Source organism: Medicago sativa, chromosome 1 (assembly GCF_051527215.1).
Source record: "Medicago sativa cultivar Bolivia chromosome 1, Bolivia_mono, whole genome shotgun sequence".
Lineage (NCBI taxonomy): Eukaryota > Viridiplantae > Streptophyta > Magnoliopsida > Fabales > Fabaceae > Medicago > Medicago sativa.
The window spans coordinates 23,709,265-23,781,353 of NC_140749.1; the positions used below are offsets into that span (position 1 = coordinate 23,709,265).

The 72,089-nt window shown below is 34.9% G+C and overlaps 1 protein-coding gene across 2 annotated transcripts; it reads right to left on the minus strand.

Annotated features, from left to right (window-relative positions):
• Window positions 1-11,401: 11,401 nt before the first annotated feature.
• LOC146953755 (uncharacterized) lies at window positions 11,402-20,449 on the minus strand. Of its 2 annotated transcripts, XM_085711624.1 has the most exons (5): window positions 20,169-20,449; window positions 19,468-19,527; window positions 16,889-18,005; window positions 12,479-12,538; window positions 11,402-11,698 (listed from the first exon to the last, which is right to left on the minus strand). In XM_085711624.1, exons 3-5 carry the CDS (start codon window positions 17,997-17,999, stop codon window positions 11,643-11,645), a joined length of 1,227 nt encoding a protein of 408 aa, XP_085567750.1. In that variant the 5' UTR covers window positions 18,000-18,005; window positions 19,468-19,527; window positions 20,169-20,449; the 3' UTR covers window positions 11,402-11,642. The 2 variants fall into 2 exon arrangements, 1 of the variants encoding a protein (XP_085567750.1); XR_015011157.1 differs by lacking the exons at window positions 11,402-11,698; window positions 12,479-12,538; window positions 16,889-18,005 and adding an exon at window positions 18,391-18,687.
• Between the last annotated feature and the right edge of the window lie 51,640 nt (window positions 20,450-72,089).

Below are 72,089 nucleotides of genomic sequence, written 5' to 3' on the forward strand. Positions count from 1 at the left end.
ACCCCCACACGTTTGCAAGAATTTAAACATTTATTCACATAAGAAAACAAAAAGAAGCAAATAAAAACGAAAGCGCAAGCGTGGAAATAAAGACTAGGCGTAACTCTCGAATCTCCCCAGTGAAGTCGCCAGCTGTTTTATCTTGGTTTTCGGGTGTCAAACATTGATTAAGTTTGAACCTTTTTAACCTTTGATATCTCATTTTTTCTTGGGAAGGGAAAAAATAAGCAAAACCCTTGAGAATCGAGGTCCGGGAGTTGTTTTCGCTACGGGAAGGTGTTAGGCACCCATAACGACTATAGTATCCTATAGGAACCGTCTTTACTTTCTACGCGTGCGCTTTATTTTTAAATGCTATTTGGAAAATGATATTTACACCTAAGAGTTTACTACGTCAAGAATTGGAGGGAGAAGAAAGCGTTTGAATTTTTATTTTATTTGAATTGAAGGAATATTGGTTCCTTGTCTACGTACCCTTTTAAGGGATCAAATCCACCGTAGTTCTCTTCCAAAAATATTTTTTGTTTTTGTTGGTTGATTTTAAGTTTGAAAATTGGAATTTTGAAGAATGAGGGAGAGAGGCCTCAAGGGCATAAGATTGTGAAATTGTGAGGTTGGAATTAGTTATTTGCAAAAACAAGTCAAAGTTGGAATTAGTTTCATTGATGCTTTTATTAAGAAAATAAAGAGAAAAATTCACTTGGAATGTGTTCCAAGAGTTTATTTGGAAAAAAAATTTGAGTGAGATGGTTCAAGTTTTTTTGTTTGGAAAATTGGAATTTTCTCTAAGTGTAAAACCTAGGCATACATCTAAACATGCAATTACCTAACCATACATCTAAACATGCATATCCTAGCCATACATCTAAAGTGAGGTGTGTGCATGTGTGAGTTTTTAGTGTCCATAGTCCATAGTCCATATTACATCATTTCCCTACATACACACTACTTCCTTGTGGGAACTTAATCCCACATAAATGAAATTTAAAGCAACATAAAAGTGTAAAGGGAAAGAAATGAAGAATTGAGATGAAGATGAAAGTGATGGAAGATGCTTATGAAACAATGAACAAATGGTTAGTAATAATAGGCATAGGATAGTAGAAAAATTGGCAAGGAAATAAAGCATAAAACATGGTAAAAATGCAAGAAAAAGTAGCAAAAATGCACTTAATAAAACACCAAAATTCCAAGGCAAATGCAAGAGACTCATAACTCTCCATTTTGGCATTTTGCAAAGGGTTTAGGTTCAGCCCCAATGTGAGAGTTATGAGAAGATTACAAGTCAAGAAACTATGGTATGATATTAAGCTTATTTTTGCATTAATTCACACATTTAAACATCAAGTAACCAATTATCACATATTCAAAACAGCCCCAAACACTACTTATCAAGCATCAAACAACAATCCAAGATCATTCAACAAAACACAATCATTATGTGCCAAAAGATTGGAATTAGAAAGTGCAAAAAACTTCATAAAATTTGGACAAAACAACACAAAATCACAACAAATCCTACAAGTATATTTTCCTAACAAATTTCAGCATACAAAAATTCACATGCAACAATCCTAAATCAATCAACACAAATGCAAAAAGAACTCACCAAATTTTATAAGCTTTTCATCAAGATTTTTCAACAAAAAGTAAAAGAAAAAGCATTAAACCAAGGCAAAATAATTTTCTAGTATTTCTTGATCAATCTTGACATGCAATATATCAAAATTGATCAAAATATACTAGAAAAATTATAGGAATTTTCTTAGAATTTTTCAAAGAGATTTTAGGCATGCAAAGGTGTATTCAGCAAGAAATAGCGTGCATATAGCAAGAAAATAAGGAGAAAGTAGTAACAAAAGTCCAGGCCCAAACACACAAGATCCACATCCAGACAGAAAGCATCATGGACCGTAGGATTGATCCAATTGGATCAACCCTTGATCCAACGATCAAGAAGGCAAAGGAACATGGAATGAATGTGGTCATGCGCATAGGATAAAAAATGGAACAAGAGCTTCTTGAAACAAGCTTCACGTGAAAGAAGAGTCACAACAAGAAAATTTTCTCTCTCTAAAGCCAAAACAACACATAAACTCTCTCTTCTCTCTCTAAAAAAAACGTGTTGCTCTCTCTCTCTCTCTCTTAAATGTTCATCTTCAACCTCATGAATGTCACCGGAAACTTCATAGAGTTCACCGGAATCTTCAAAGGTTCGCCGGAAAATTCATAACTCCGGCGACACTTCCGGATTCCGGCGAGCTCCGATTCGAATTTTTTTACACTTTTAAAACCGAATCGTTATCCTCTTTTCGAATATGAACTCGGAAACATTCAAAACACAATCAATCCACCTAAATCTAACACATACAGCCGCGCCAATTTGAGAAAAAAAAGTGGAATAAAAAGCTTGGATCAAGAACAATACCGTGATGCTTGACGAAGCTTTGAATGGCTCCGGATTCTTCTTATGTATTCGAATTTGGTGTTTTTTCTCTTCTCCCTTTGCTTCGATTGAATTCCTTTCTTTCGTCCGATTCCGGTTCGTCGTTAATGGAATTGATTGAAGGTTGTTGTTTATGGATGTGATTTTTGTGGAGTTGAAGGTTAATTGTGGTGGTTGAAGTTTGTTAGAGATGAAGATTGTGGTGGTTGAAGTTTGTTAGAGATGAAGATTGTGGTGGTTATGGAGGTTTTGTGGTGAATTTTAATGGTGGATGTTGTTGATGATGATGATGGAGGAAGAAGATTGTGGTGGTTAGAGAGAGGTTAAAGATAAAGTTGTGGTGGTAGAAGTTAGTTAGGGTGGTTAGAGGTGGTGGAAAGAGTATGTTATGGAGGTTGGAGGTGGTGAAAAAAGTTGGTTATGGTGGTGATGGAGGTTGTTGCGATTTGGAGAAGAGGGAAAAGAAAATTGATTTTTTGTGATTTTTGTGTATTTGTGAAAAATGATTAGTGTGTTGACTCTTTGACCATGGGACCCATTATATAGGTGATGTGTGAATTTTTGGACCAATAGGAGTAGGACATGTGGCGTAACTAACTTCTTGGACAAAAAATGAACTAAAATGCAATTTTGACAACTTGAGGACTAAAATGCAAAATTAACTAAAGTTGCATAAAAAAAAAGTAATTTGAAAATTAACGTAAAGTGAAACGATTAAAAATAACAAAACGGACTAAAATGAACCAATTACTGAAATGAAGTACTTCAAAGTAACCTTTCTCCGTCAAAATTTCGTGTGAAATGACCAAAATACCCTTAGGGACTAAAATGACTCAAATGCAATTTTTAAAACGGTTTTTTAACAGGGAAATAAAGCAAGAATTTATACAAGTAAATTAAAAGACTCAAAGTCAATTTTTTAGGGATTAAAAAGAATTTTAACACAGGAAATGACTAAAATGCCCTTAGGGGCTAAACTGACTCAAAGACTTCAAATGTGATTTTTGAAATGAATTTTAACATGGAATTAAACAAAAATTCATTCAAACCAATTGAAAGGACTCAGGGACAACTTTTCAAAGATTGAAAGAAATTTTAACATAGGAAATGACTAAAATGCCCCTAGGGGCTAAACTGACTCAAAATGACTTCAATTGTAACTTTTTGAAATGGATTTTAACATGAGAGTGAAACAAGGACTTATACAAATCAAATGAAAAGACACAAACAATTTTCAAGGACTAAAATAAATTTGAATGCAGGAAATGACTAAAATACCCTTTTTCATGAATTTTGCAAATAATATTGAAATAAGATGCAGAGAAAGGTGCAATTGATCAAGGACAAATTCAAATGATTTGAAATGCAAGAAAAATATTTTGGATAACTTGAAATGCAAGAAAAGAAGAATTGAGCTGGTATTTTTAGGTCCAAAATTAGGGTATAACAGTTCTAACATATCAGTCCAACCTAGTCTTCCTATCAGCCTATAAACATCATCTCTAAGCTCTAGCATGTTCAAAGTATGAGAATTAGGATATCAAGAAGGATGAAAGGGTTTAGAGATTAGAATTTTATACTTATCCCTTTGCTTGTTGTCTTTGAACTTGATCCCATAATTCTTGACTTATGCTTGCTTCTTTGGGGGAGGTCCTCCAGAAGATCTTGTTGGTTCCTTATCACTTCTTCTTGAAGCCATTAGTCCTTAGGTTTTACTTTGTGAGGATTGGTTGAAGGTTAGGGTTTTGGAAGATTTTTGGTGGAAAGGATTGGTTGGGGTTGATGTTTGATTAAGGTTTATGAGTTTGATGATGAAGATTGGTGAAGAAATTTGGTTAGGGTTTAATGGTGTATGAATTTAGTGTTTGGTTGGATGAAGGTTGGTTTTGATTGGTGGTTAAGTTTGGAATGATGAATTGGGATAATTTGGTTAAGAATTTATTGGATTTGGTGGAGTTATGGAGGTTTGGAGGTTGGGGGTTAATGGAGTTTTTATAGAGAAGTGAGTGAATGGGGGAGGAGAAGAAAATTTTTGAGGGTATGTGGTGCAGAAGCTTGGCACGAGCAGTGCCAACATTCTGCCATTTTTTTGGTTTTGGGTTGTTTTGGGTTGGCACGGCCGTGCCAAACTTAGCACGGGCCGTGCCAGCTTTCTGGCATTGGGGACTTCAAAAAATTTCACTTTTCTTGAATCATACTCGGACAATTACCTACAAAACACTTAAAACAACCAAAAACAAACAAAACAAAAGTAATTAAATGTGTGGGTTGCCTCCCACGAAGTGCTCGTTTAATGTCATTAGCTTGACAATCAAAAGGTTTCTCTATCCGATACCTAATCTCTCACTAAGGGACAACGGCATCAAACTAATATTCTCCCCCAAATCATACGTGGCTCTTTCTATTTTCTCTGATCCTATGACACATGGTATGGAATAACGCTCTGGATCCTTAAGTTTAGATGGCAATTTATCTTGAATTATTTCAATTAGTTTCCTAAACTGCTCATCTAACTTGGACTCATCAAACCCTTGTGGTAAAGGAGTGTTCGGATTATATGGTGGTGGTATGTCAAGCTTTTCACTCTCTACTACAACTTTCTAACTGTTTGGTTTCTCACTCTCTACCCCAACCTCAATTGTCTTGGTTCCTACAACAGGGTCCTCTAATTTCTTATCATCCCTAAGTGTAATAGCATTTATCGGGCCTTTGTGGTTGGTTTCAGTTTGACTCGGGAAGACTCCGGAGGGTTGTGGGGAAGAGGTTACTTGTTGGGTTACTTGAGGGATTTGAGCCTCAAGCATTTTGTTGTGAGTAAAAAGAGAATCCACTTTTGCGGAAAGCCTATTGAGAGAGTCATTCAAAATTTCAGCTTTGACTTTAAACTCTTGGTTTTGCCTGATGTTATCTAATTCAAAGTTTTCTATCAAAAGTTCCAAGTCGGATTTTTGAGGGACTCCTTGGTTGTTAAAAACAGGTGGTGTGGTTTGTTGTCCAAATTTTTTTTGAGGGTTTTGAAAAAAAAATTGACTATTCCTAAACCCTTGGTTAAATTGAGCAACTTGCTCAGGATTTCTAACAACACTACCTAGTTGACATTCGACACCAGTATGACCAAATATTCCATAAACTCTTGAAGGAGGTAAAACAGGGGTAGAAGTCCATTGATAGTAGTTTTGAGCCATGCCTGAAATCAAAACAGTTAAATATAAAACAGAATAAAATAGAGAGAGAGAGAGAGAGAGAGAGAGAGAGAGAGATAGAGATATTTTTTTACTTTTTATAAATATATATATAAAATTTTTTTAGAAACAAATATAAAATAAAATAAAATAAAGATTTTTTTTTTGGTCTAACCACTATTAAAAAGTTAATCAAATTTCAATAACTCCCCGGCAACGGTGCCAAAAACTTGATAGGCCAAACCGCAAGTGAACGGTCTATCGAAGTAATAGTAGTAAGAGAGAGTATCTTTCCGCTAGGGAGTTGTGAATTCAATTAACTTTTAGAGAATGATTAGATGAGGAGAAAAGTTATAAAAAGGGAGGTTTAGTTGCTGAAGGTAAATAACAATAATAATAAAAGAGCTTTGGGATCATTGGTTCGTCATAACAACGAATCCTTCACAATCAAGCCTTAAACTTATAATTCTACGTTATTCTTAATTTCTAAAGACAAGTTTCTCTTTAGCGTATCAAAGCTTCTCTCGAAGTCAATGAGTGTATCCCTCCAACAACCACACCTATTCTCATGGGTGATTGCCTTTGGGACCCTTGAAGATCGAAACTTTATATGTCTCAAGGTTTGCTAGACTATTCTCATGTTTCGCAAACCTTGTCTAAATTCACTTGTTCGAATATCAAAGCTCCGTGTTCGCTTTATGAATTGATATTTGAGATGATGAATTAACGATTATCAAACCCTCCGCGTTCGCTTTCACAGTTTGATAATAGTTAATTCATGTTAAAGCGATGAATTTAGATTAGGAATTAAGGTAACTTATAATTAGGGTTGAAGGCTTGGATTGATTCGGATTACGTCATTAGAATTACCCAACAATCCCAAGACAAGAGAAATCTACTCACTAACGTTCATTGTAGATATGGAGAAGAAGAGGAAGAAGAACATAAAATAAATAACAAGAAAATAAAGATGAACTTTTATTCAATGAAACAATTGTCACATATTATTTCCAAGAACAAAAGATGAATATTTGTAATGGAGAGATACTCTATTTATAGCTTTACAATTGACTTAAAATCTAAGCAACTATAAGGGCATTCCTGTAAAACTAAAACAGGGTAACGTGGTCTTCAAGCAAAAGCAGTCCTGGGAGGTGGCACGGCCGTGCCAACATTGGCACGGGCCGTGCCAAGCTTCTGACTTGGGGGCTTTATATTTTTGTTCCGAATCTTTCGTATTTTTGCTCCAAATCAGCTTCAGACTCCTTTCTTTTGCTCCAAGACACCTTCCATCATATATTCATTCCTGAAATATAAAATATGCAATTGAAGTAAAATAGTTCAAAAAGGAAATAATATTTAAATAAAATAAAACTAAATCTAATTAAAACGAAACTAAATAATGCATAAAAATAGACTAAATTATGACTCATCAAAAATCATCACAATCAACATCAACAACTCAACATAATTCATATCCAATTCATAATATGACATCAACAACAACAATCATCAATAACCACAAATCAACAACAACATAACATAAATCATCAATTATCACTCTTAACCCTAATTCTCCAATTCTCAAAAACTAAACCAACAACATGTTAAATGAAATTTTCAGAATCATAGACTCAAGATTATTGAATGATAGTCCCACTCTTACCTTAAGAAATCGAAATTGCAGCTTCTCTTGGTCATCTCCTCTTCTCTTGACTTTTCTCCAAAACTGATCGTACGTTAAAAAGTTTCTAACCTAGCTTCTCTCCTATTTATATCTCCTCTATCTATTCTATCTTATTCCTCTTTCTCCCCCAAAACTCTCTAAAATCTCAAAACAACCCCTCATCTCAATATTTATTTTATTTTCAAATCTTATTTTAATAAACAATAAAATAAGCCACAACACCTCATAAAATCTCTAAAATCACATAAATCACGTAAATTTTATAAATATATTCTATACTCCATAAAATAATCAAATAATCAAAAAGGGTGTTACACATAACAAGCTCATCATAAGACATTTCCTCCTAACAAGACTCAGTGTCTGACATAATTCTACCAGCTAGGGCAGAGACATGATTAGCAGATTCAGCTTTCACCTCATCATCTGAGTCATCTCCATCTGACCAAGACACAACCAAACTTTTCTTCTGTTTCTTTAGAAAAGTGGCACATTCTATTCTGATGTGACCATACCCTTCACATTCATGACATTGTACTCCTTTGTAGTGAGAGTCCACTTCATCAGGTCTTGTCATTTTCTCTTTACTAGGTTGATTGTCAATGTTGGGTCGGATGTTCTGCCTATTAGGTCTGGACCTTCTGTCAAATCTTTTGAAAATCTTCTTGAACTGTCTCCCAAGAAGTGCCAGAGACTCTACCATGTATTCATCATCTTCATAATTTCCTTGTACATCATCAGAATTCACACTAGAAGTAAAGGCAATACCCTTCCCCTTTTTATCAGTCTTGCTGTTGACATTTATTTCAAAGTTTTGCAATGATCCTATTAATTCATCAACCTTCAAGCTAGATATATCCTTAGCCTCCTCAATAGCAGTGACCTTCATGTCAAATCTCTTGGGTAGAGATCTTAGGATCTTTCTCACAAGCTTTTCATCAGAGATTTTCTCTCCTAGAGACTCGAAAGAATTTGCAATGTCTAGAATATTCAAGTGATAGGTCTGAATGCTCTCATCTTCTAACATTTTCAGGTTCTCAAATTTAGTAGTAAGAAGTTGGATTTTAGCACTTTTTACCTTGGTTGTGCCTTCATGTGCAGTTTTGAGAATCTCCCAAGCATCCTTAGCCACAGTGCATTGCTTTATCAGTCTGAACATATTCTTGTCTACCCCATTGAACAAGGCATTCAAGGCTTTGGAGTTTCCAAGAGCCAATTCATCCTCAGCAGCACTCCATTCTTCTTCTGGTTTCAACACATCAGTCCTGTTGCCATCAGCATCAAGTTGCACAGGATGTTCCCAACCTTTCAGAACTGCCTTCCAAGTTTTGTTGTCAATAGATTTGAGAAAGGCACTCATGCGTGATTTCCAGTAGTGATAGTTTGAGCCATCCAACAGAGGGGGCCTGTTTACAAATCCACCTTCCTTGTCCATGATGCTAGAATAGAACTCCCTAGAGCTCACCCTAAAACAGGCAGGGTGCCTGCTCTGATACCAATTGAAATTGTAGCATACTTGTTTTAAATGTTTTGTCAGATGTTTTAACGTTTGTAGTGTTCCGTTTAATGTTCCAACATCGAGATAAAAACAGACGTAAAAATAAGAAAAATAAACGATAAGAAAGTAAAGAACGCAGTGAGTTTGTTGACCAAGTTTAGCACAACACGCTTACATCTGGGGGCTACCAAGGCAGGAAGGAAATCCACTAGTGTAGTCCTTATTCAATAGCTCTCAGCAAACTCCTCATTTACACTATATGACCTAGGACCTACCCATCTAGACTTTAACCTAGGAACTCCTAGATCTGAGATCCTATCTCACTATCCTAATGGTCAGTCACTGCCCTAGTGACCTATCAGACCTCAACCAAAACAAAAGTAGAAGTTACCTTCCAACACAATCAACTAGAACCTTGTTTCACAACTTCGGTCTACTGCACAAGAGTATCAAACTCACATACTCAGTCCTAAACAAGTATCACAGACGACACAAGAAAGGTACACAGTAAGAGATTCTAGACTTGTATCACAAACAATACAAGAACAGAATACATGAAGACTCAAACCCTAAAAATCTAAACTTTTTAGAATGACAACTTGAATGAACAATTAAGTCTTGAAGTCTTCCTTTTATACTGAAGCAGCTTGGGCTAAATAAATCATTGGGCTTCAATAAGTAAAATGTCCTAAAATGGAAAGTCCTAAAATGTCGGAACATTTATAGGAGCGTTCCAAATAATAACAAATATTTCCTAAAATAAAATATCTACTTTAGAAATATTCCACAGCTGATTCTTAGATGATATGTGTGTTGTTTGATCAATAAGTAAAGGAAATATTATTTCCTTAAACAATAAAGGGTGCGCGTACATTTAGGCAAGAACCCAAGCACACTGAACTGTGCTACGATGTTGTTTCATTGTATCGAACATCTTACAGAGTTGCCTAACCACATGCTGGAACATTGGTTCCAACTTACAAAACAAGGATATTTGTTTTAGCAATAATGCAGCCAACACAAATACCCAACACCTTTGAGTCAGGTTAATAGCCTGCAAATAATTTTGTACCAAGAGAATAGCTTGCAAATTTTTATTTTTGTGTCATCCTCAGTGTGTCTGGTCCATACATGTCACCAATCAAACATATTTTCAAGTGGCAGGTGCCACAAACAATCGGTTTACAAATATATATTCAATGTCCCCAAGTAAGTCATCCCCAATGTGTCTTTTCTTTCATGTTTTACCATTATTAAGCTATCCCACATTGATAACATTGAACCTTTTTTTCCCTTGCGGAGTCGGATCCCTTTCTTCAACGAATTTGGGTACCCCGTTGTTGTTTCTATCCCCAGTCAAACCATCTTTGCCGTCCTGCATTCATAATTGCATCACGAGCATTTCACAGCATCTAAGGTCCAAAATTGGTGTACTTTGTATTTAAGTATCTTCGGTCCATCGAATCAAAGATTTCATCTTCAAGTCTCCAGACGAAGAAACTTAAATAGGGGCATCTGTCATACCCCAATTTTTGACCTAAGGTCCCACTGGCACATGTCCTTGGACCCGGAGTATTCTTTGTCTTTTCAGTGAAAATTTCGGCAGGGAGGTATTTTAAAATACTTCATATTTTTGTTCCGATTCGGACCCTCTTCTCACTTTTTTATTTTTATTATTATTAGTCATTTTATTTTTATTTTATTTTTACTTTTATTTTATTCTGTTTTTTTAGGTTATTTTCTTTTTATTTATTACTTAGAATAGGTCCAAAAATAAAATGCCCAGGGTCCAAATTTTTTATTTCTTCTCCACGCCACAATCAATGCATAGTCAAAACTTTCTTTCCAAAAGAAGCCAAACGCGTTCCATCACCATAATTTTCCATCAAAGTTCATTAAACCAATGTTCCATTTTTATCAACCATAGAACCTATAAATAGAGCCTTAATCCCTCACAATTTCACACACCAAAAGTTCTCTTGAGTTGTCAAATAACTTTTCTCTCTTCTCCCTCATTTAGCTTGTGTTGACGAGCTATTCTTTTCTTCTCCCTCTTTTTCTATCCATTCGGAAAAGTCCCTTCAGAATTTTGTCCCTTCGGTTGTCCCTTTCTTTTGTTTTCTTGCATTTTATTTCTTTTTAGCATTTTAGCATTTTGTTTTATTTCTATTTAGCATTTTAATTTTTGTCATTTATTTATTCGCAATTAGACTGTATTTAGGGCCAATGTAATGTAACTATAAATGAAAAAATCATGCATGTGTCCTTTTATTTATTCTGCTTTTATATATAAAAAAAATGCAAAAAAAAATTAGGTTAGATTAAAGGATGTCGTGGTGATTGTAACATCCCAAATTTTGAGAATAGTTACTACAACTAATTATGGAAAAAAAATATATTTACGTTCACATATTTCTTTGTTTATTATGGTTTTTTTTTTTTTTTGGAACAAAAGTTTCAACGAAGTAATAGCAACGAAATATTTGTGGAGAAGAATAACTCAAAAATTCAGTTCCTTCTAATTTGAATTAGTAGTGTTCATGTCAAAGCCTAAACACGCTGGAACCCAAAAGGCAGTGGAAGGACAATTGCAAAACAAACAACCATTCATAACTCAAATAGTTTTAAAATCACTACAACAACATAAGGAACGAAATCCACTTCAACAGAAAGAAATAAACCAAGCATCAACTCTAGCCAACATAACCTCCTAGTTCAGGCCATTAACAAAACAGAAATGAAATCCTAAAGCTGATCAACTAATCCCAACACTATTAACTAGCTCAAAGCTGCTCCTCTCCACTGACGTCATATCCGCATCAAAGTAAGTTATATTGTATCCCCGAAAGGGGAATCATCTCGACGAGGTAGATCAGGATTGTCATCTGCTTCAAAATTAAGGGTCATCTCCCACTAACAAATATAGCACAAAAATGCATGCAGGCATAGATTTAAACACAAATATTCAAAAAAAAAAATAATTAAATAGACTGTACAAGACACATTACTCAGTTTCTTAATCACCACACCTAGTACTTATTTTACAATTTGACTGAAATGCGTTAGTCCCTAATGGTCAATCTATATGCCAATGCTCATGATCCGGATTTCACCTCTATGCGGAGCCAAATGTCCCACCATTGGACAATATACCCCACCATTGGGCAATACCCCACCGTTGGGTAATAACTCCTAAAAATTCGGCGTTCAGTACCCCACCATTGGGCATTATTCTGAAACACCTAATGCATATGAATCGCCATTACCCCACCGTTGGGTAATAACTCCTAAAACTCGACGTTCAGTACCCCACCATTGGGCATTTGTCTGAGTCATCTAATGCATGAATGTCTCCGTACATACCCCACCGTTGGGTAATCTCCTAAAATCAAAAGTTTAATATCCCACCTTTGGATATAGTTTTGAAACACCATTTTAGTTACTTGAGGTTATTCACCGATAAACAAATAGTATCTATATTAAAACAACACCAAAGAAATAATACACATAATATTCATGACCAAAACAACACCACCAAGATAATTATCACATCACCAATATATAACACATAGCATTCATTTCAAAATAACAACCCTTGGATAATTATCACAACACAAATATATACACACATACACATACGAAAGCGTGTGGAGAGATGCCCTTACCTTGGTAACAACCGTCGTTATACTCCTCAAGCGGCGGTCTTTGCTCTCCTACCTCTATACCTTCACAATTAGATATTTACTAGCTTAGTTTCAATTTCAATTACTAATGTCAAGGCTTGGGTTGCATTAAAGTATGACTTACTACCTCTTCATCCTTTCTAATATCTATGTACGGCCTCTTTTTTTTTAGTTTATCCTACAGTAGAGGTTATGCTACAATCTGCATAGTTCATTTTACTTGGATCTAAAAAGAACCCCTTTTATTTTTATTTAATAACTAAGTATAGTTTAGACTTGGCCCTTCAATATTGGAATAAAGTTCATGGTTAAGATAACTAAAGCACAGAGTATTAAAATTACCCATCAGAGGACAATCAAGGTAAAACTATGCTACACTAATTATTATAGACTAGATAATTGAGAATTCAAGTTAAAGGTTGATTCAAGGTTACAATACTACCTCTGACATCACGTCTCCTCTTATTTACAACATCTCAATTTACATCTATTCTACATTTCTACTCCACCCATAGTCCTTTCATATCTACAAAACAATTCTTTCTCTTAATTACGGTTACTATCCTAAACAATTACTCAATTCTCTTAATGCTAAACCAGAACAGTAAAAGAGAGACATGCCAGACTTTAATTCTCTATAACCACAATAATAACAAAGGATAGTGAGAGGAGGATATTCTTACTTGTCTCGGCAAAGTGAATTTCTGTTCTCTTTTCTTTCTCCTTCAGACTCCCTCTACATACCCTTTTTCTCTCTTTCTCTATGTAACCCGTTTTTCTTATATTTCTAAGGAGTGGAATGAGTGTGTGAGTGAAAAGCCAGGTAAATAGGAAGGGAGGTTGAAATTTAATTCCCAATTGTGGGGACGTGTACTAACTGGGAGTGAAAACGTGTTGTAACTTATCCCACTACTTGCACCTATATAATCAAATAATTATCTATTTTTATTAATGACTTAATTAGATTTTAAAATATTATAAAATATTTTAATTTAACACCCTAAAATAAATAGTATAAAATACGGGATCTTACATTCTACCCACCTAAAATAGTTTCGTCCTCGAAACTGACACCGACGAAAAGCTCCGGATACTGGTTCCTCATCTTATCCTCCAGCTCCCATGTAGCATCACCGGTAGTTTGGTTCCATATGACTTTGACCAAAGATATTTCCTTGTTCCTTAGCCTCTTGATTTTCGTACCCTCAATCCTTGCAGGAGGTACTTCAAATGACAAATTATCTTGCAGGTGAATATTATCGGCTTCAATCACGTGAGATGGATCAAAGATGTACTTCCGTAACTGTGAAACATGAAATACATCATGGAGGTTGGATAATGACGGTGGAAGTGCAATCTGATAGGCCACAGGCCCTACTCGAGAGATAATCTGATACGGTCCGATAAATTTTGGGGTCAACTTCCGTGACTTGAGAGCTCTTCCTACACCTGTGGTAGGGGTCACCCGGAGAAACACATGATCACCCTCCTCAAATTCCAGAGGTCTACGGCGCTTATCAGCATAACTTTTCTGACGATCCTGAGAAATCTTCATCCTTTCTCTTATCTTCTTAACTTTATCTATAGTCTGCTGCACCATTTCAGGCCCAACAATCATATTCTCTCCATCCTGGTACCAACACAAGGGGGTTTGACATTTGCGCCCGTACAATGCTTCATAAGGGGCCATTCCAATACTTGCATGAAAGCTATTGTTGTAAGTAAACTCCACCAATGACAACACATTGTCCCAACTTCCTCTATCATCTAACACACAAGCTCTTAATAAATCTTCTAAGGACTGGTTTGTCCTTTCAGTTTGTCCATCTGTCTGTGGATGGTATGCAGAACTCAATCTCAACTCGGTCCCCAAGGCTTCATGCAATGCTCTCCAAAAGTGGGATGTAAACTTTGGGTCTCGGTCTGAAATAATGCTTGATGGCACGCCATGGAGTCTCACTATCTCTTCAATGTAGATTTCTGTTAACTTGGCGACATTGTAAGTGGTCTTTACAGGTAGGAAATGAGCCGACTTAGTTAATCGATCCACAATTACCTAAATGGAATCATTCTTCTTCTTTGTCTTAGGCAAACCCGTAATGAAATCCATTGAGATACTAGTCCACTTCCATTCTGGCACGTCTAAGGGTTGTAGCATTCCTGCCGGTCGTTGGTGTTCCACCTTGGCTTTTTGACAGGTCAGACACGATGTAACATACTCTGCTACTTGTTTCTTCATCCCAGGCCACCAGAAATTCTGTCTCAAATCTCGATACATCTTTGTCACACCCGGATGGATGCTCAATTTACTCTTATGTGCTCCATCTAAGATTAACTTTCTTATTTCTGATACATCGGGCACACACACACGTCCATTACATCTCAAAATATTATCTGGTCCAACCTTAAAATCCAATGCTTTCCCTTGTACCATTAATTCCCTTCTTTCTTGTATGAGCTTGTCATCTTGATGTTTTGCTATTTCTTCCATCAATCCATTGGAAATCTTAATCATACTCAATTTCAACCTTCCTGGTGAAGAATCTGCTTCTAAATGTAAATCATGAAACTCTTCCCACAGTTCTTGCTGTTTAACCATCACTACCGCTGAAGCGACAAGGGCATGTTGTCTGCTTAGAGCATCTGCTACAACATTAGCCTTTCTAGGGTGATATTCCAAACTAAAGTCATAATCTTTGAGAGTATCCATCCACCTTCGTTGCCTCATATTTAGTTCTTTCTGATCGAATAGATATTTCAAGCTCTTATGATCACTGAATACCGTAAAAGTGCTTCCATACAAATGGTGTCTCCAACTTTTCAATGCAAAAATTATTGCAGCCAGTTCCAAATCATGAGTGGGATAGTTCTTCTCATGAGTCTTTAACTGTCGTGATGCATAAGCCACCACCTTTTTACCTTGCATCAAAACACTTCCTAGTCCATGCTGAGAGGCATCACAATACACTTCGTACAACTCATCTGGTTGGGGTAGAATCAATATAGGTGCAGTGGTGAGACGCTCCTTCAATAACTTGAAACTCCCCTCACATTCCTCTGTCCAAGCAAAAGGATGATCCTTCCGAGTAAGTTGTGTCAATGGAGCAACAATTTTAGAAAAACCTTCAATAAATCTTCGATAATAACCGGCCAGACCAACAAAACTTCGGATATCTGTGACCGTTTCCGGTCGCTTCCAATCAACTACTGCTTTTACCTTTGTCGGATCCACGGCAATCCCCTCCTTCGAGATTACATGGCCTAAGAAATTCACCTCATTTAACCAAAACTCACACTTTGATGGATTGGCATACAATTGCTTCTCTCGTAGCACTGATAAAACTTGTTGTAAATGTCCTACATGTTCTTCTCGGTTTTGCGAGTATATGAGAATGTCATCAATAAATACTATGACAAATTTGTCCAAAAAGGGGTGGAATATTCGATTCATGTAATCCATGAACACCGCCGGTGCATTTGTCACTCCGAAGGGCATTACTAGGTATTCATAATGTCCATAACGCGTTCGAAATGCGGTCTTTGGAATATCCTCCGTCTTAACTCGTATTTGATGATACCCTGATTTTAAGTCAATCTTAGAAAATACCTTTGCACCACGAAGTTGATCCATAAGGTCATCGATACGCGGTAGAGGGTATCGATTCTTGATGGTTGCTTTATTGAGTTGTCTGTAGTCCACACAAAGGCGAGAGCGCCCGTCTTTCTTCTTTATTAGTAGTACTGGGGCTCCCCACGGAGAGACGCTCGGTCGAATGAACTTCTTCAACATCAACTCCTCGATCTGTCCTTTAAGTTCACTTAATTCTGAGGGAGACATATGATAGGGTGCAATTGAGATTGGGCCAGTTCCGGGGTGTAGATCAATGGAAAATTCGGTCTCCCTTATTGGAGGTAATCCTGGAACATCAGACGGAAAAACATCTGCAAACTCCTTAACTACCGGTATATTCTCCATGGCATTCCGATTTGTAACCTCCGCACTCGCTAATGCGGTGTACTCATGATTTCTATCTTTCAAGGAAACTTTGACATGATACGCATTTAAAAATCTAGCCAAACCCGGGTCCGGAAATATCACCAGTTTACGACCACAGTCCAACATGATGTAGTGATATGATAACCAATCCCTTCCAAGGATGACAGCAAGGTTTTTGAGAGGTAAACATATTAAATTAACGAGAAACTCCCTGTTTAGTATAGTTATAGGACAAAGCATACAAGCGGTATCTGCTGTCACTATTTTGTCAGCCGCTGTAGTAACCATCAAATCAAACGGCAAAGAGGAAGCAGACAGTTTCAAACATTCCACATAATCCATAGAAATAAATGAGTGCGTGGCTCCAGTATCAAAAAGTACGGGTAAAATGGTACCTGCAATCTCACATTCTCCTTGAAAGGACTCATTCGGACGAGTGGCACCTTGTCCGTCCATAGAATACACTCGACCTGGAGCTGTCTGACGCCTAGCATTATTGGAATGATTAACAGCTCCAGCTGGTGGTGCTTTGCAATCTCTAGCGAGGTGTCCTGTCTGGCGGCATTTGTAGCATAAATTTCCCATTTCTGTACAGTTGTTAGCATAATGTCCTGGATCTCCACAACGGTAACAATAAGGCTTTGTCGTTGCAGAGTCACCCTTACTTCCAGAGGTAGCAGTCATAGGACGATATTGTTCCCCTGCGGACCCTTGAGGGCGCTGATACGGTTTCTTTCCTTGTCCTCTCTGTCCAGCATTCTGGTGATTTGGTCGAATCGGTCCTCCAGTGTTAATGTTTCTCCGATTCAGTCTCTTATTCTTCATCGCCTCTATTTCTCTGCACTTTTCCACCAAGGGCTGGAATTGTTGAATTCCCAACGGCATTACCATGTCTTGAATTTCATCCTTGAGCCCCTCTTGAAAACGGTGACACATGTAGGCTTCATCCACAGTCTGGCGAAAGAACTTGAAGTACGTAGATAGCGTCTCAAACATTGCTGCATATTCTCCAACCGTCATGTTGCCCTGCCGTAACTTCAGAAAATCATCACCCAACTTAGTTCTTGCACTCTGAGGGAAATATCTCTCCAAGAACTTGGTCTGAAAAACCTCCCAAGTGATTTCCTCTTGAGCATTCTCTGACATACTTTTGGCATTTTTCCACCAATATTCTGCATCACCGAGCAACATAAATGTGGCATATTTCACCTTCGATTCTTCAGGGCAGTTAATCACTTTCAAAATCTTTTCCACTTCTTGTAGCCACAGATCAGCCTTCTCCGGGTCCACTTCTCCATGGAATTGAGGTGGATTATGACGACGAAAATCTGCCAATCCCCTTGAATCTGCTGCCCTATCTTCTCTCTGTTGTTTCAGTTGGTCCTGCTGAATTTTGGCGGCAGTTTGTGCAGCAACAGCAGCATCCATGTCACTCATAGCCTGGGCCATCTGAGCGTTAACATTACCGGAAGTTCCAGTAGCAGTGGGAACACGTCTTGGAGGCATTGTTTCCTGCGACACTTAAACTAATTAGTACCTTTCCTTCATAGATACTTATATAGCTACTAAGATAAAAATTTCCCACTACCTGACTAGGATCAGCTTAAGACTCAACCAACAGGCAAGTTAGGACCGAACTGCTCTGATACCAAAATGTAACATCCCAAATTTTGAGCATAGTTACTACAACTAATTATGGAAAAAAATATATTTACGTTCACATATTTCTTTGTTTATTATGGTTTTTTTTTTTTGGGAACAAAAGTTTCAACGAAGTAATAGCAACGAAATATTTGTGGAGAAGAATAACTCAAGAATTCAGTTCCTTCTAATTTGAATTAGTAGTGTTCATGTCAAAGCCTAAACACGCTGGAACCCAAAGGCAGTGGAAGGACAATTGCAAAACAAACAACCATTCATAACTCAAATAGTTTTAAAATCACTACAACAACATAAGGAACGAAATCCACTTCAACAGAAAGAAATAAACCAAGCATCAACTCTAGCCAACATAACCTCCTAGTTCAGGCCATTAACAAAACAGAAATGAAATCCTAAAGCTGATCAACTAATCCCAACACTATTAACTAGCTCAAAGCTGCTCCTCTCCACTGACGTCATATCCGCATCAAAGTAAGTTATATCGTATCCCCGAAAGGGGAATCATCTCGACGAGGTAGATCAGGATTGTCATCTGCTTCAAAATTAAGGGTCATCTCCCACTAACAAATATAGCACAAAAATGCATGCAGGCATAGATTTAAACACAAATATTCAAAAAAAAAAATAATTAAATAGACTGTACAAGACACATTACTCAGTTTCTTAATCACCACACCTAGTACTTATTTTACAATTTGACTGAAATGCGTTAGTCCCTAATGGTCAATCTATATGCCAATGCTCATGATCCGGATTTCACCTCTATGCAGAGCCAAATGTCCCACCATTGGACAATATACCCCACCATTGGGCAATACCCCACCGTTGGGTAATAACTCCTAAAAATTCGGCGTTCAGTACCCCACCATTGGGCATTATTCTGAAACACCTAATGCATATGAATCGCCATTACCCCACCGTTGGGTAATAACTCCTAAAACTCGACGTTCAGTACCCCACCATTGGGCATTTGTCTGAGTCATCTAATGCATGAATGTCTCCGTACATACCCCACCGTTGGGTAATCTCCTAAAATCAAAAGTTTAATATCCCACCTTTGGATATAGTTTTGAAACACCATTTTAGTTACTTGAGGTTATTCACCGATAAACAAATAGTATCTATATTAAAACAACACCAAAGAAATAATACACATAATATTCATGACCAAAACAACACCACCAAGATAATTATCACATCACCAATATATAACACATAGCATTCATTTCAAAATAACAACCCTTGGATAATTATCACAACACAAATATATACACACATACACATACGAAAGCGTGTGGAGAGATGCCCTTACCTTGGTAACAACCGTCGTTATACTCCTCAAGCGGCGGTCTTTGCTCTCCTACCTCTATACCTTCACAATTAGATATTTACTAGCTTAGTTTCAATTTCAATTACTAATGTCAAGGCTTGGGTTGCATTAAAGTATGACTTACTACCTCTTCATCCTTTCTAATATCTATGTACGGCCTCTTTTTTTTTAGTTTATCCTACAGTAGAGGTTATGCTACAATCTGCATAGTTCATTTTACTTGGATCTAAAAAGAACCCCTTTTATTTTTATTTAATAACTAAGTATAGTTTAGACTTGGCCCTTCAAAATTGGAATAAAGTTCATGGTTAAGATAACTAAAGCACGGAGTATTAAAATTACCCATCAGAGGACAATCAAGGTAAAACTATGCTACACTAATTATTATAGACTAGATAATTGAGAATTCAAGTTAAAGGTTGATTCAAGGTTACAATACTACCTCTGACATCACGTCTCCTCTTATTTACAACATCTCAATTTACATCTATTCTACATTTCTACTCCACCCATAGTCCTTTCATATCTACAAAACAATTCTTTCTCTTAATTACGGTTACTATCCTAAACAATTACTCAATTCTCTTAATGCTAAACCAGAACAGTAAAAGAGAGACATGCCAGACTTTAATTCTCTATAACCACAATAATAACAAAGGATAGTGAGATGAGGATATTCTTACTTGTCTCGGCAAAGTGAATTTCTGTTCTCTTTTCTTTCTCCTTCAGACTCCCTCTACATACCCTTTTTCTCTCTTTCTCTATGTAACCCGTTTTTCTTATATTTCTAAGGAGTGGAATGAGTGTGTGAGTGGAAAGCCAGGTAATTAGGAAGGGGGGTTGAAATTTAATTCCCAATTGTGGGGACGTGTACTAACTGGGAGTGAAAACGTGTTGTAACTTATCCCACTACTTGCACCTATATAATCAAATAATTATCTATTTTTATTAATGACTTAATTAGATTTTAAAATATTATAAAATATTTTAATTTAACACCCTAAAATAAATAGTATAAAATACGGGATCTTACAGTGATCCAACAACGTCACTACGAAATTCACTGTCACGTTAGTTTTATTTTTTAATTTCTAATTAATATTTAAAAACAACAAAAACATTCAAATAACCAAAATTCACAACAAAAAAAAAACTTTTCATAATAAACCTTGATTTTCAATCAAGTGATTCCCATTTTTATTTTATTTTCTTAATCAAATTTCAATCAATTTAATCATATTTTGAGTAATTTTCTTTTAATATTAAAAAACACAAACAATAATTTTTACCCTGAACTACGAGGTTTTGATCCATCACGGGTACATAGGCAAAGGAGCTAGTCCTTCCAAATCAATAAAAAATGTAAATAAAAAACCTTGTTTTTTCTTTTATAATCACCACTCCTTCTTTAATTCCATTTTCTAAATAAGCAAGTTATAGTACAAAAGCAAATAAAATCAAGAGGTTCTCGTAGTATACTACGAACATTTAGGGTGCTAACACGTTCCCTAAACGTAACTAACCCCCGAACCCTAATTTTTAAACTGTGGTAATTTGAACTTTTTTCCACTTTCTTTTGAAAAATTAAAAGTTCAGTTGTGAAATAAAAATAGTGAGTCTATGCCAATTAAATAGTTTGACCTCCAAAAAATGACGCGACACCAACGTATATGTTTCTTGCTTTTCTAGAATAGTAACTTGAATTTGAAATGTGTACTACACAAAAGTTGTCTCATGTTGTTCTCCTCAATAACATGTTTGTTATATGAACCACTTAGATTTAGCTAAATATGAGGAAACTTCAATTGTTTTTACTATATGCAGGAGACCGACAATGTTTTGTTTAACTCGGTCGTTTTATGTTAAATCATGTGACTGTTTTGGATTGTATGAAAGCATAGAAATTATCAAGGTAATTTTTTTGAAATTGAGCATAACCACTTGACTACATATAGCCTACCCAGTGAATGAGTGAGTATTTGATAACCCCCTTTGAGCCAAATGTATCAGAATCGACAATTTTGAACTGTCAGATTCACAAGCAGAACTCAATGCGCTTAGTGAATTTGACCTAAATTTTCAAAATCCAGTTCATAATTGATTCACTGTCAGATTCTGAAGATTTTTCTTGATTGTTTAACCATGGACCTTCATTATATTGTTAATTATGTCACTTTCCCTAGGATAAGGGTACATTCAAATTTGGGTTATGTTTTGTACAAAGTTGGGGAGAAAAAGGGAGGTTACTTAAGTGTCAAGTAATATGATGGTCCTTAAAGTTTGGTCTTGACAACAATTAAAATAAAAACAAAACAAAAAAAAAGAATTGTCAAGACCATTGTGTATCAATTGTTTATCACCAAAAGAGTTTGTAAAAAGGAAAAGAGGAGTTGTAATTAAATAAAATGTTTTGTGTAAATACCAAAGTTAGAAGAATGTTCCTCTAGACTATGGCCATTTTGAAGTCATTTCCCCACATATATGACAATTCTTTTGAATCTATGCCAAGTTACAACCCTTACAGACCTTAGTAAGCATAGGATTGTCAGATGTGAGTTCATGTCCCACTTTCCATTGTATTATATTGTGTTATCTTCTTACAAAGAAGTGTGTTAGATGTGATTCATTGATAGTAGTGTTATTGACTTGGACTGCATGACATGAATTTTGTGTTTAAGACTTGTTTCACATTCATAGTTCATTTCTAGGTCAGCGAGGGACACAAGACTTGCTCGTGTGGTTCACAGTTGAATCATGCATTCTAATTTTTTCATATCAAATTATTTTATTCACAAAAAGAAAAAGATATAATTACTAATCCACTTTGGCATTCAAACTGTTTTTCTAGGCACATAAATTTCATTTTTTAAGTCATTTGTTTAAGGACAAACAAAGATTAAGGTTGGGGAGAGTTTGATAAGAGTCAAAAATTGGATAAATCACATGTATAATTAAGGCACTTATTAACTTGTTTTGCAAGTTATCTATGTAAAAGCTTCAAATTAATAGAAAAATAGCAATGTGCTTTTTATATCTAATGCCAACCATTTATGTAGATAAATTCACTTGCCATGAACTCTAAGCTAAAAAAAAAAAAAGGAAGAAAAATATGTCAAGAGGTTCACTAAGCGAACTGAAAGCGAGCCCAAAGCTAAGGCAAGTCAGAAAGTGAAGAAAGATGTTTTCATCGTGGCTAAGCCTGCACTTATAAAAGGCAACTCATACTTACTTTGGAGGGGGCATTCATTCTGTTATTCTGGCTGGCTAGCAACATAATGTTCTACAAGATGTTCCAACACTCGGCACAGATTACAAATGTTGAATGAGATGTTTAGAACACCGTGCTAGCAGTGCACATAAATAAAACAACAAAATAAAAGACAAGAAAGTAAATGGCACAGTGAGTTGTTAACCCAGTTCGGTGCAACGTCACCTACTCTGGGGGCTACCAAGCCAGGAGGAAATCCACTAGCGTAGTCCTTATTCTCTAGCTCTCAGCAAACTCCTCGTTTACACTAAAGACCTAGGACCTACCCGTATTGACTTCAACCTAGGAACTCCTAGATCTGAGATCCCATCTCACTCCTTACAGTCAATCACAGCCCATGTGATTATCAGTTTACAGACTCAATCAAATCAGATGAAGTTACCTTCAAACAGACTACATATCTCGTTGCTTAAAAGCTTTGGAGTTGTGGACAAATTACAACTCAATGTAACACAGTCCTTAACATGTATCAAGATGATACAAGAAAGGCTCACAATATAATCAGACCTAAACTTGCATCGACAGATACAAGAGTAGATACACAAAAGACACAAAACCCTAAAACTAGACTTTTTTTAAATGATAGCTTGAATAATTCTTCAGGTCTTGCAGCCTCCTTTATATACAGAAGCAAAGCGTGTCATCCCTTCAATCACGCTTCAGATCACATCGGTGACTCATTACTCAATCAACATGGCCGGATAAGGAAACTCCTAGAAAGTAGGCTTATTAAAAGTCACCTTAAAAATACTTTCCTAAGTCATTTTAACAATTCCTTAAGAAATCACATATGTTCTGATCTCATCATAATTGCACACGGTTCAGACCAACACATGCTGGTGTGGATTCCTTCAATTTAGCAAGCGTGTGCGTAATCATAGGCAAAGCACATAACATACAGACCAGGTCTGGATGTTGGAACATTGTGTTCCACATCTGAAGTGAATATTTGTTTTAGGCAAAAGTGAAGCCAACATACAAATATCCAACAATCTCCCCCTTTGGCAAATTTTTGGCTAAAACAAATTAAGCCCACACCTGTTAAAAACAGAGAGATAGCACACGCAACCTTTCCTTCAATCTTCAAAAACAAATACTTCCTTGAAGAAAGGTTCACATTCTCAGACTTCTAAAAGATACCAAAATATAGTTCTTCAGTCATCACACATAATCTTCAAGACTAGAAGAAGTATATTACAGGTTTTAGATTCTGCTTCCATTATTTTCACACAACAATCAACATATGGAATTATGCAGACAAGAGAAACTAAAAGGTATCAGAGAGAAAATCAGAGTCTTGCAGCAGAGGACGTATAAGGAAAAATAAATTCATGTACATCCTAAACAGACAGTCAACTGTCACAACACGCTACTTAGAGAGATATAGAAAAAAATACTCAGTAGATCAAACCATCAGGATGTTCCAACAACCACAGGAACATTCAGGGACACAGAAGTTTACTCCCCCTCAAGGAGCACACATAACATTTTTAACACTCCCCCTGAATATATGCATGCTAGGCAGAAATCCTGAAGCTGAAATATGTTCAAACTCCTAGTGCAACACGAGAACATGCATACATAAACATAACCATCTTAACAGAGAAGACTTCAACACATCCATATATGTCTCAACATCAACATGCACATTATTTGAGCACTAATCTTCCTACTATCTTATGACCACAAAACTCAGGAGTTTTTCACAGCATACACAGGGAATACTTCCATCACTCCCCCAACCAGCAGACCTATTAAGGTCACACATAGACATGTTCCAATTTCCTTATAGCAGCAGAGAACATGTACAGCAGAAATACTGAGAAAAAATAAATTCTCAGAACAACATCAGGATGTTGCAACATACATGTCAACATCTACACGTACTTGAAATAGTTGCAAAATAAATGCAACAGCAGAAAATACAGGCATAACATACATAAAGCTCCATAATAAATGCAGACAGATAGAGAGACGATAATACCATTTTTCTCCCCCTTTTTAGCCACAAAATATGCCAAACAGAAGGTAGCAGACTTCAAGAGTAGATCATTGCCATGTATACCTCACAGTTCAAAGACGTGCGCATAAGAGAAAACAGATAACCCGTCTCACAAAACATATCGTTACACTTCTTCATGCAGGAAAATGTCATCTAGATGTTTCAACATTATCTGACACATCTCATCATCAGGCATGCATCAAAAAATTATGTTATCTTACCAACACATACAAATACCTACTTCCAGGAACAACTTCACAGACATCATTCCAGAAAATAGAAAAGAGCAGAAGTACATCAGAAGAACACAAGTATACACTTACTCCCCATTTTTATCCATAAATTCTGACAAACTACCATGCATAAGACGCAGAAATAGAAAGAACAGCAGCAATACACAAGATCACAACACATAAGTACACATCCATAAAACCAAGATTAAAACAGGAGAAAACTCCACACACTTTGGTCATCACTTTCTGATCCATCCTTCTCACCACCAACAGACACCATCTTACATTGGGATTTTCCATTATCAAAGGTTGACTCAGACTCAGACTCAAACTTTATGTGATCAGGTTGAGCTAAGGATGTTGTAACATCCGATGCAACATCAGGTTGGGTCAGGGTTTCCTCAGGAGGGCCAACAACAACAATTTTAGATGGGGTCACAAAAACACTTTCCTCATTAATATTATCAGCAACAACAGAAACCATACTAGATAATTTGACATTTGGTTTGACATTATGGTTTTTGAGGGGTTCAACATGCAACTTTGACATGGAATGGGGCTTATAGACGACAGGCACTGACTCAACAAGGTTTCTAGACTTAGTAAAAATAGGTGGAACATTAATCGACACAGAGGAAGTCATAGAAGAACTTACATTTGGAGTTTTGGGTCTCCATTCTTTCCTATCTTGAGTAATCATACTGACCTTTGTTTGAACATGAGGCTGAGGATATCCATACAATTTATAACAATACGGCCTTATGTGTCCTTTTCTTTTGCAGTGGTGACAGATCCAAGGACGAGCTGTCTTTTTGCCATTCTGATGTCTTTGAGAATGTTTCAACATTGTCTTGTTAGTAGAAACACCATCTGTTCCTGAAGGATCAAGAACCTCGACACCTTTGACCTGTTCTTCCTTTCTTATCATCCCATGATCTTCTAATGCATAACTAGACTTTCTGTTGCGCTGCTTTCGATTTAGGGGTTTATAGTCAAAACCTACACCATTTGCCTTCCTTTTATCTTGACTTTCAGTCACTTCTTCCAGAATTATGGAACCACTTGTCATCAATTCAACTTGCTTCTTGACCTGTTCAAGTTGTGAGTTTTGAGAATTTACCTCATCATTGAGTTCTGAAATCCTTGTTAGATGACTACTCCTTTCTGTAAGCAGTTCACTATTGATCTTCTTTTGTTCTCCTAACATTTTGCATATTTCTATACTCCTAGCATGCAAATCCTTATAAGAAGTGGCTAAGTCATCGTGAGCCAATTATTCATCACATGACTCAGTGTCAGAAAAGACTCTACCAGTCATGGCAGTCACCTGCTTAGTAGATTCATTGTTTCCGCTGATGTCAAACGAGATGTTCTGAACATTTGGCATCGACTTTTTGTCAATCATCTCCAACACTTTGTTGAATTCTCTACCAAGACACACAAATGTATCTAAAATACTTTCATCAGTCTTCATATCACATCGAACATCTTCCTCATCAGTGTTGGAAGCAAACGCTATGCTTTTCTTCTTATATCCATTAGCTAATTCAAAGGATTGAAGTGATCCCACTAGCTCATCAACCTTCAAACTGGAGATGTCTTGTGCTTCTTCAATTGCAGTCACCTTCATGTCAAACCTCTTAGGTACAGATCTGAGGATTTTTCTCACAAGCTTTTCATCAAAGATTTTCTCTCCAAGTGAGTCAAAAGCATTGACAATATCAAGAATATTCAGGTGATAGTCTTGTATGCATTCATCCTCCAACTTTTCAAATTCTCAAATTTAGTAGTAAGAAGTTGAAGTTTTGCACTTTTTACCTTTGTCGTGCCTTCATGTACTGTTTTGAGAATCTCCCAATCATTCTTAGCAACAGTGCATTGCTTGATCATTCTGAACATGTTCTTGTCCACTCCATTGAAAATGGCATTCAAGGCTCTAGAGTTTGCAAGCGATGATTCATCTTCAGCTGTAGTCCATTCTTCTTCAGATTTCAGAACAGCTGTCTTGTTGCCATCTTTATCAAAAGCCACAGGATGCTCCCAGTCCTTCAGAACTGCCTTCCATGTCTTGCTATCAATGGATTTTAAGAAAGCACTCATGCGTGATTTCCAATGATCATAGTTGGAGCCATCCAACAAAGGTGGTCTGTTCACAAAACCTCCTTCTTTCTGCATATTGCCAGAATAGATCTCCTCTGGATCTCACCCAATAACAAGCAGGGTGCCTGCTCTGATGCCAATTGTTATTCTGGCTGGCTAGCAACAGAATGTTCTACAAGATGTTCCAACACTCGGCACAAATTACGAATGTTGAATGAGATGTTTAGAACACCGTGCTAGCAGTGCACATAAATAAAACAACAAAATAAAAGACAAGAAAGTAAATGGCACAGTGAGTTGTTAACCCAGTTCGGTGCAACGTCACCTACTCTGGGGGCTACCAAGCCAAGAGGAAATCCACTAGCGTAGTCATTATTCTTTAGCTCTCAGCAAACTTCTCGTTTACACTAAAGACCTAGGACCTACCCGTATTGACTTCAACCTAGGAACTCCTAGATCTGAGATCCCATCTCACTCCTTACAGTCAATCACAGCCCCTGTGATTATCAGTTTACAGACTCAATCAAATCAGATGAAGTTACCTTCAAACAGACTACCTGTCTCCTTGCTTAAAAGCTTTGGAGTAGTGGACAAATTACAACTCAATGTAACACAGTCCTTAACATGTATCAAGATGATACAAGAAAGGCTCACAATATAATCAGACCTAAACTTGCATCGACAGATACAAGAGTAGGTACTAGAGCTATCAAAATGGGATGGGCCGTACGGGCCGGCCCGAAAGCCCGAATAAAATTGAGGGCTTGGGCCGAATAATTGCAGCCCAAAATCTGAAGAGGGCTTTTTAGCCCGGCCCGTAAAAACCCGCAACCCGTTAGGGCTAGCCCGTCCGGCCTCTGGGCTGCCCGGAAGCCCGCAAAAAAATACAACTGTTTTTTTTTGTGGTCTGTGTGTGGTGTGGACACAGCCCAAACCCAATTGCATTAAAGATCCAACCTGGCCCAACTCCTAATTGAATTGAAAAAGAGAAGAAACCCTAACTATTCACTCCATCACTCTCACTGACTAGTCATTTGCGGCGGCTCTTCTCTTCTCAGCCTCTCAGGTCTCACAAGCTCAGCATCTTCAGAATCAGAAGCTCACTCACGTCTCACACTCACAACTCACTGGTTCAATTTCTTCCTTTCTTCCTTTCTTCGTTTTCTGCAGTTTCTTTGATCCTCATTTTTTCTTGGTTTCTAATTCAGGCTCAGCAGCTATGTTTCTAATTCAGGCTTAACAGCTCTGTTTCTTAATCTTCATCTTTTTCCAGGTTTGTATTTCTTTTGTCATTGAAGTGAACTGTGTGCATGTAATAACTTGTTGTTTTCATTATCATGATTACCAGTAGCTATAGGATTCACTGATGAATAAGAATTCCTAATGAACCACTCCAAATTCCAATAGCTATGGCATTGCGTGACAGTATATACATAAAGAAATTGATAGAACTAAATTTTTGATTTAAGAACATGAAATAAAGCACAATACTGGATCTGACTGAGTTGGGTATGGTGAAAACGAAGTAGGCTTCACAACTATTTATTTATAAGTGTTAAATCTTGATGATGGCGACTATCATTTTGGCATTTGGATGACACTAAATATATATTCAATTAATTAATAGAGTAAATGTGGCATGGAGTACATCAGTACACGTTTAAATAGAAGGCTTGTTTGATATAATTACATTGCGCTACATGTTTGGAGCTTACTTGAAATCACAACATGAAATAAAGCACAATACTGTCATGGTTATTCTATATTTAATGAATTGATTATTTATGTAATCTTTAATGATTGATTTTCTGGTTTAGAAGTCGTTATTCTACATTTAATTTGGCTTATAACTTGGCATATAATATTGTAGGAATTACAATCTGTTTGTGCTTCAAATATGATGGATAGTGATACTGATAGTGCTTAAGCTAGAGCCAAAACAGTAGAGAAATTGAACTTTTATCTCTTGAAATTACTACTGAATTGCATATGACGAATTGTCTTGAAATTTTTGCTATTGAATTGCCACTAAACAAGTAGTGCCACAAAACAGCAATAACAATACAACAGGGATCACCAACATTGTGATCAAGTTCCACAACTACCTATTGATGCAACAGACTTTGAAAATATCACATCAGACCCAATTTGCCAAACAAAAAGCTAGGGACACTGATGCACCTCCCACAACCAATTTTGTTATTCTTATGTCTCTCTTTATACTTTAAGCGTTTAATTAAACGGTCATGCTTTTATGCTTCTATATTTAACAATCAAATTTCTTAATTTGTAGAATTATATGATGACAACAATGATGTTCGAGAAGATGAAACTAATGGAAGTGGACAAGCATCAAACAGTGTGGAAGTTGTGAACCTTACTGAGGATTAAGTGACTTTGTTTGGCAGTGACTTTTTGGATCTCATTAAAACTTTTGTTATGTTATTTTGGATAATTGGTATTTTGAATTTATAATCTTAGTCATTCTGGATAATTGGTGATTTATGATAATGTTACTTTGGATAATTGTTATTCTGCAATGTTACTATTACTATGGATAATTGTTATTCTGCTTGTTGATTTGTGTTTTTTGTTGTGCTGTTCTTGTTCCTCCTTCTTAGGTAGTGATTCATTGTTTGCACTTCTTAGGCACTGTGAAGTTATAATCCCATGCTGTTCTTATTTCTTTCTGCCAATGTTTCTCTTTGTTGTTGTAACTTGTAGGCTTGTAGCAACTTGGCTTTTGCAAATCTTCTTAATTTAATGAATATGCCGTTAAACAAAATGTGTTTAAAGAATGAAAAAAAAAAAGTATGTCCGGGCTGGCCCGTTAGCCCGGGAGCCCATATAGGGCCGGGCTCGGGCTTCATTTTTCGAGCCCATATTCAAACAGGGCTTTTTAGCCCGGCCCTAAAAAGCCCGTTGCCCGACCGGGCCGGGCCTAAACGGGCCGCCCGTTTTGACAGCTCTAGTAGATACACAAAAGACTCAAAACCCTAAAACTAGACTTTTTTAAAATGATGGCTTGAATAATTCTTCAGGTCTTGCAGCCTCCTTTATATACTGAAGCAAAGCGTGTCATCCCTTCAATCATGCTTCAGATCACATCGGTGACTCATTACTCAATCAACATGGCCGGATAAGGAAACTCCTATAAAGTAGGCTTATTAAAAGTCACCTTAAAAATACTTTCCTAAGTCATTTTAACAATTCCTTAAGAAATCACATATGTTCTGATCTCATCATAATTGCACACGGTTCAGACCAACACATGCTGGTGTGGATTCCTTCAATTTAGCAAGCGCGTGTGTAATCATAGGCAAAGCACAGAACGTACAGACCAGGTCTGGATGTTGGAACATTGTGTTCCACATCTGAAGTGAATATTTGTTTTAGGCAAAAGTGAAGCCAACATACAAATATCCAACACATTCTTACAAAACTAAAAACAATAGAAATAAATGAGAAAACATCAAAATTCATCATCTTTCAATCCCTTCAACGATTATATTGTAAGGTTACCATGTTTATGTGTAACTAATTCTCTATGTTATTTAGATTAGGTTTAGTTAGTTATGATTCTATCGTAAACTCTTAATCTGGATGGTTATATATAATCTCTATTTCATTATGTTCATGATTTATTTTTTGTGTCTAAGGCTTTTTACACGTAAAACTCCGAAATTGATATTTAGATTTAGAAAATGCTAGACATAGCCTTTTTACTTGAAAGATCTGAAATAAATTCATCTATGGAACTTAATAGCTAAACATAGTGTTAATTTTGTAGTTACAATACTATCAGGTTGTAATGCCATTATATTGATTAATCGCTCGAGACATCGGGAGTTAATAGGTATAAATGGAACTCTTGTCGTGCTCCGGACACGGAAACTTATGTGAGCGATAGGTAAAAGCATAATTGAAAATTTTGGAAAATATATAATTGGTTAAGAGATTGCATTAGAAGAGTAGTTAATGATATCTAATCCCAATAACTTGTCTCTTTGTTATTTCTTCCTGAATTTATATATGTGTTGTGAGTGTGAATTAATGTTAACAAACACAACTTTTTTTTTTCAATATTTAGAACAATATTAATTGTTAAACGGTTTCAATATCGCACTAGTTCATGTGGAAATGATACAAAATTATATTTGCTTTTGATACTACATTAGATACAAAATTAGAATTATTACTTCTATAGTTTTAGTACATTTGCTAAATTGCTATCAAATTTTTGGAGCCGCTGCCGAAGACTATTTAATCACTTCAACAAGGAAATTTTATTATAATTCAGGATTTCTGTCATTTATTTTTGTAAAAGAAAAGAAAAGAAAAATTTCAATTTTTTTAGTAATCTCTTATTTTAGATTTTGCATTGTGCAATGCTACTGAAGTATTTCTTTTGACCGTTTATGCGAGGTAGAATCAAACCTGAAGACTTGTTGCACGATCTTGAGATTGGGAAAACCACAAGGGCTAATCGGAAAGCTTTCCAGTTAGCAACTAGAACACACTTCATAGAACCGACTCAAACATAAACCAAACCTATCATCATGGGAGATTATGGGTTGACTACCAATTGTAGTCGAATAACTCATATTTTCCAACCTGTCAACCATGTATCCTTTGACATAAAAAATTATGCCCAACAAGGGTTGATAGAGAGCCAATATGAGGGGAGAGACCCTTAATGCCCCCATGAACATCTTAGTAAGTTCTGCGAAACCTGTCAATATTGGCACCACCAGCCATTGTCACCGAGGAGCAAAAGAAACTTAGATTGTTTGCCTTCACTTTAACGAGGATAGCCAAAGATTGGTTAGTGTCATTACCTAGTGGAACCATACAAACCTGGGACGAGTTAGAGCTTATGTTCCTTAAGAGGTTATTTTTTTTCCTATGTCCAAATATTTGAAGAAGAGACATAAAATCTCCAATTTTAAGCAGGGGGAGAGTGAACCTCTTTATGACGCTTGTGAGAGATTCAAACTGTTACTAAAAAGATCCTCGGTTAGACTTCTAATGTCACAATATTAGTGGGTTTCATTGTCAACTTGCTATTAAATTATAAGAAAGTGCATGCAATATATTATGACATATATATAGGAGAACAATTTATTCTACTCTTTTATGTCATAAATATAGGAAAATAGTTTATTCATATCTCTTTTAATCTCCTAATATCCCTAATTTTCATATAATTTTTTTTTATAGAAACACTACATTAATGTTGATATAGGGTTTTGGTGGCAAGATATGGTGAGGAGGCAGGGAGGTTGGAGGTTGGGCGACGGAGTGTTTCCTCGTGGTGGAGGGAGATTGCGAAGATTAGGGATGGGGTACCGAGGGGGGCTGGTTTCCATAGAGGGTGTCGAGAAGGATAGAGGATAGTGTAAACACTTTCTTTTGGTTTGATAGGTGGGTTGGTGATGTCCCTTTATATATGCGTTTTCCTCGTTTATTTGATTTGTCGACTAATAAGTTGAGTACGGTAGAGGAGATTTCTGTGCTTGGTTAGGAGGATGGAGGTCAAGTGGAGGTCAAGTGTGGAGGTGGAGGAGACGTTTGTGGGCGTGGGAGGAGGACATGGTAGTGGAGTGTAGGCATTGACTTGATGGTATTGTTTTGCAGTCTGATATTTCTGACAGGTGGCAGTGGGATCCCGACATTTCTGATGGTTACACTATGAGTGGCGCATATTAGATTCTGACTTATCAGGCCCATCACTCTCCTGAGGTTATGGGTGAACTTGTTAGGCATAAGCAGGTTCCTTTGAATGTCTCTATTCTGGCTTGGCGATTGTTGCGGGACATGTTATCGATCAAGAACAACCAAGTGAGATGCGACATTATTCAGGCTGACGCGGTTAGGTGTGTGGCGGGGTACGGTCAGGACGAAACAGCAGCCCATTTGTTCCTTCATTGCGATATATTCAGTTCGTTGTGGCAGCATATTAGGTCTTGGATACGCGTTTTAGGTGTCGACCCTCACAATATTAGTGAGCACTTCATTCAGTTTATTCATTACACAGGTCATTCGATTACTTTCTATTTTAATTAAATATTTCTCTTTTCATATTAGAACAAATTACATTAGTACCTCGAGTAAAATTATGATTCAGGAGTCCACTTTCCGTTCCGTTTTTAGGCTAAGGAATAACAAGCACATCTAAGAAGTATGAGTAGCACCAGCAGTGTGAAACATGGAGCCCCACATACACATGGTAACAATCACATTTCACGCACGTGCACTTGAGTTTAACCGAATACTCACAGTTAAAACATTATTTTAGGGTCTCTTTGATACGCAAAGCATGATTGATATATGATAAGATATTAAACAAGATAAGAATATGATAGAATAGATAGGATAACAATTATCCTATATAATGTGTTTGATGTGAACAAGATAATAATTATGATAACATCATATTTAAATGAGAAATTTATCCGCGTGAAACTAAATAATTAACGCTACTAAATAATTACCCAAATATAATATTTTAAATTACAATAAATACATAATTAAATAATTTTATAATTCATAGAAAAACTACTAACACTATTAAATACATAATTTTTATTTTGTTTAAAAAAATATGAGTAACTAAATAATTATATTATATATATATATTAGAAAATCTAAAACAAATATGTGATGTATATTATATGAAATTACAAATCTACCCCTGCAAGAAAACTATATTTTATTTGTTAAACAATTTATGTTAATATTTATATTCTTGTAATTTTAATAAATATTTTAAAATATTCTAATTTTAATAGTTTTTAATTTTTTATATTATATAAATTACTTATAGATAAATGTTTTTTATATTACTTATTGAACCAACAAATGAACCATACAAGTGAACTTATAGACAAATGTTTAGAGCCTAAAATCGTAATAGCCATTATTATCAAGAAAAAATTTAATTTTTTTGAGAAGAAGAAAAAAAAAATTATTAGTCAGCTTATATCATATTATGTCTCAATCCAATGTGTGATGCCACATTCGGATATGATAAGTTAATCCTAAAACTTATCCTATGCTGCCTCATTAGTTATAATTTTTATCATGAGTACGAGCTTAGTTAGAACCAGCCATGATAGGATAAGGAAATAATTTCTTAATTCCTTTCTCTAGCTTTTTCTGTGTTTGAAAATACATTTTTTTCGAAAGAAATTGCTTGTGAGTGTTTTCGAAACACTCTTTAAAGATTCAAAATTTAGAAATTATTCCTTTACAAAGTCAAAGTAAGAAAAACCAAAAAGTCATGCCTCTGCGTCGACAAAACAGTGTTTCTTTTCCACTTGGTTTGCTAATTCCTCCTTCAATAGTGATTTGCTTCATCAATTGTTGTGGGGAGTCGTGCAATTCTTTTGGGAATCACTTGGGATTTTGTTTTCACGTGTTCCTTTCGGTGAACTTAATTTCCAATTACGGCGAAAGAGGCTGGGTTGTAAAAATGAGAGAGAGGCGATGGCTCGCGGCATTGCCACGGGAAATTACATCGGCATTCCTTGTCGCCGGAGGTGAGGTCAAATAGGGGGAGGGGTCCAAGCAGGGTGCCACAAATAGGCATGGATGGAGATGATTGACATGTGATGATAGGTCATCTTACGTTATTCTTAGCATATTTTTCGGTAGATTTTACCAATAAAACATAATAGTATTAGAGTAATTGTCTATGATTTCGGGACATTTGTAATTTTTTCTATATTTGAGTATGTAATCAGAGTTTTCCCGAAACATAGCAATTTTAGGGTGTTCTTGATGTAATTCAGAAGAAATCATGCAAATCGGCAAAGCAAGACATCCGAAGATTTATGTGTAGTCCTTGGGAAGACGATGATTGAAGATTCAAGAGGCCACATAAAATGTTACAGAGGGAGAAATTATGTTCCCAAGTTACAATGAAGGAAACACCAAAATGAGCGAAGAAAAAAAGCATTTCAGCACTGAATTTGTACCAAAGCACCTAGCGCATGGCAAGCTTAGCCTACTGCGCCCAGGCGCATGGATAAAACGCCTAGTACTTTATGACTTTAGAAAAAAGTCGCTTTTTATGTCTTTTTTGCCCCTGGAAGCCCATGTTTTTAGCCCAAGTCAGGTGGAAACTTTCCCTATAAATACCGCCTTCCTCATTTATAATTTCTCGTTCAGAACTGGAGCAGTTCAAGAGGAAGGCGATTCTATAAGCCAAGGAGGTGTTCTATTTTCTTCTATCTTTTATAGGGTATATAGTGTCTTCAGTTACCATGTGTAACTAAGTAGTTATAGGTTAAAGTTCTAAGAAGAAATCCTATTTATTTTGTTGGATAATTATTTAATAATATGTCGTTTATTTAGTTATTTTCTGTTCGCTATTTAGTTTTGTTAGCATAGGTTTATTTCTGTAGTAGGCGCAACCCTAGATTAGATACTTAGGTTGTGACAGGGCCTAGCATTGTTATTACTATATGTATGCTCATATCTTGATATTTATGTCCTTATACTAATGGGCCTAGCATTGTTATTACTATATGGATGCTCATATCTTGATATTTATGTCCTTATACTAAAAACTATCTGTCCAGGAAGTAAGTGATTAATAACTAGCGAAAAATACCGAAACCGAGTTGACCCTTGTGATAAGTACTTAGGAGGTGACATTACTAAGCTTGAGTAGAAACTCTGTTGAACCTAGGAGGTAACTAGTTAGAGATTAGGGAAACACGCGACTGCTTAAAGGAAATAAGCTGAAACCTAATAGAACCATTCTTCTTGACCCTTGGTAAGGTAGACGCTGATATGGCTGTCCATTTGTAAAACTACCAAGAGGGAGAGTTTGTGTGAAGATACCTAAGATTCATGGATGAGTTAACCTAATGGAACTTTGGCACTTCATGGACTTAGGGAAAACTGAAAGGCCAATTTAAGTTCATGCTTCAATTACGTACCTTTGAATTAACAAGACCCACACGTAAAGATTACCGTGTGACCAGCAGATGTAGTTAGTCATCAGAGGGATAACCTTAAATCAACTGGGAGAGTAAGACCCCACACATAATGATCTCCATGCTATCAGCAGGTGTAACTTCATGACATATTAGGGTAGTAGCATCCCCGCACATAAATAGTTCACTTAGAATAACTAGATGCGACATGAATGTTAATTTAATATTCAACAAATAAATAGGTGAGATTCGAAGAATCCTTTAACCACTATTACATTTCTACAACCAAAAGCAGGTAACTTGCTCTGTTGCAAATAGATAAAAATTGCAAATCTCTTAACCCTTTATCTTTTTATTTTATCGTCAACTTAAAATAAGTAACATGAGTTGTTTGGACGAAACGACAATCCCTGTGGATACAATACTCACTTATCACTTTATTACTTGGTAGGCGATTTGGTACACTAGCCTAATCCGACCATCAAGTTTTTGGCGCCGTTGTCGAGGATTATTGGTATTTTTCGACTAAACAATTTAAATTACTTATTTGTTTTTCTTTTCTACGTGGGAACACCCCTGGAAAATTGCATTCCATGAAAATAACGAGAAACACAACAACTTTGGAAGGAAAATGGTCTTGTCCATTTCAACTTTCGATTTGCGAGGGGCATGCCCTCGGTTTGCTCTTGTCATGGGCTGACAGCTTTCAGTTTTTGCAGTCCAATTTGAATTTAAGTTTCCCGTCTTGAAAAAACCAAGGGCTTATACAAGGGGTAGGCCCTGTCACTCGTCCTTTCCAAATTCTGAGTTGTCCAAGGGGTTTCCCTGGCTCTACCCCTGGCAAATTTCCCAGGGAATTCATGCCCCTAGCATAAGGCCCTGGCTAATTGTAGCATTTTTTGTAGTGATATATGTATGTCACTTCCTAAGTACCTTACTCCCAGGGTTTACGTTCTTTCAGCTTCATTCCCTAGTTACTAATTAATTACTTTCTGTTTAGACAGATATACATCAATATTAGGTAATCTCACCTCCCTAAGTCCCTAAGTCAAGGTTCTGCTTCAGAGGAGACAAATCATACGCACAACAGAAAAACTAAATAGCATAAAGATAAATAACTAAATAATGACTTTAAAATAAATAAATTATCCAACAACCAAAATAGATGTTCATCTTAGAACCATAGCCTAAAAATATTTAGTTACACATGGTAACTGAAGACAAATTACAAAAGAAATAAAACATACTCTAGAGAAACTTGGAGTGAGGAGAGAAACTCTCCCCTTGAAGCTCCAAAAGCTTGCCTTCCTTCTGAACCGCTTCGTTCTCAATGAGAAATTGTGATTGAGGAGAGCATTATTTATAGGGAGAGTTTCCACCTTAACTTGGGCTAATATATCGGGCTTTTTGCACCAAAAATTCACAAAACAACGAATTGGCCCACAAGGATTAGGCGTCAGGCGCCTATAACCATGCAACAAGTGCATGTGTGTGGTGTTTTGGCCACCACGCGCCTACATTCATGCGCCAGGTGCCTATGTGTAGTACTTCTGGGCGCCAAGAACCCCACTCTGTGCGTTAGGCGCATGTGAGTGCAGTCCGGTACTGAAAGTGCCAGTTTCTTTGTATTTTTGGGTGTTTGCTTCCATATAAGTTGACTTAGAACTTGGAAACATAATTACTCCCTTTGTAACGTCTTTTGAGGCCTCTTAAATCTTCACTCTTTCATCGACCCATGGTCTTTACAAATCTTCAGATGTCTTGCTTTGTCGATTTGCATGATTTCTTCGTGAATTACAACAAAACACCCTAAAATTGCTATGTTTCGGGAAAAATAGAATTACAGACTCAAATAAATAAAATATTACAAATGTTCTTAAATCATAAGCAATTGCTCTAATACTCATTGTCGCGTCATTTTTCGGACGGTCGGGATGCCATTTGATTGGCGTTCGACCCACTTTTGATTTCACGACTGAACATTTAATTCTTTTCAAAAGAAAGTGGAAAAAGGTTCAAATACCACATTTTTTAGGGATTAAGGGTCCGGGGGTTGGTTATATTTAGGGAAGGTGTTAAGCACCCTAAATATTCGTAGTATTCTACGAGAACCTCTTGATTTTATTTAAATTTTTGTGCTATAAACTTGCTTGCTAAAAAAATATGGACTTTGCAATGATCAAAAAGGAAGACCTAATTATCTACATTTTATTGATTTGGAAGGACGCATGTCCTTTGCCTACGTACCCGTGAAGGATCAAAACCTCGTAGTTCGGGGTAGAAATTGACGTTTGATTTGTTTTGTGTTTTTTTAATGTTTTTGAAAAGGTTTTAAAATGAAAAGCCAAATAGCAAATTGGAATTGATTTGTGTTTTTTTTTTATATTGAAAGCAAAATCACTCAAAGTAGCATTACATTGATTGATGTTTGATTTAAGGAAATAAAAATAAAACGACGATCGCTTGATTGAAAAAATCAAGGTTTGTTTATAAAAATATTTTTGTGATTTTGATATATTTGCATGTTTTTGTTATTTTGGATAATAAATGAAAATTATATAAGCTGAATGAGAAAAAACGTTAAGCTGAAATATAAGATTATTTTAACACGGACCAGAATACTCTGGAGAATGATTATATAAGCAAATATTTAACAATTGATTTAGGACCAGAGCACTCTGGATTAATTTAATTAACAAGGACCAGATTGTTCTGGAGAATAATTAAATTAAACAAACATATATAATATTAACAGTTAATTTAGGACCAGAGCACTCTGGATTGAGGTGTGTAGTTAATGACAAAATTCAAATATGCATATGATGATAGTAGATAATAGAATGTAATGCGAAAATAAAATAAAAATGCATGCGAAAATGAAATGGACCAGAGCACTCTGGATTGAGGCGTGTATTTAATGACAAAATTTAAATATGCATATGATAATAGTAGATAATGGAATGGAATGCAAAAATAAAATAAAAATGAATGCGAAAATAAAATAAAAATGCATGAGAAGAAAATAAAAGAGATTAAACGAATTAAAAATGTATTAGAAGAAAATAAAAGAGGTTAAACGAATTAAAAATGCATGAGAAGAAGATAAAAGAAATTAAGTTAGATGCTGGGGGTGTGCAAGCAGTGAATGGGGGGTGCAGAAAGTAAGCAGAATTGAAATCAGGAAGGGAAATTGGGCTCTGCTGGATTTCGAAAATGGGCTAGGGTTCACGGGTCATGGGTTGCTTGCTGGGTCATGGGTTTGGGTATTAGTATAAATAGGTAAAATGCCCATATTTCCTTCATTTTCTTATTTCCTTCTCTCTCTACTTCTCAATTCTCTCGGTTCTCTCACTACAAGAACACCAATGTGTTCTTCAAGCCTTTCCAGGTTCCGGCAAGAGGTAAGGGGGTTCCGGCGGTGGTTGGCCGGCCGGTGCGGCGGCGCCACCACGCCGGAACCCTAAAACTTAATTTTTTTTGTTTTTTTTCGTCTATCCTCTTCTACTCTTCCTTCTCTTTCTTTTTATGAAAATATTTTCTTTTAACAAACAATGGATCTACCTTGATCTAAACAAAACAGAATAAACTCATAACCTTTAGATTTGATGATTTAAGTTCCTCTTTGTGATATTGAAAGGGTTTGATTTTGATTTTGATGACTGGTTTGAGATGGGTGTTTGTAAATGAGCCTTGCGGTTTTTGGATTGAAAATTGTATGTCGGTTCCGTGAGAGAAAGAGGGAGTCGAGTTTGGTTGTGGTGTGTGCGCGTAATAGCGTGTGTGTGTGTGTATCTTGTGTGTGTATCTGTGTTTGTGACAAGGAATGGATTATGTGTTGTGTTTTTTTTGCTTGCAGATTTGTGAAGGGGATGAATTGTATGTGCTGGTTTATGACACTGTGTTGTGCGTTTAATCTCCTCCTTTTCAGCCTGCTGTGTTTGTTTTTTTTTTTTTGAATAGGCCAAAGAAAAAGACGCTTTGTATTGGAGTATTGTGCTGGATTTTTGAAGTGGAGGATCGAAATTTTTCCTCTCCTTCTTGTTGTGCTGCTGGCTTGTATTTATAGAAGGGTATTGAGACATTGTGTCTGTGAAGAGGCAACAAAACTGCCTGGCTTGGTTTAGAGGGGACATTACAGGCTGTGTGAAGCTGTGTTCCTTTGGATATTTTGGACCAAAATTGGATTTTTACGGACAAACAAATAATAATAATATTAATAAATGAATAAGTAGTAATAATAATAATAATAATAATAATAATAATAATAATAATAATAATAATAATAATAATAATAATAATAAAAGAAGGACTAAAAATAAAAAATGAGAGAAGAGGGCCCGACTCGGAATCAAATATGAGGTATTTTAAAATACCTCTCTGCGGAAATTTTTGCTGAAAAGTCAAAGATTAGTCGGGTTTAAACGACGTGCGTCGGTGTATGAATGCATGGTCTAATGGTCAAAATTTGGGGTATGACAGATGCCCCTATTTAAGTTTCTTCGTCACGGGGTTTAATTTTTTTTTTTTTTTTAAAATCAACGGGTCGAAGAGACTTAAATATTAAGTACACCAATTTTGACCAATCGAAATGTTGAGAATGCAATGCTTATGAATATAATGATATGAATGCATGCGATGCAATTATGAACGCAACGAGCGGCAAGCATATGCCGACTGAGGGACAAACTGATAATTATTACTGGGGAGAGAAGACTGTCTAACATCATTACTGCGGTGAAAACGAACATGCTGTCAGTTACCCGCATGAGCAACGACCACATACAGAAAGAAAATATTGTCAGTTACCCGCAGGAGTAACGACCACTTACAGAAAGAAAATGTTGTCGGTTACCCGCATGTGTAACGACTACGTTTAGAAACAAAAATGTTGTCAGTTACCCGCATGAGTAATGACTACGTACAAAAACAAATGCTATCGGTTACCCGCATGAGTAACGACTACATACAGAAAGAAAATATTGTCAGTTACCCGCATGTGTAACGACCACTATAGAAAGAAAATGTTGTCGGTTACCCGCATGTGTAACGACTACGTACAGAAAGAAAATACCGTCTGTTACCCGCATGAGTAACGGCCACTTACATAAACAAATTGCCGTCAGTTACCCGCATGAGTAACGACCACTTACCCGCATGAGTAATGACCTCTTACCGAAAGAAAATGTTGTCGGTTACGCGCATGAGTAATGACCACGTACAGAAAGAAAATGCTGTCAGTTACCCGCATGAGTAATGACTACGTTCAGAAACAAAATGTCGTCAGTTACCCGCATGAGTAACGACCACTTACAGAAACAAAATGTCGTCAGCTACCCGCATGTGTAACGACTACGTTCAGAAACAAAATGTCGTCGGTTACCCGCATGTGTAACGACTACGTTCAGAAACAAAATGTTGTCAGTTACCCGCATGAGTAACAACTACGTTCAGAAACAAAATGATGTCAGTTACCCGCATGAGTAATGACTACATGCAAAAAGAAAATGCTGTCAGTTACCCGCATGAGTAATGACACATTGGGATGATTTAATGGGTCCTGCCACTTTGACTTGAATTAGACACATTGGGATGACATTTTTATGTATTAGAGTAAGACATAGACAAATAATGGAACTAAGTATGAATGATATTTTATGCGTGCTATGTATGCATGAATGATTTTTTTTATGCGTGCCACGTATGCATGAATGAATGTATGCGTATGAGACTCATATGACAGCATAATGCTAAGACTGTTGAGACAAGATTGGGTAGGTCCAAAGGAAGCAGCCCGACGTTATGCTACAAGCATTCAACACTCTTCATTGGGGAATAACATCACTTGGGGATGAATTAAGCATTGACGGGGTACAGCCCTTCAAACAAATCACTGGCAGAAGTCGCCATTCGTAAACCAGCATAAAATGATGCCTCTGTCTTTGTTTTTTTTTCATTTTTTTTCGAAATCCCTAATTTTTGCCTAGATCGCCCTTTCGGGTTTTCGATCCATCGGGACGCTCATTTTTGTCTAAGTCGCCTTTTCAGGTTTTTGACTTAGCGAGCTCTTTTTTTTTTTTGTATATATTTTTTTTGACAGAGGTCATCTCACAGCTTTTGGTCATGCTTACCTTGCAGAGTTTAACTGTCTTTGAGACGGATGCTGATGTATGTTTCACCTACTCATAAGTTCAAAGAAAATGTACTTGTTGTTTATGCATTTCAAAAGACATGAAAAAGTTTTTTTTTTTTTTTTTTAAAATATTTTTTTGCTTTAAGTATAATCATCAAAAATAGAAGAAAATTTTGTAAACTAGAATAAATGATAATTTCAAATGCTTGGTCACAGGCTCAAATTAGATGTAATGGAATGGTAGCCTGCCAAAGGCGAAGCTCCACGGATTTTAAAAAGTTTGAAAAATGGTAATTATAAAGGGAAAGGTACATTGAACAAAATAACCGTTATACTCCCTGACAACTTTGAATTCCACTGTTCCGAGTTATTGATTTGCAGATGCTTCATATTGGAGATCCTTTTGACAGTTGAAATGCCCCAAGTGAGTCATGTCCGACCCGATGCAGCTACTTTGTCATGATCCTTAACTTTTGCATAGATCGCCCTTGCGGGTTTCAACCTATCAGGATAAACTTTTTTTTATATGTCTCTAACTTTTGCATAGACCGCCCTTTCAGGTTTTCAGTCCATCGAGACGCTCTTTTTTTGTCTAAGCCGCCTTTTCAGGTTTGCGACTCATCGAGTTTTTTTTTTTTGACAAAGTATTTCTTGACTGCATCGGTATTCATAGGACGTGCAAGTTTGCTACCATTCGTTGTGAATTGGCATCCATTTGCCCGCGGAATCGAGTAATACATTTTTGAGCACAAAGCCACTTTCTTGACATTTGCGGGGACAAACCTTTTTTGTCGCATACTTGCTTTATCCTTTTGATATAATTGTCCGTGACATACGGCGGTAACACTTTTAAATCTTTCATTGGAACTTCCGTTGACGGGATTTTGACTTCCACGAGAAGCACTGCCTTTATGTTGTATGCTGATGAATGGAGGGGGATTGCCTCTGTTGAAGTGTGTACTGAAGTACAATACCTATGCAAGGCCAATTGTAGCATCTCGTGCCAGTTCTTGTGCATGAAAGTCCTCTTCTGGACAATCTTTCTTGATATTTGCATATTCGATGGCCAAGATGCCCCAGTAGGCAGTATATCTTATTGGAAACTTCTTCATCAACCTCCTCTTTAGCCTTGGATATAAGGAACTCAAAGTCGAGAGAGAGTATAGGGTTTAAGTGTTCAACGGGTTTAAAATGCATGATTTTGATTATTGATATAAACATTATGATTATGCAGATATGTGGAAATGATTTAATGAAAAAGAATTTTTTTTTTTGTATTACCATTTTTCCAGAAAAAGCACAAAAATGAAAACAAAGTCGGGATCAAAGCGACTTTTCATTAATGATGAAAATACATAAAGCAAAAAGCCCTAAACAAGTTCACTTTCGTCTTGGGTGGGACGAGAGGATTTTTTTTTTGAAAAACATAAAGCAACAAACAAACATATTATTTTGAACAAATGAGTAGTAGAAATAAATACCAGCAAAGACCCAATTGCAGTTAAACATTCCATGTACCACCCGAAGCTCATGGACCTCTTGCTCAAGCTGATCCATCTTTTGCGTTTGTATGAGTGTTTGCATATGCGAGCCGAACTTGAATAAAGACATTGGACCACTTTACTGATGGATTGACCACATGTAGATAGAGACAAAGTATGAGACACGGACTAGAAACTATGAATGCACATGATGTATGAAATGCATGAAAAAATGCACAATTTTTTTGTTATCGAAGGATTTGTCAAGGTGAATTGTAAATATCGCAGATGAACATGATTTCATTTGAAAATTTGTAAAGATATTGCAATCGGTTCTATTTTCAAAAGGTAAGAACGAAACCAAGGAAGAAGTTCTTAACAAAAGCCAAAAGCTTAGTTAAGATTTTTAAAGTTTGTATTTCTTGGTGTTCATCTTTACAAGGTGGAATATCTCTGATGTTTACAAAAATTTATCCAAATCATTCGATGTTTTGATGAGAAAAGTTTTTTATGCATGTATGCATGTATGCATGATTATGCTACACAAACAGTGAAAACGTGGTGAGGTTTAAGTCCATATATTGGAGCCAAGGGTATGCACGCCATTTGGTAAGGACTACGGTTTCATTGCACTTTGTAATCAGGGTTCTACCAAGTTCCCAAATTGCAACCCCCTTGTGAATATATTGGTGTATAGAAATGCTCCTAGTCCAATAACATTCATAAGGTAGTCTAGTTTGAGTGTAGTATCGCGTATCAACTAAAGTCAAGAATGCTCTTGGTTCAGCCACCGCACTACGTCCTAAAAAGGCCAAGATTGGTTAAGGGTTACTAAGGTCTACGGCTTCGACGGACACTCACATTGAAAGTAATAACGTTAACACGAATGCTCATGTTAACAAGACTACTACCTTTATTGAGGCCTCCACCGAGTAGGGTTATCACTTGTAAACATGGTCCAAGAATGCTCTTGGTATGTTACTATGATTTTACCCCGTCCTATCTTATATTTCCCTCAAGTCCGGGTGTAGGACTTATCTCACCACTCACGTTGAAAAAATGAGAAAGAAGAACGGAGAACAAACATACACGTAATTTCCATCTTTTATTTAATATATTTTTTTTTGCAAGTTTAGCACAAAATTTAAATAATGCCAAGTTAGGCTTAACCCTCTTACTTAAGTCTCCCCAGTGAAGTCGCCATTTCTGTCGCGTCATTTTTCGGACGGTCGGGATGCCATTTGATTGGCGTTCGACCCACTTTTGATTTCACGACTGAACATTTAATTCTTTTCAAAAGAAAGTGGAAAAAGGTTCAAATACCACATTTTTTAGGGATTAAGGGTCCGGGGGTTGGTTATATTTAGGGAAGGTGTTAAGCACCCTAAATATTCGTAGTATTCTACGAGAACCTCTTGATTTTATTTAAATTTTTGTGCTATAAACTTGCTTGCTAAAAAAATATGGACTTTGCAATGATCAAAAAGGAAGACCTAATTATCTACGTTTTATTGATTTGGAAGGACGCGTGTCCTTTGCCTACGTACCCGTGAGGGATCAAAACCTCGTAGTTCGGGGTAGAAATTGACGTTTGATTTGTTTTGTGTTTTTTTAATGTTTTTGAAAAGGTTTTAAAATGAAAAGCCAAATAGCAAATTGGAATTGATTTGTGTTTTTTTTTTATATTGAAAGCAAAATCACTCAAAGTAGCATTACATTGATTGATGTTTGATTTAAGGAAATAAAAATAAAACGACGATCGCTTGATTGAAAAAATCAAGGTTTGTTTATAAAAATATTTTTGTGATTTTGATATATTTGCATGTTTTTGTTATTTTGGATAATAAATGAAAATTATATAAGCTGAATGAGAAAAAACGTTAAGCTGAAATATAAGATTATTTTAACACGGACCAGAATACTCTGGAGAATGATTATATAAGCAAATATTTAACAATTGATTTAGGACCAGAGCACTCTGGATTAATTTAATTAACAAGGACCAGATTGTTCTGGAGAATAATTAAATTAAACAAACATATATAATATTAACAGTTAATTTAGGACCAGAGCACTCTGGATTGAGGTGTGTAGTTAATGACAAAATTCAAATATGCATATGATGATAGTAGATAATAGAATGTAATGCGAAAATAAAATAAAAATGCATGCGAAAATGAAATGGACCAGAGCACTCTGGATTGAGGCGTGTATTTAATGACAAAATTTAAATATGCATATGATAATAGTAGATAATGGAATGGAATGCAAAAATAAAATAAAAATGAATGCGAAAATAAAATAAAAATGCATGAGAAGAAAATAAAAGAGATTAAACGAATTAAAAATGTATTAGAAGAAAATAAAAGAGGTTAAACGAATTAAAAATGCATGAGAAGAAGATAAAAGAAATTAAGTTAGATGCTGGGGGTGTGCAAGCAGTGAATGGGGGGTGCAGAAAGTAAGCAGAATTGAAATCAGGAAGGGAAATTGGGCTCTGCTGGATTTCGAAAATGGGCTAGGGTTCACGGGTCATGGGTTGCTTGCTGGGTCATGGGTTTGGGTATTAGTATAAATAGGTAAAATGCCCATATTTCCTTCATTTTCTTATTTCCTTCTCTCTCTACTTCTCAATTCTCTCGGTTCTCTCACTACAAGAACACCAATGTGTTCTTCAAGCCTTTCCAGGTTCCGGCGAGAGGTAAGGGGGTTCCGGCGGTGGTTGGCCGGCCGGTGCGGCGGCGCCACCACGCCGGAACCCTAAAACTTAATTTTTTTTGTTTTTTTTCGTCTATCCTCTTCTACTCTTCCTTCTCTTTCTTTTTATGAAAATATTTTCTTTTAACAAACAATGGATCTACCTTGATCTAAACAAAACAGAATAAACTCATAACCTTTAGATTTGATGATTTAAGTTCCTCTTTGTGATATTGAAAGGGTTTGATTTTGATTTTGATGACTGGTTTGAGATGGGTGTTTGTAAATGAGCCTTGCGGTTTTTGGATTGAAAATTGTATGTCGGTTCCGTGAGAGAAAGAGGGAGTCGAGTTTGGTTGTGGTGTGTGCGCGTAATAGCGTGTGTGTGTGTGTATCTTGTGTGTGTATCTGTGTTTGTGACAAGGAATGGATTATGTGTTGTGTTTTTTTTGCTTGCAGATTTGTGAAGGGGATGAATTGTATGTGCTGGTTTATGACACTGTGTTGTGCGTTTAATCTCCTCCTTTTCAGCCTGCTGTGTTTGTTTTTTTTTTTTTGAATAGGCCAAAGAAAAAGACGCTTTGTATTGGAGTATTGTGCTGGATTTTTGAAGTGGAGGATCGAAATTTTTCCTCTCCTTCTTGTTGTGCTGCTGGCTTGTATTTATAGAAGGGTATTGAGACATTGTGTCTGTGAAGAGGCAACAAAACTGCCTGGCTTGGTTTAGAGGGGACATTACAGGCTGTGTGAAGCTGTGTTCCTTTGGATATTTTGGACCAAAATTGGATTTTTACGGACAAACAAATAATAATAATATTAATAAATGAATAAGTAGTAATAATAATAATAATAATAATAATAATAATAATAATAATAATAATAATAATAATAATAATAATAATAATAATAAAAGAAGGACTAAAAATAAAAAATGAGAGAAGAGGGCCCGACTCGGAATCAAATATGAGGTATTTTAAAATACCTCTCTGCGGAAATTTTTGCTGAAAAGTCAAAGATTAGTCGGGTTTAAACGACGTGCGTCGGTGTATGAATGCATGGTCTAATGGTCAAAATTTGGGGTATGACACTCATCTATTCTGGATGTAAAACCTACCAAAAATAACTGAAAAACATCCTAAAAATAATGTGAGAAGACCTATCATCACTTCTAATAAGCGCTTGATTAACGTCAATTAACTTGACGCCTTTGTTTCTTGTTCGTCAAGATGGTTCAGGTGAGGACCTCCATTTTTGTACTCTGTGTCTTGTAGACTGAGTTTCCCTCTGAAATAGGTTATAGTAAGCCTCAAGGTCTAATAATCAAATTTTTAGGTAATTTTTTTACGCACAAACTTTGTATAATGTTCTAAATAAATATGTAAAAAATATTTCAAAAATGTAAAAGTTTAAGTATAATAAAACAAATTTTTATTTTGCAAGGACTAAAAGTGTGTGTTGGTCCTTGTTAAATTAAAATTTGTTTAATTATACTTAAACTTTTATATTTTTAAATGATTTTTTGACACGCATGTTAAGAACATTTTAATAATCTCTTTTATTAGAAAATAAGATATTTTTAACATGTAATAAATTAAATATAATTTTTTTTAGGGAAATGCTAACTTGTGCCCATATGACATATGTTAAGGAACCTAAAATGGATATTTTGTATAGAAAATTGTGTCAATTTATTCTTCTAGAGATTGAAAATTAATGTTCTGTAATAAATATGTACTATTTATCAACTCCTTAACATGTGCCTTAACGGTACAAGTAGCATGACCCATTTTTTTAAACGTCAAAATTTAAAGTTAAAACTAATAAAGGTTTGGAGCTAAAAATGAAAGATTGAGTTAACTTATCAATTCGATGCATTGAATGCACAAATTTTCATAAAAATTTACTATCTAAAATAAGCGCTTTAGTACACTCATTAACATTTCTCTTTTATTTAAATCTCTATCTTTTCATACTACGACAAACGAGTCCTCGTTGCAACGAATCCTAATTATGATACAGGCTCAAAGCTAAGGAATAACAAGCACAACTAAGAAGCATGATTAGAAAGAGGTGTGTGTACATGATTAGAAAGAGGTTCCAACATGATTCTTCTACGAAAATGATGAATATATTATTGCAACTGTTTTTATTTTAAGGTTTTTACTTATTTATTAAATCTGCAACGAGAAAGAGGGCGAAGAACAGTGATAACAAGGAAAGAGAGACCGAGGAAGACTAAAAAAAAAAAAATTAAAAAATATCATTTAAATGTAAATTGCAAAACATGTTCTTTTCCAACGCAAAAGATACAAGTTGCTAACATAAACCTTTATTTCTTCAAAAAAAAAAAAAAAAAAAAAAACATAAACCTTTATAAAAAAAAGAGTGAGTGTATTGTAACTGTCGCGTCATTTTTCGAAGATCAAGGCTATTTGATTAGCTTATTGACTCACTAATTTATTTCACGACTAAACATTTATTTTTTTGAGAAAAGGGGAAAAAAGTTCAAACACCCCACATTTTGAAAAGATTTAGGGTTCGGGGGTTAGTTACATAAAGGGAAGGTGCTAGCACCCTTTATGTCCGTAGTACTCTACGGGAACCTCTTGGTTTCATTTAACTAATGTGCTATAACTTGCTTATTTTTTGGAAAAAAAAAGAATTTGAAATGATTAAAAAAGGGAAGACCTAATTATCTACATTTTATTGATTTGGAAGAACAAAGTCCTCTGCCTACGTACCCGTGAGGGATCAAAATCACGTAGTTCGTGGTAAAAACTGACGTTTGATTGGTTGTGTGTTTTTTATTAGTTTGAAAAAAGTTTTAAAATGAAAAGTCAAGTGGCAAAAATGAATTTGTTTGTGTTTTTTAATATTGAAAGAAAATTACTCAAAGCAAAATTAATGGATTGAAATTTGATTAAGAAAGAAATAGAAAAAGGGTCACTTGATTTAGGATCAAGGTTTATTTAAAAAAAATATTTTTGTGCTTTTTGAACTATTTGCATGTTTTTGTTGTTTTTTTTGAATAATTAGAATAAAATTAAACTAACGGAGCATAAAAAAATAAAAGCGTAGTGATTTCGTGGTGACGTTGGATCACCACAAAAAAACCTCTACCCTAAGCTAGAAGCATAAGAATAAAGCATACACACACACGCACACATGCACCTAAGCTATTACAAAAAACCTATTATACATTCTATGGTCCGCGAGAAAATAAATAAATTACATTAAGCCTATATTTACATTCTAAGTTGTGCAACAGAACGAAAATGTCAATAAATTACATATTAAAGCCTAATTACATTCTATACGGCTATTCGATAAAATAAATGATGATGATTAAAGATGCTAAGAAAAAAAAATGAATGCAACATGAAATAAAATGCGATGCATGGAGTAAATATGACAAAAACTAAAATGCATAAAAATAAACAAACTAGAAACGAAATGGATGGAAAGATGCATGCGAGGGGGGTGTAGGAAGTAATAAGGGGGGTGCAGTAATTGAAAGAGGAAAATTGGGCTATAAAAGACTGCAGGGGCGCACATGGGCTTGTGGGTTTAAGTCTGATTCGATATGGACCGTCTGATTAATCAGACGGTCCCAGCCAAATCAAGGGAAAGGCAAACAGGGGCCATTCGATCAGGAATCAAGGGACAGTATAATGCGGGTGTATGGTAGTGCATGTATGTAGACGCACAGGATCAGCAGAGCCTTTAAATAGGCTGTAAGAGAGGAAACTCTCATTTTTCAATTAAAATCCTCTCTCTTCTCCCCCATTCTTCTAAATTTCATCTCGTCTCTCTCATCTTCTTCTCCGTCCAACAAACAAACTCCGGCGCGGTGGCCGGCCGTTATGGACGGCGGCGCCGCCGCCGGAAACAACGAAAACAACTCCCTTTCTTAAAAAGTTTTCACCTTTCTTACTTATTTTATCTCCTCTATCCGTTTCTAAACCCAAAATCCCCGAAGACTAAATATCCAACCCTAGATCTACAAAAAGTAAAATTTATTACCTTTTATTACTGCTTCTTGGATCGGTGGTGTTGTTCTTGATGTGAAAACCGCCCCTCCTTTGTGATTTGCTGTGATGATTTGGTTCCTTTGAGATGAGACCTGTTTTCTCGTGCTTTGATTTGAAACTGCGGATTTCCTTGACCGTATGATGGTTCGTGTGATGTTGTATGCGTCAATCAGATTTGTGAGGTTTTGATTATGGCCGATTAGGGTTGTTTGGTGATATGGGTTTGGCTTCGTGAGGTTTGAGTCATGGTTTGAGTGTCTCCAGTGTTGTTGTTTCTGCTACGGTTGTGTGACTGAGAATAGGTTGTTGGTCGAAGGTCTTTTGTGTGGTTGCCGGTTTGGATTAAATCATTACTGGTGTTGTGTTTTTTTTTTTGTGCAGGTTTACTGATGAAAATTGTGCTTCGGTTTGTGGTGAATTTTCGGCCGTAAAATTGTGCAGGCTTAGGTGTTGAGATCGGCCCCCTTTGGTTGTGCAGCTGTATGTTTAATTTATAGTGAAGGGTTTTAGACTAAGGTTTGTTTCAAAGAAGCAGAAAAAGTTGTGGCTTTGGATTGGAATGGGATGAACGTGAATTCTGTTCCATGAAGAATGCTAGAGATAGGCGTGTGGATTGGAACTGATGAACGCGCGACAGGCTGTGTTGAACTTGGACTCATTTTTGGACATTATTTGGACTTTTATTAAAAAATAATTAAATAAAAATGAAAACTAAAATAATACACAAGATTATGCAGACTTTGGACTTGTCTAAAAAAGTAATTAATTAAGAAGAAACAAATAACTAATTAAAATAAAAATGACTAATAAAAATTAAATTAATTTAAACAAAATAAAAGATAGAAATAACAATTAAAAAAAAACAGAGAGGGAAAAGGGTCCGACTCGAAATCAAATATGAGGTATTTTAAAATACCTCTCTGCCAAATTTTCACTGAAAAAGTCAAACACCGATCAGGATCGAAGGACACGTGGCAGTGTATGAATGTAGGAACCTTAGGTCAAAAATTGGGGTATGACAGTAACAAAATTCATATATATGAAAATGCTAAAGAGTGTCCATATAGAAGGATAAAAATAAAAACAGTGTATTAGGAAATGAGGTCCGTGTCTATATTTTGTACATGGGAATACGTTCTATCTTAATTAAATCTTTGCATTTTCATACGTGGACTTAGTCCCTCGCTATAACAAGTTAAAATTATGATCCAGGAGTCCATCACTCTCCTGAGGTTACACTATGAGTGGCGCATATCAGATTCTGACTGATCAGGCCCATCACTCTCCTGAGGTTATGGAAGAACTTGTTTGGAGGTTCTTTTGAAGGTCTCTATCTTAGCTTGGCGATTGTTGCGGGACAGGTTACCGACCAAGAACAACCTAGTGAGGCGCGACATTATTCAGGCTGACGCGGTTAAGTATGTGGCAGGGTACGGTCAGGACGAAACAGCAGCCCATTTGTTCCTTCATTACGATATATTCAGTTCGTTGTGGCAGCATATCAGGCCTTGGATTGACATTTTAGGTGTCGACCCTCACAATATTAGTGAGCACTTCATTCAGTTTATTCATTACACAGGTCATTCGAAGACTCGTAGATCTTTTCTACAGCTAATTTGGTTGTTGTGTGTCTGGTTGGTTTGGAATGAGCGTAATAACAGGCTCTTTAATAATATCCAAACTCCCATTGATCATCTTTTGGACAAAGTAAAGTTCATTCTCTTTTGGTGGCTAAAAGCAAATAATACCACATTTGTGTACGGTTCTCATAGATGGTGGTCGGACCCTATGTTTTGTCTGGGTATCGAATGACCTTTGTATATGAGAATATTTTTTTGACTCAGTATATTGGGGTGGTCTCTTTAGTACACCTTGTGCTAAGGAGGATTCACTACCGTTGTTAATATAATCCATTTTTATTTCTTCAAAAAAAATGTTGATATTTTAAAAATGATCATGATTTTCCAAAATTTCATCATATCGACTTTCTCATATATGTACTTAAAAATTTGTTTTTGTAGATATAAGCACATAAAATCTACAACGGATGCGGTGCAAACATTGAACGGTATTTTGCATATAAAGTTATTTAATAAAAACACTACATTAATGTTTATATTTTCAAATAGTCAAAACTTTCCAAAATTTTATCATATCACTTTTCTCATATATGTCCATAAAAATTTGTTCATGCATATATCAACACATAAAATCTGCAATAGATGCAGCGGTGCAAACATTAGACGATGTTTTACATATAAAATAAGAAGTTATTAAATAGAAACACTTCATTAATTTTGATATTTTGAAAATAATCATGATTTTTCAAAAATTTATCATATCTACTTTTTCATATATGTAAATAAAAATTTGTTTTCAGATGTATATATATATATATATATATATATATATATATATATATATATATATATATAATTCACGCCGGATGTGGTGCAAACATTGAACGGTGTTTGACATATAAAATAAAAATTTATTAAATAGAAATACTACATTAATTTTGATATTATGAAAATAGTCACGAGTTTTTAAAATTTTATCATATCAACTTTATCATATATATATATATATATATATATATATATATATATATATATATATATACATAATTCTTTTTCCGCATATATAAACAAATAAAATTCACAACTATAATATATATATATATATATATATATATATATATATATATATATATATGAAATAAATAATAGAAAAATTACATTAATGTTAATCATTTTCATTTAATATTCTTAAACATTTGATAATATTAATATTGTAATTATTTTTTATATAATTATTGCAATGTTATGTGACCCGTGCAAATACACGAGTCATTTACTAGTTCAAATAGTTGTTCAAATACCACAACTCTTTATTTAAATAGAAATGATATTGGTATAATTATTTTGTGACAACTTTTAAACCACTTTATCTCTCATATTCATATGACATTCTCATCATTTGTCTTCCTTTTTCTATCTCTATTGTTCTTGACCAATAAAAATAGAGAAAAATATGGTTGTCACCAAAGTTGTTATCAAATGATTGTATAGATATCATTAGTCTTATTTAAATCTATATCTTTTCATACTATGACAAATTAGTCCTTGTTGTGACGAGTCAAAATTATGATTGAGGAGTCCACTTTCCGTTTTAAAGCTAGGGAATAACAAGCACAGCTAAAAATGATTGAGGAGTCCACTATCCTTTCTAAAGCTAAGGAATAACAAGCACAACTAAAATCTAAGAAGCACGATTAGAAAGAGGTGTGCACATGATCTTTATAGGAAACGCACTCTCCTATTTTATTTTTTGTTAATATTTTTTTTCTTGATCTTTATTAGAGAGAGGTGTGTACCTTCCTTAAAAAAATATAAAGAGAGGTGTGTACATGATTTTATAGTTTCATGAACTTTATAGGAAACACACGCTCCGCCTTCCCCCCCTTTTTTTTGTTTATTCATACAGAGAAGACTCCAACTCACTTCCATTTCCTTTTTTTTTTTTTTTTTTAAGGAATTTCCTATTTTTTTATGGGTACATTCAATTTTCTAATTTAATCAAGGCTAAAATATGGTATTGGTCCCTACAAAATAGGTCAGTTTTGGTTTTAGTCCCTGCAATTTTTTTTATAGTTTTTGGTCCCTGCAAAAATAGGCCAGTTTTGGTTTTAGTCCCTGCAATTTTTTTTATAATTTTTGGTCCCTGCAAAATTTTTTGGTTTTGGAAATAGTCCCTGACCCCAGTTATGTGATGATTTTTCACTTTTATAAATTAAAAAATAATTATTTCATCTGTTTTATTATTATTTTTTAATTAAAAAATAATTATTGTTATATAAATTATAAAAAATAATATTCTTTTTATTAAGTAAACGCATATGCCACATATGCACAAAAGTGACAAATCATCACATAATTGGGGTCAGGGACTATTTCCAAAAACAAAAATTTTTGCAGGGACCAAAAACTATAAAAAAAAAAATTTGCAGGGACTAAAACCAAAACTTACCTATTTTTGCAAGGACCAAAAACTATAAAAAAAATTGCAGGGACTGAAACCAAAACTGTCCTATTTTTGCAGGGACCAAAAACTATAAAAAAAATTTGCAGGGACCAATACCATATTTTAGCCTTTAATCAAACTCATTCTTCCATCTAATTTATGCTGTCATCCGACAAGAATTCAGAAAGCAAGTACGAGGATAAATAGGTATCCAAAAAAAAAATAAAAAATCATTGTTCTCCTTTTCCCCAAACATATTTGTTTTTAATCAATTTTACTTTTCTTAGTTTCTCTCTCTTCTTGCTGTATTCTTTTATTGACTCTTGCTCCATCCGTTTTAAAATATAAGCAAAATTCATTTTTTAGGTTCATTCATTTAATGATGTATGTTGTCCATATTATATATAAACCACATATATCATTAAATGAATGAACCTAAAAAGGAAATTTTGTTTATATTTTGAAACGGAGAGAGTAATTGATTTGTAATAAAATTTAGGTGGATTTGTTTTGTGATTTCAATGGTAGTGTAGCATACAAAAAATGGTTGTTTTGAAGAAATAAATTTACTTTTTGAGTTATGTGATTGAAGCAAGCAAACTGAATCTAACCGGTTGAATTGAACTATTTGTAAACTTTAGATGAGTCAAACTCAAATTTAAAAAAGAGTTCGCATCGAACTCGAACCAAATTTTGAGTTGAAGTAATTCTTATCGAATCAAGCTCAGACGAGTTACAAGTTACTAAAATATGCAAGTTTATTCTCCCTTATCTTCAAAACAAAAGGTTCAAAAGTAAGTGTAAATAGTTACTCTGTCATATATCTTTTTTTTGACATATGTCATGCATCCATAACTTAAATGGACTAAATTGAGCAATAAGTAAATGGAACATGAACTCTATTTTTACACTTACTTTTTAAACTTTGTGTATATGTCTATATTTTATACGATGGAAATACTTTCTATTTTAATTAAATATTTCTTTTTTCATATTAGAACAAATTACATTAGTACCTCGAGTAAAAATTATGATTCAGGAGTCCACTTTCCGTTCCGTTTTTAGGCTAAGGAATAACAAGCACAACTAAGAATAAGAAGCATGAGTAGCACCAGCAGTGTGAAACATGGAGCCCCACATACACATGGTAACAATCACATTTCACGCACGTGCACTTGAGTTTAACCGAATACTCACAGTTAAAACATTATTTTAGGGTCTCTTTGATACGCAAAGCATGATTGATATATGATAAGCAGGGCCAGACCTTGGGGAGTGCAAGAAGCGCTATTGCACCGAGCCTCTAAAAACTATGGGCCTCAAAAAAAATTATAATACCTAAAATTTCACATCTCTTTCACTTAATTTTATTTTATTTTGTTTCGTGTTTAAAAGTTCTTCTGATTCTGATTTTTAATGAAGCTTAGCTACACAAAGAGAATTGCGTTTTGATTTTACTAGGGCCTATTTTAAAAATAGAACCGAGCCTCCTATTTCATAGGAACGACCCTGATGATAAGATATTAAACAAGATAAGAATATGATGGAATAGATAGGATACCAATTATCATATATAATGTGTTTCATGTGAACAAGATAACAATTATGATAACATCATATTTAAATGAGAAATTTATCCGCGCGAAACTAAATAATTAACGCTATTAAATAATTACCCAAATATAATATTTTAAATTATAATAAGACTGATGCTACTCACACCCCAAAAAACACAAGTTACACCCCAGAATGACTAATATACCCTTTAACTAAAATAAAAATTTCAAATTAATCTAAAATCCTTTCATCCATCGCTTAATCACTGAAACCTGGAAACGTAATCCTTATTCACGTATGTAAACTTAATTTACACTAACCTCTTTAATTGTACATATGTAAACTAAATTTACACTAATCTCTTATATACATACGTAAACTTAATTTACATTAACCTAAATTGAACATAAGTAAACTTAATTTACATTAACCTAGATTGTAAACTGAATTTACAATAACCTAGATTGAAAGTACGTAAACTGAATTTACACTGATATCTTATATACATACATAAACTTAATTTACATTAACCTAAATTGAACATAAGTAAACTTAATTTACAATAACCTAGATTGAACGTGCGTAAACTGAATTTACACTAACCTCTTATATACATACGTAAACTAAATTTACATTAACCTAGATTGAACACGTAAACTGAATTTACACTAACCTATTATATACATACGTAAAGTAAATTTACATTAACCTAAATTGAACATAAGTAAACTTAATTTACACTAACCTAAATTGAACATACGTAAACTTGAATTTACATTAACCTAGATTGAACATACGTAAACTAAATTTACACTAACCCTTTTATATACATACGTAAACTTAATTTACATTAACCTCTCACTTAAAATCAAATTAACAGGCATATCTCATACCAAAACAAACAATAAACAAATAGAAACTAATCGAAATTGAAATTCATGAAATTCACTAACCTTTGTGAATATAGTACAGATCAATGACAAAGATGTTGATTCAGATCTTGGTTGCACATCTATGGTGATTTGTGGATGAAAGGGGGTGAGGGTTCAGAATGATCGTAAAAGATGAGTTTTTAGAAATTTACATGAAGAGGGCAATTTTGGTATTATTGTAAAATTTTAAATAAATTTAGGTGAAACTAGAATTATATGGGGTGAGACTAGCAAGAGTCTTATAATAAATACATAATTAAATAATTTTATAATTCATAGAAAAACTACTAACACTATTAAATACATAATTTTTATTTTGTTTTAAAAAATATGAGTAACTAAATAATTATATTATATATATATATATATATATATATATATATATTAGAAAATCTAAAACAAATATGTGATGTATATTATATGAAATTACAAATCCCTGCAAGAAAACTATATTTTATTTTTTATACAATTTATGTTATTATTTATATTCTTGTAATTTTAATAAATATTTTAAAATATTCTAATTTTAATAGTTTTTAATTTTTTATATTATATATATTACTTATAGATAAATGTTTTTTATATTACTTATTGAACCAACAAATGAACCATACAAGTGAACTTATAGACAAATGTTTAGAGCCTAAAATCCTAATAGCCATTATTATCAAGAAAAAATTTAATCTTTTTGAGAAGAAGAAAAAAAAATTATTAGTCAGCTTATATCATATTATGTCTCAATCCAGTGTGTGATGCCAAATTCGGATATGATAAGTTAATCCTAAAACTTATCCTATGCTGCCTCATTAGTTATAATTTTTATCATGAGTACGAGCTCAGTTAGAACCAGCCATGATAGGATAAGGAAATAATTTCTTAATTCCTTTCTCTAGCTTTTTCTGTGTTTGAAAATACGTTTTTTTCGAAAGAAATTGCTTGTGATTGTTTTCGAATCGCTCTTTAAAGATTCAAAAATTAGAAATTATTACTTTACAAAGTCAAAGTAAGAAAAACCAAAAAGTCATGTCTCTGCGTCGACAAACAGTGTTTCTTTTCCACTTGGTTTGCTAATTCCTCCTTCAATAGTGATTTGCTTCATCAATTGTTGTGGGGAGTCGTGCAATTCTTTTGGGAATCACTTGGGATTTTGTTTTCACGAGTTCCTTTCGGTGAACTTAATTTCCAATTACGGCGCAAGAGGCTGGGTTGTAAAAATGAGAGAGAGGCGATGGCTCGCGGCATTGCCACGGGAAATTGTATCGGCATTCCTTGTCGTCGGAGGTGAGGTCAAATAGGGGAGGGGTCCAAGCAGGGTGCCACAAATAGGCATGGATGGAGATGATTGACATGTGATGATAGGTCATCTTACGTTATTCTTAGCATATTTTTCGGTAGGTTTTACCAATAAAACATAATAGTATTAGAGTAATTGTTTATGATTTCGGGACATTTGTAATTTTTTCTATATTTGAGTATGTAATCAGAGTTTTCTCGAAACATAGCAATTTTAGGGTGTTCTTGATGTAATTCAGAAGAAATCATGCAAATCGGCAAAGCAAGACATCCGAAGATTTATGTAGTCCTTGGGAAGACGATGATTGAAGATTCAAGATGCCTCATAAAATTTTACAGAGGGAGAAATTATGTTCCCAAGTTACAAGACATCTTACAATGAAGGAAACACCAAAATGAGCGAAGAAAAAAAGAATTTCATCACTGAATTTGTACCGAAGCGCCTAGGCTCTTCGAAAAGGGCCTAGGGCATGGCAAGCTTAGCCTATTGCGCCCAGGCGCATGGATAAAACGCCTAGTACTTTATGACTTTAGAAAAAAGTCGCTTTTTATGACTTTTTTGCCCCCGGAAGCCCATGCTTTTTAGCCCAAGTCAGGTGGAAACTTTCCCTATAAATACCGCCTTCCTCATTTATAATTTCTCGTTCAGAACTGAAGTAGTTCAAGAGGAAGGGGATTCTAGAAGCCAAGGAGGTGTTCTATTTTCTTCTATCTTTTATAGGGTATATTTTTATCTTTTTGTATCTTGTCTTCAGTTACCATGTGTAACTAAGTAGTTATAGGTTAAAGTTCAAAGATGAAATCCTATTTATTTTGTTGGATAATTATTTAATAATATGTCGTTTATTTAGTTATTTTCTGTTCGCTATTTAGTTTTGTTAGCATAGGTTTATTTCTGTAGTAGGCGCAACCCTAGATTAGATACTTAGGTTGTGACAGAGCCTAGCATTGTTATTACTATATGTATGCTCATATCTTGATATTTATGTCCTTATACTAATGGGCCTAGCATTGTTATTACTATATGGATGCTCATATCTTGATATTTATGTCCTTATACTAATAACTATCTTTCCAGGAAGTAAGTGATTAATAACTAGCGAAAAATACCGAAACCGAGTTGACCCTAGTAATGAGTACTTAGGAGGTGACATTACTAAGCTTGAGTAGAAACTCTGCTGAACCTAGGAGGTAACTAGTTAGAGATTAGGGAAACACGCGACTGCTTAAAGGAAATAAGCTGAAACCTAATAGAACCATTCTTCTTGACCCTTGGTAAGGTAGACGCTGATAGGGCTGTCCATTTGTAAAACTACCGAGAGGGAGAGTTTGTGTTGAGATACCTAAGATTCATGGATGAGTTAACCTAATGGAACTTTGGCACTTCATGGCCTTAGGGAAAACTGAAAGGCCAATTTAAGTTCATGCTTCAATTACGTACCTTTGAATTAACAAGACCCACACGTAAAGATCACCGTGTGACCAGCAGATGTAGTTAGCCATCAGAGGGATATCCTTAAATCAAATGGGAGAGTAAGACCCCGCACATAATGATCTCCATGCTCTCAGCAGGTGTGACTTCATGACATATTAGGGTAGTAGCATCCCCGCACATAAATAGTTCACTTAGAATAACTAGATGCGACATGAATGTTAATTTAATATTCAACAAATAAATAGGCGAGATTCGAAGAATCCTCTAACCACTATTACATTTCTGCAACCAAAAGCAGGTAACTTGCTCTGTTGCAAATAGATAAAAATTACAAATCTCTTAACCCTTTATATTTTTATTTTATCGTCAACTTAAAATAAGTAACATGAGTTGTTTGGACGAAACGACAATCCCTGTGGATACAATAGTCACTTATCACTTTATTACTTGGTAGGCGAATTGGTACACTAGCCTAATCCGACCATCAAATTTTTGGCGCCGTTGTCGAGGATTATTGGTATTTTTCGATTAAACAATTTAAATTACTTATTTGTTTTTCTTTTCTACGTGGGAACACCCCTGGAAAATTGCATTCCATGAAAATAACGAGAAACACAACAACTTTGGAAGGAAAATGGTCTTGTCCATTTCAGCTTTCAATTTGCGAGGGGCATGCCCTCGGTTTCCTCTTGTCATGGGCTGACATCTTTCAGTTTTTGCAGTCCAATTTGAATTTAAGTTTCCCATCTTGAAAAAACCAAGGGCTTATGCAAGGGGTAGGCCCTGTCACTCGTCCTTTCCAATTTCTAAGTCGTCCAAGGGGTTTCCCTGGCTCTACCCCTGGCAAATTTCCCAGAGAATTCATTCCCCTGGCTAATTGCAGCTTCCTAAGTACCTTACTCCCAGGGTTTGCGTTCTTTCAGCTTCATTCCATGGTTACTAATTAATTACTTTCTATTTAGACAGATATACATTAATATTAGGTAATCTCACCTCCCTAAGTGCCTAAGTCAAGATTCTGCTTCAGAGGAGACAAATCATACACATGACAAGAAAACTAAATGGCATAAAGATAAATAACTAAATAAAGACTTTAAAATAAATAAATTATCCAACAACCAAAATAGAGGTTCATCTTAGAACCATAGCCTAAAAATATTTAGTTACACATGGTAACTGAAGACAAATTACAAAAGAAATAAAATATACTCTAGAGAAACTTGGAGTGAGGAGAGAAACTCTCCCCTTGAAGCTCCTAATGCTTGCCTTCCTTCTGAACCGCTTCGTTCTCAATGAGAAATTGTGATTGAGGAGAGCATTATTTATAGGGAGAGTTTCCACCTGAAGTTGGGCTAATATATCGGGCTTTTTGCACCAAAAAATCACAAAACAACGCATTGGCCCACAAGGATTAGGCGTCAGGCGCCTATAACCATGCAACAAGCGCATGTGTGTGGTGTTTTGGGCGCCACGCGCCTACATTCATGCGCCAGGTGCCTATGTGTAGTACTTCTGGGTGCCAAGAACCCCACTATGTGCATTAGGCGCATGTGAGCGCAGTCCGGTACTGAAAGTGCCAGTTTCTTTGTATTTTTGGGTGTTTGCTTCCATATAAGTTGACTTGGAACTTGGAAACATAATTACTCCCTTTGTAACGTCTTTTGAGGCCTCTTAAATCTTCACTCTTTCATCGACCCATGGTCTTCACAAATCTTCAGATGTCTTGCTTTGTCGATTTGCATGATTTCTTCGTGAATTACAACAAAACACCCTAAAATTGCTATGTTTTGGGAAAAATAGAATTACAGACTCAAATTAATAAAATATTACAAATGTTCTTCAATCATAAGCAATTGCTCTAATACTCATCTATTCTGGATGTAAAACCTACCAAAAATGACTGAAAAACATGCTAAAAATAATGTAAGAAGACATATCATCACTTCTAATAAGCGCTTGATTAACGTCAATTAACTTGACGCCTTTGTTTCTTGTTCGTCAAGATGGCTCCGGTGAGGACCTCCATTTTTGTCCTCTGTGTCTTGTAGACTGAGTTTCCCTCTGAAATAGGTTATAGTAAGCCTCAAGGTCTAATAATCAAATTTTGAGGTACTTTTTTACGCACAAACTTTGTATAATGTTCTAAATAAATATGTAAAAAAATATTACAAAAATGTAAAAGTTTAAGTATAATAAAACAAATTTTATTTTGCAAGGACTAAAAGTGTGTGTTGGTCCTTGTTAAATTAAAATTTGTTTAATTATACGTAAACTTTTATATTTTTAAATGATTTTTTGACACGCGTGTTAAGAACATTTTAATAATCTCTTTTATTAGAAAATAAGATATTTTTAACATGTAATAAATTAAATATAATTTTTTTAGTGAAATGGTAACTTGTCCCCTTATGACATATGTTAAGGAACCTAAAATGAATATTTTGTATAGAAAATTGTGTCAACTTATTCTTCTAGAGATTGAAAATTAATGTTTTGTAATAAATATGTACCATTTATCAACTCCTTAACATGTGCCTTAACGGTACAAGTAGCATGACCCATTTTTTTAAACGTCAAAATTTAAAGATAAAACAAATAAAGGTTTGGAGCTAAAAATGAAAGATTGAGTTAACTTATCAATTCGATGCATTGAATGCACAAATTTTCATAAAAATTTACTATCTAAAATAAGCGCTTTAGTACACTCATTAACATTTCTCTTTTATTTAAATCTCTATCTTTTCATACTACGACAAAAGAGTCCTCGTTGCGACGAATCCAAATTATGATACAGGTTTAAAGCTAAGGAATAACAAGCACAAGCATGATTAGAAAGAGGTGTGTGTACATGATTAGAAAGAGGTTCCACCATGATTCTTCTACGAAAATGATGAATATATTATTGCAACTGTTCTTATTTTAAGGTTTTTACTTATTTATTAGATCTGCAACGAGAAAGAGGGCGAAGAATAGTGATAAAAAGCAATTTAACGGGGAACAAGGAAAGAGAGACCGAGGAAGACTCAAAATCTAGGACATTTAAAATTAAAAAATATCATTTAAATGTAAATTGCAAAACATGTTCTTTTCCAAAGCAAAAGATACAAGTTGCTAACATAAACCTTTATAAAAAATAAAAAAAAAGAGTGAGTGTATTGTAACAAAATTCATATATATGAAAATGCTAAAGAGTGTCCATATAGGAGGATAAAAATAAAAAAAGTGTATTAGGAAATGAGGTCCGTGTCTATATTTTGTACATGAGAATACGTTCTATCTTAATTAAATCTTTGCCTTTTCATACGTGGATTTAGTCCCTTGCTATAACAAGTTAAAATTATGATCCAGGAGTCCATCACTCTCCTGAGGTTACACTATGAGTGGCGCATATCAGATTCTGACTGACCAGGCCCATCACTCTCCTGAGGTTATGGAAGAACTTGTTTGGCATAAGCAGGTTCCTTTGAAGGTCTCTATCTTAGCTTGGCGATTGTTGCGGGACAGGTTATCTGGGACGAGTTAGAGCTTATGTTCCTTGAGAGGTTATTTTTTTCCTATGTCCAAATATTTGAAGAAGAGACATAAAATCTCCAATTTTAAGGGGGGGGGGGGGGGGGGGGGGGGGAGTGAACCTCTTTATGATGCTTGTGAGAGATTCAAACTGTTACTAAAAAGATCCTCGGTTAGACTTCTAATGTCACAATATTAGTGGGATTCATTGTCAACTTGCTATTAAATTATAAGAAAGTGCATGCAATATATTATGACATAAATATAGGAGAACAATTTATTCTACTCTTTTATGTCATAAATATAGGAAAATAGTTTATTCATATCTCTTTTAATCTCCTAATATCCCTAATTTTCATATAATTTTTTTTATAGAAACACTACGTTAATGTTGATATAGGGTTTTGGTGGCGAGATATGGTGAGGAGACAGGGAGGTTGGAGGTTGGGGGACGGAGTGTTTCCTCGTGGTGGATAGAGATTGCGAAGATTAGGGATGGGGTACCGAGGGAGGCTGGTTTCCATAGAGGGTGTCGAGAAGGATAGAGGATGGTGTAAACACTTTCTTTTGGTTTGATAGGTGGGTTGGTGATGTCACTTTACGTATGCGTTTTCCTCGTTTATCTGATTTGTCGACTAATAAGTTGAGTACGGTAGAGGAGATTTATGCGCTTGGTTGGGAGGATGGAGGTCAAGTGTGGAGGTGGAGGAGACATTTGTGGGCGTGGGAGGAGGACATGGTAGTGGAGTGTAGGCATTGACTTGACGGTATTGTTTTGCAGTCTGATATTTCTGACAGGTGGCAGTGGGATCCCGACATTTCTGACGGTTACACTATGAGTGGCGCATATTAGATTCTGACTGATCAGGCCCATCACTCTCCTGAGGTTATGGGATAACTTTTTTGGCATAAGCAGGTTCCTTTGAAGGTCTCTATCCTGGCTTGGCGATTGTTGCGGGACATGTTATCGACCAAGAACAACTTAGTGAGGCGGGACATTATTCAGGCTGACGTGGTTAGGTGTGCGGTGGGGTACGGTCAGGACGAAACAGCAGCCCATTTGTTCCTTCATTGCGATATATTCAGTTCGTTGTGGCAGCATATCAAGTCTTGGATACGCGTTTTAGGTGTCGACCCTCACAATATGAGTGAGCACTTCATTCAGTTTATTCATTACACAGGTCATTCGAAGACTCGCAGATCTTTTCTACAGCTAATTTGGTTGTTGTGTGTTTGGCTGGTTTGGAATGAGCGTAATAACAGGCTCTTTAATAACATCCAAACCCCCATTGATCATCTTTTGGACAAAGTTAAGTTTCATTCGTTTTGGTGGCTAAAAGCAAATAATACCACATTTGTGTACGGTTCTCATAGATGGTGGTCGAACCCTATGTTTTGTCTAGGTATCGACTGACCTTTGTATATGAGAATATTGTTTTGACTCTCGGTATATTAGGGTGGTCTCTTTAGTACACCTTGTGCTAAGGAGGATTCACTACCGTTGTTAATATAATCCATTTTTATTTCTTCAAAAAAAAATGTTGATATTTTAAAAATGATCATGATTTTCCAAAATTTCATCATATCGACTTTCTCATATATGTACTTAAAAATTTGTTTTTGTAGATATAAGCACATAAAATCTACAACGGATGCGGTGCAAACATTGAACGGTATTTTGCATATAAAGTTATTTAATAAAAACACTACATTAATGTTTATATTTTGAAAATAGTCAAAACTTTCCAAAATTTTATCATATCACTTTTCTCATATGTGTCCATATAAATTTGTTCATGCATATATCAACACATAAAATCTGTAATAGATGCAGCGGTGCAAACATTGGACGGTGTTTTACATATAAAATAAGAAGTTATTAAATATAAACACTACATTAATTATGATATTTTGAAAATAATCATGATTTTTCAAAAATTTATGATATTTACTTTTTCATATATGTACATAAAAATTTGTTTTCATATATATATATATATATATATATATATATATATATATATATATATATATATATATATAATTCACACCGGATGTGGTGCAAACATTGAACGGTGTTTGACATATAAAATAAAAATTTATTAAATAGAAATACTACATTAATTTTGATATTATGAAAATAGTCACGAGTTTTTAAAATTTTATCATATCAATTTTATCATATATATACATAATTCTTTTGCCGCATATATAAACAAATAAAATTCACAACTATATATATATATATATATATATATATATATATATGAAATAAATAATAGAAAAATTACATTAATGCTAATCATTTTTGTTTAATATTCTTAAACATTTGATAATATTAATACTGTAATTATTTTTTATATAATTATTGCAATGTTATGTGACCCGTGCAAATACACGAGTCATTTACTAGTTCAGATAGTTGTTCAAATACCACAACTTTTTATTTAAAAAGAAATGATATTAGTATAATTATTTTGTGACAACTTTTGAACCACTTTATCTCTCATATTCATATGACATTCTCATCATTTGTCTTCCTTTTTCTATCTCTATTGTTCTTGACCAATAAAAATAGAGAAAAAAATGGTTGTCACCAAAGTTGTTATCAAATGGTTGTATAGATATCATTAGTTTTATTTAAATCTATATCTTTTCATAATATGGTGTGTACCTTCCTTAAAAAAAATATAAAGAGAGGTGTGTACATGATTTTATAGTTTCATGAACTTTATAGGAAACGCACGCTCCGCCTTCCCCCGCTTTTTTTTGTTTATTCATACAGAGAAGACTCCAACTCACTTCCATTTCCTTTTTTCTTTTTTTGAAGGAATTTCCTATTTTTTTTATGGGTACATTCTATTTTCTAATTTAATCAAATTCATTCTTCCATCTAATTTATGTTGTCATCTGATAGAAGATTGGCAAGTGTACCAATAACTATCGAAGTAGTAAAAATATCGTTCCCACGAGGACTGTTTTTAACTTCAATAATTCAATTGCGTTATAAAAGTAGGATGTATAAAAGTTTATTTTGTTTGCCACTAGGCAGTAGATTTGGTTTGATTTTAAGAAATCAAATAAAAAAGTAAAGATTCGATTAAGAAAATAGGAGAGAGATGAGATCAGGTCTTCGAATCCTCTATGTTTCCCCTAATTGGTTACTGCACCTATTATTACTAATGATTCTCTAGTTTCACGATAGTTAACAAATTAGCCCTAATCAATCCCTTGAGTTAGAACCCTCTTTTTAAACTACAGCCCCTAATTCCTTAGGTGGTCTAATAATCATCAAAGGTTTAAGCACGTTAACCTAATATCACTAACAAACGATTATCCATTCCTAGACTAACCATGTTTATTAGAACAATTCAATTAGGTCTAAGTCGAAAGCTATGGTCAGTAGTCATTCGATCTCACAAAATCATGTTTATATTTGATCAGGATATAAAAAGCAGTAAGAACAATTGAATTGAATGAAAACTAGAATATCATTAATAAGTAATAGAGTTTCACAGCAACATATGATCAATTAGGGTTACATAGGTTCATCTCCGACCTAATCTCTAAGAGATTTAGCTACTCATAATTGAGTTTACAAATAGCATAATCAATGAAAGAATTAAAACATACATAAACTGGGTTAGAGATGATGAAATCCTCTCCGCTGCAGCCTTCTGGGTGTTAAAATCGCACTTTCGTTCTCCAAAATCGTAACCCTTGTTCTTCAGGATTAGTGCAGTATTTATAGAAGTTTTGGGCCTGAAGTTGCAAAATCGCGCTGCGCCGTGTTAATAATCGTGCCGCGATTTCACTCAAACAGGGATGTTGTAATTTTCTGCATCCAAAATCGCGCCACGCCTCATAAAAAATCGCGCCACGATTCTGCAATTTCCAGCACTTCCAGAATTTCTGCTTTTCACACCCCCAGACTGTCTAAAATTGCTACAGACTCAATAAAAACATCAACACAACTGTTTCTTCGAAATCTTCTATTTTTCTTGCTTTTCTTGCTGCTTAATCTTGCTTGTGAACTCCAAAATGTGATGAAAATGACACTAAAAATAGCGAATAATTGACTGTCATCACAGCCCCAAACTTGAACCATTCCTTGTCCTCAAGGAATCTACTTGCAATATTGACAATCGACAGTAAAATAACAATTACCTGATCAAGCGATAGTACCCAAAAGTTCAACACCTTACTAGCTAAAGATGAGCTAGTTTGACTTGTACGCATCCACCAATTCACAACTCCACACAAAAATATGAAAGGGTTCACACATAGTCGACATGCAATCTACATATTACCATACGCTTGAAAAGTTTCTAAACGTCAATCAAAATCAATGTCAATGCACACTTTGAGGTCTTTAAGGGTTATAACGGGGCTTAGGTGAAGGTGGGATAATATTTGGATAAGTAGGCTACACAAAATTTGAGTTAGGCATTCCTACGGAAGTTAAGCACAAAATTCAATCCATCATTCATTCACCTTATGGAACAACAATTCTTGCAAAGGTACTAGAGAACACTTGTAACTATTGGGACAATCCAGTTTAAAGTTACTCGGATTTTCAATGTTTTGTCCCTTTTTCATTTTATTCTTTTCTTCCTTTTTTTTTTGATACACCATTTTTGTGTGTATTTTTCATGATAATGTTCTTTGTTCTCTAGTACCCCCAGCCCCAAACTTAGTTGGCTGCAAATTCCAATAGCAACCCCAAACTTAATTATTTAGCAACATTCTACAATGCCTAACTCAGAAAAGCAATATGGGACAAGTCCTAAAAGTCTCTAAGCTTGTAATGTAGTTTGTCACCGAACAAAAAGTTCTAATCCTACCGGCTCAAATTGGTTAAGAAAAGGATAAAATATAACAGTTATAATCAGGGTAGGCTTCAAAAGGCTCACATGACCAAGCACTTTTGCCTCAGTGTGCTAATGACAAAGATCAATCAACATTAGAGAAAAATCGCAAGTTCTAGAAATGTAAATACATGGAACACTCTAATATAAGTAAATTGAAAAACAAAATTTGGCCATGAATCCTTACAGTTTAGATATCTGGGAGTTGTGACTACCTATCTTTAACGCCGTACACTTCGCCTTTGAAACACAAGTCACTCCTCCTTTTGAACTTTTGGAATACCACTTGAACAAATATTTGTTACTAAACTGGAAAAAGTCAACAAACAAGCAAATTCATTAATAATAAACAAGTTCAAGAACAATTACATCAACAGGGGGCACAACCGAGTTAATCCAAAATGAAAATTAAAGACAAATTGTTTGACTCAACAATAGAAATAAAATACTGAAAATAAAGACATAATAAAAAGGATGGGTTGCCTCCCACCAAGCGCTTTCTTTTACGTCATTGAGCTCGACGCTTCAACCACTGTTAGGGTGGCAAATATGTCAAAAAGAACACATCATCCTTCTTCTTCCTCTTGGTTGATAGGAATTCCATGAATTTGGCACAAAGAATCAGACACTTCCATGCACCCACTGTTAAACCTTTAGAGTTTGAACTCTCCCACCTTAGAGAAGAACATTCATCCATTTGCACACGAGTGATTTCCTTAACCCCTGTTTGTTCAGACTTCGGAAAAATGTCAGCACTCCTCACTTTTGGATTTTCTTCCACCACAACTTTGTGACACTCAATCTCCATCTGAACCAGCTTCCTCTGAGACTCATGTGCTTTCTCAACAAGATCACCACACTGAACATCAAACTTTTCAAATAAAACTTGATTTGACACCAAGAAATCATCTAAAATATTCTGAAGTTGAGTATTGTAATCGATGTTGATCACCTCTTTCTTCCCTTCACCATCACTACCTGGTTGATTCGCCTCATAATGACCACAACTCGAGATTTTGTTGTCCAAAATTTTGATCTTAAAAGATAGCATATATTTTTCATACTGCAACTTAGCAATCTCTTCTGTGTCATAGAGGAGTAACCTGTCTATCATAGCTGCAAAACTTGGATAAACTTTTCAGTAGCACAGTACAATGAGAAGAAAACAAAGAGCATAATATTTTTTTTATTTTTTTTTATAAATATATACAAAAATATAAAAGACAGAAATCCTAAATTATAACGTAATTGCCTTGTTGAAATAAATCAACAGTCCCCGGCAACGGCGCCAAAAACTTGATAGAAGATTGGCAAGTGTACCAATAACTATCGAAGTAGTAAAAATATCGTTCCCACGAGGACTGTTTTTAACTTCAATAATTCAATTGCGTTATAAAAGTAGGATGTATAAAAGTTTATTTTGTTTGCCACTAGGCAGTAGATTTGGTTTGATTTTAAGAAATCAAATAAAAAAGTAAAGATTCGATTAAGAAAATAGGAGAGAGATGAGATCAGGTCTTCGAATCCTCTATGTTTCCCCTAATTGGTTACTGCACCTATTATTACTAATGATTCTCTAGTTTCACGATAGTTAACAAATTAGCCCTAATCAATCCCTTGAGTTAGAACCCTCTTTTTAAACTACAGCCCCTAATTCCTTAGGTGGTCTAATAATCATCAAAGGTTTAAGCACGTTAACCTAATATCACTAACAAACGATTATCCATTCCTAGACTAACCATGTTTATTAGAACAATTCAATTAGGTCTAAGTCGAAAGCTATGGTCAGTAGTCATTCGATCTCACAAAATCATGTTTATATTTGATCAGGATATAAAAAGCAGTAAGAACAATTGAATTGAATGAAAACTAGAATATCATCAATAAGTAATAGAGTTTCACAGCAACATATGATCAATTAGGGTTACATAGGTTCATCTCCGACCTAATCTCGAAGAGATTTAGCTACTCATAATTGAGTTTACAAATAGCATAATCAATGAAAGAATTAAAACATACATAAACTGGGTTAGAGATGATGAAATCCTCTCCGCTGCAGCCTTCTGGGTGTTAAAATCGCACTTTCGTTCTCCAAAATCGTAACCCTTGTTCTTCAGGATTAGTGCAGTATTTATAGAAGTTTTGGGCCTGAAGTTGCAAAATCGCGCTGCGCCGTGTTAATAATCGCGCCGCGATTTCACTCAAACAGGGATGTTGTAATTTTCTGCATCCAAAATCGCGCCACGCCTCATAAAAAATCGCGCCACGATTCTGCAATTTCCAGCACTTCCAGAATTTCTGCTTTTCACACCCCCAGACTGTCTAAAATTGCTACAGACTCAATAAAAACATCAACACAACTGTTTCTTCGAAATCTTCTATTTTTCTTGCTTTTCTTGCTGCTTAATCTTGCTTGTGAACTCCAAAATGTGATGAAAATGACACTAAAAATAGCGAATAATTGACTGTCATCATCATCCGACAAGAATTCAGAAAGCAAGTACGAGGATAAATAGGTATCCAAAAAAAAAAAAAAATCATTGTTCTCCTTTTCCCCAAACATATTTGTTTTTAATCAATTTTACTTTTCTTAGTTTCTCTCTCTTCTTGCGGTATTCCTTTATTGACTCTTACTCCTTCCGTTTTAAAATATAAGCAAAATTCACTTTTTAAGTTCATTCATTTAATAATGTATGTTGTCCATATTATAAACCACATATATCATTAAATGAATGAACCTAAAAAATGAATTTTGCTTATATTTTGAAACGGAGGGAGTAATTGGTTTGTAATAAAATTTAGGTGGATTTGTTTTGTGATTCCAATGGTAGTGTAGCATACAAAAAATGGTTGTTTTGAAGAAATAAATTTACTTTTTGAGTTATGTGATTGAAGCAAACAAACTGAATCTAACCGGGTGAATTGAACTATTTGTGAACTTTAGATGAGTCAAACTCAAATTTAAAAAAGAGTTCTCATCGAACTCGAATCAAATTTCGAGTTGAAGTAATTCTTATCGAATCAAGTTCAGACGACACTAGTAGAAAAAATACTTTTTAGATTTGTGCTTAAGTCGGTTCGCTCTGCCACCCGTCTTAAGAAGTGACGCGGTGGCAGTTTGTCAATTCTTTCAAACTTTCTTAAGTCGGTTATAAGGTTACCCGACTTAAGGTTGATATAATAATGAAAAGAAAATATTTATAATTAATTCCTTAAGTCGTTACGTTGACCAACTGTCTTAAGAAGTCATTTACTTAAGTCGGTCGATTGACCACCCGACCTAAGATTTTTTCCCTCTATTTTTTTTGTAAAAAATAAAGAATTTCTCTCCTTTTATTTTTGTAAAAAATAAAGAATATATTTTGGTGGTAGCCGGGGTTTGAACCCCAGACCGTGCATATATTATATTATGCATTGTCTATGCCAATTGAGCTAATCTCACTCCTTTTCTTTTTGGGAATTAACTTCCCCTCTATTATTTATTAGTTAAATTAAATAAATGAATTATATTTATTAATTAATTTTTTTTTGAGGGAATTTATTAATTAAAATAATAGTTACTTTTTTTGGGAGGAAAATTAATAGTTACTTATCCACCTTTTAGTAACAAAAAAAAACCTTATCCACTTTTCAGTAACAAATAAAAAAAAGGTTAATTATGTTTCTAGTCCCTATAAAATAGCGACCTTGTAAGTTTAGTCCCTACTTAATTTTAATAGCATTTTTAGTCCCTATAAAAAAAATTTACTTATAATTTTAGTCCCTGCTAAAACAAAGTTTGATTAATTATCCTTAAACTCTTAAATTTTTGAACCATTTTTTTGAGATAAGATTAGAACACTATGAAAGGTTCGTTTACTAAAATTTAGAATTTTCTGACATGAAATGAATTAAATATGAATTTTTTAAAATGACAAAAGTTAAAGATAAAAAGTAATAAAATCTGGATGTAGAAATCAAATTTTGCGATAATTTTTTGCGAACGAACTTTTAGTAATATTCTAAACATGTCTGCAAAAAAATGTTCTTTGAATTGAGTAGGGACTAATACTCAGTGCAGAAAAACAAAATTAGGGACTAAAAATGCTATTAAAATTAA

Coding starts and splice junctions, on each gene's coding strand:
- LOC146953755 (XM_085711624.1), bottom strand. CDS start 17,999: ATGCCTCCAAGACGTGTTCCCACTGCTACTGGAACTTCCGGTAATGTT. Junction 12,539..16,888: donor AGGAGAATGTGAGATTGCAG/GTACCATTTTAC, acceptor CTAATTGTGAAG/GTATAGAGGTAGGAGAGCAA. Junction 11,699..12,478: donor TAACGACGGTTGTTACCAAG/GTAAGGGCATCT, acceptor ATTTTGAAGCAG/ATGACAATCCTGATCTACCT.